The sequence below is a fragment of the Ovis canadensis genome, chromosome 2 (genome assembly GCF_042477335.2).
Source record: "Ovis canadensis isolate MfBH-ARS-UI-01 breed Bighorn chromosome 2, ARS-UI_OviCan_v2, whole genome shotgun sequence".
Lineage (NCBI taxonomy): Eukaryota > Metazoa > Chordata > Mammalia > Artiodactyla > Bovidae > Ovis > Ovis canadensis.
The window spans coordinates 90,324,252-90,394,953 of NC_091246.1; the positions used below are offsets into that span (position 1 = coordinate 90,324,252).

Below are 70,702 nucleotides of genomic sequence, written 5' to 3' on the forward strand. Positions count from 1 at the left end.
TGCCTGCAATGCAAGAGACCCGAGTTTAATCCCTGATTTGGGAAGATACCCTGGAGAAGGAAATGGCTACCCAGTCTAGTATTCTTGCCTGGAGAATTCCATGGACCAAGGGGCCTGTCAGGAGACAGACAGTACATGGGGTTGCAAAGAGTTGGACACAACTGATGGACTTACTTGCAAATAAGGAAACTGAAAACTCAGAGAGGTTACCTAATTTACTAAGTCATGATTAATTATATAAGTGGTATTTTACCACTGTACTGTTCCGTGTCCTTGTTACTTCTCATTAATCTTAAGCATCTCCTTTAGCTATACTCTGTACAATGGAATTAAGTAACTTATTTAATTATGTGACACCTGATTGCCCTGATAGACTATAAGGCAGTAATGCCACATCTGGAGTGTCCAGCAAGTTGTTGTTCGGTCACTAAGTCATGTCCAACTCTTTGCGACCCCATGGACTGTTGTAGCCTATCAGGCTCCTTTGTCCACGGGAATTTCCAGGCAACAATACTGGAGTAGGTTGCCATTTCCTTCTCCAAGGGATCTTCCGAAATCAGGGATCAAAGCCATGTCTCCTGCATTGGCAGGAGGATTCTTTATCACTGAGCCTCCAGGGAAGTCCTCCCTCTGTCCCAGAGCCAGTTCTAAGAGTGAGTAGATGTAGGATTTGAAGACTGCGTCTGAAAATGATCATCTTCTCAAAAAAAGATAGTAAGAGTAAGTTTAAATGGAAGCTTTATCCTTCAGGATAGTTTCTAGAAATAATATCTCAGGTGGGAACAGGTCCAGTGAAAGTGACCAAAGGTCCAGTTTAAGTGAAAGTGAAAACTGCTCAGTTGTGTCTTACTGTTTGGGACCCCATGGACTATATATACAGTCCGTGGAATGCTCCAGGCTAGAGTACTGGAGTGGGTAGCCTTTCCCTTCTCCAGGGGATCCTTCCAGCCCAGGGATCAAACCCAGGTCTCCTGCATTGCAGACAGATTCTTTACCAGCTGAGCCACCAGGGAAGCCCAAGAATAATGGAATGGGTAGCCTATCCCTTCTCCAGCAGGTGTTCCCGACCTTGGAATCAAACCAGGATCTCCTACATCCAGAGCTCCTACAGACCAGGAGCTCTACAGATTGTGTAGAGCTCAACACAACACCATCTAAAAGACAAGACTGGAAGTAAGCAAGTGTAAGGGGAACTGCATCCTCTTCAATTGTACTGTTGTAATGATTGTAATGTCTTTGGAATGGTGAATGGCACTTTTGTGATAGAGAAGAATGGGAATTGGGAAGTAAGAACTTGCTGAGTATTTCTCTAAGACAGGAGGCACATTGTCAGAGGAGAGGGCTGGATCCAGGGCTTGAGACAGTGGGCACGGGGGCAGGACTGCCTGGGTGATGTCCCAGCGTCAGTCTGCATTGGTTCTATGACCTTCAGCACCTCAGCTTTCTCCCCAGTTACATGGAAGTGATAATCCTGTCTATTCCACTGGCTTGTCGTGATGATTGGATGGCCTCACGTATTTCTAACAATGCCTGGACAAATAAGCAGGCATCATTTAGCCGTTCCCGTGTGGGCAAAATTCACACATCCAGCTATGGGCACTGGATAGAATTTCCCTGAGATGACCTCTTCCCTTCCTTTAATTCTCAGTTCACATCTGATCTCATCTCTTATGCGAACCTGGCGCCCTGTCCAAACGACTAACATCTAGTAGTTTCCAGATAACAGCTGACCTCTCACACATGAATGAAGTGGCTGTCCAGGCTGTACCCCAGTCTCTTTTCAGTGTGAGTTAATAGGACTATATCCTCAGAATCTGATAGCCTCCATAGGGAGTGAAAACCAGAGACAAATAAATAGATGCTTAGATTTAGCAAAGCTGACAACTAGCCTTTTAGGTGAACACTCTGCCTTGGAGCCTGCTGCCCTGCTCTGGCTCTGTCTGCAGCTAAACAGTCTCACTTGGTGTCGGGGGATGTTCAGCTTTAAGGGATCCAATTTGTTATTCCTTTTTTTCTGTGCCGTTTCTCAAGGATTCTCTATCCCTTATTAGTTCCTGGAAAACAGGAGCGAGCAGAGCTGCATGCAGTTCTCACGACTGAGATCATGAGAGCAGGCACCTGCTTGGATCCCTTCAGTGACTCCCTTCAGTGACCTTAATTAAGTGTAATCTATTCAGTTATGCCCCTCTTACTCAAGATATTGAATGCTTTCTGGCCCTTTGAAGATTGTTATTTGCTTGGCTTTGTTTTTGCTCAATTTTTTTTACTGCCTAAAGCTGCCTTGTATGAAGATATATAAACATGCATTTCTGCAAATAAGGCACCCTTGTTTCACTCGAGCCTGGGTTCCCTGCATCCCTCTTCTCGTTGAGTCCAGTCCCCAGGTCCAGGTCTACAAAGACCATGACAACATGGGGTGGTCTAAAATCTGTCACACTGTAGAGCTCTTCATCCCTGATTTGTAGTTAAGTGACATTTTGTCATTTGCACGGAGAAGACTATATCACTTTTCCCCCCAAAATCAGTGTTTACTTTCCATTTGCCTTTGTGCATTCAGTTCAGTCACTCAGTTGTGTCCGACTCTTTGTGACCCCATAAACTGCAGCACACCAGGCCTCCCTGTCCATCACCAATTCCCAGAGTCCACCCAAACCCAAGTCCGTCGAGTCGATGATGCCATCCAACCATCTTATCCTCTGTCGTCCCCTTCTCCTCCTGCCCTCAATCTTACCCAGCATCAGGATCTTTTCCAGTGAGTCAGTTCTTCACATCAGGTGGCCAAAGTATTGGAGTTTCAGCTTCAACATCAATGCTTCCAATGAACACCAAGGACTGATCTCCTTTAGGATGGACTGGTTGGATGTCTTGTAGTCCAAGGGACTCTCAAGAGTCTTCTCCAACACCACAGTTCAAAAGCATCAATTCTTCGGTGCTCAGCTTTCTTTATAGTCCAACTCTCACATCCATACATGACCACTGGAATAAACCATAGCCTTGACTAGATGGACCTTTCTTGGCAAAGTAATGTCTCTGCTTTTGAATATGCGGTCTAGGTTGGTCATACCTTTCCTTCCAAGGAGTAAACGTCTTTTAATTTCATGGCTGCAGTCACCATCTGCAGTGATTTTGCAGCCCAGAAAAATAAAGTCTGATACTCTTCCACTGTTTCCCCATCTGTCTGTCATGAAGTGATGGGACCGGATGCCATGATCTTAGTTTTCTGAATGTTGAGCTTTAAGCCAACTTTTTCACTCCCCTCTTTCACTCTCATCAAGAGGCTTTTTAGTACCTCTTCACTTTCCGCCATAAGGGTGGTGTCATCTGCATATCTGAGGTTATTGATATTTCTCCTGGTCATCTTTATTCCAGCTTGTGTTTCTTCCAGTCCAGCATTTCTCATGGTGTACTCTGCATATAAGTTAAATAACCAGGATGACAATATACAGCCTTGACGTACTCCTTTTCCTATTTGGAACCAGTCTGTTGTTCCACGTCCAGTTCTAACTGTTGCTTCCTGACCTGTATACAGGTTTTTCAAGAGGCAGATCAGGTGCCCATCTCTTTCAGAATTTACCGCAGTTTATTGTGATCCACACAGTCACCACTTGGCTTTGGCATAGTCAAGAAAGCAGAAATAGGTGTCTTTCTGGAACTCTCTTGCTTTTTCCATGATCCATCAGATGTTGGCAATTTGATCACAACTTAATTTTACTTTCCAGCAATGTTCAATGAAGGAGGAAAGATCTGATATCTTGAAAAATCACTGAGGAAATATATTACCTCTTCTTTTTACTTACATTTTCTCTTCCCTTTTTTGGTCAACAAACCTCAAAGTGGAAATAGAAAAGATTGCAGGATCCTTAGGATCCTTTTACAAATTGAAACTACAAATGCCAAGCAAGAGTTAACAATATAAAAATTATATAAATGTAGCACATGAAAAAATGGCTGCTTAACCATTGGAAAGATCCTCTGGAGAATGAAATGACAATCCACTCCAGTACTGTTGCTGGGAGAGGCCTGTGGACAGAGGAGCCTGGCAGACTGCAGTCCATGGGATCCCAAGGAGTCGGACACGACTTAGTGACTGAAAGACAGCAACAACCATTGCATGGACACAGCTAGGACAAGGGTACTGGCTAAGACAAAGAGGTGCCCAAAAAGCAGCAAGACATTCTAACCACTTGAACACCTGGACAGGAGTGGTGGCTACACTTTAGTCTTCTTGAGGGTAACATTGGAGGTTTAATCATCTTGATATAGCCAGAGTTCAGCAGAATGATTGGCACAGAGTAAGTGCTCAGAAATTTTCTCAATTGAAGAGGGCAAATGAAACCAAATTTGACAAATTATTAATTTCTGCAGCAGAGCCAAATGCGAGATCCATGCATATAAAGCTCAGGTATCTTTCACGCCTAGTTAGCTCTTCCAAGAGGGTATCTAGAGGCAGGAGAAAGAAGACCTTTTAAAAGAAGCCTAGCAAAGCTTCCTTCAAAGTTGCTCTTATCAGGAAGTAAGATCCAGATTAGTTCAGTTCAGTTACTCAGTCGTGTCTGACTCTTTGCGACCCCATGAATCGCAGCACACCAGGCCTCCCTGTCCATGACCAACTCCCGGAGTTCGCCCAAACTCATGTGCATCGAGTTGGTGACGCCATCCAGCCATCTCATCCTCTGTCATCCCCTTCTCCTCCTGCCCCCAATCCCTCCCAGCATCGGGGTCTTTTCCAGTGAGTCAACTCTTCGCAAGAGGTGGCCAAAGTATTGGAGTTTCAGCCTCAGCATCAGTCCTCCAATGAACAGCCAAGATTGGTCTCCTTTAGGATGGAGTGGTTGGATCTCCTTGCAGTCCAAGGGACTCTCAAGAGTCTTCTCCAGCACCACAGTTCAAAAGCATCAATTCTTTGACACTCAGCTTTCTTCACAGTCCAACTCTCACATCCATACATGACCAGGGGAAAAACCATAGCCTTGACTAGACGGACCTTTGTTGGCAAAGCAATATCTCTGCTTTTGAATATGTTATCTAGGTTGGTCATAACTTTCCTTCCAAGGAGTAAGTGTCTTTTAATTTCATGGCTGGGATCACCATCTGCAGTGATTTTGCAGCCCCCCCAAATAAAGTCTGACACTGCTTCCACTGTTTCCCCATCTATTTCCCATGAAGTGATGGGACCGGATGCCATGATCTTAGTTTTCTGAATGTTGAGCCTTAAGCCAACTTTTTCACTCTCCTCTTTCACTTTCATCAAGAGGCTCTTTAGTTCTTCATTTTCTGCCATGAGGGTGGTGTCATCTGCATATCTGAGGTTATTGATATTTCTCCTGGCAATCTTGATTCCAGCTTGTGCTTCTTCCAGCCCAGTGTTTCTCATGATGTACTCTGCATAGAAGTTAAATAAGCAGGGTGACAATATATAGCCTAGATGTACTCCTTTTCCTATTTGGAAACAGTCTGTTGTTCCATGTCCAGTTCTAACTGTTGCTTCCTGACCTGCATACAGATTTCTCAGGAGGCAGATCAGGTGGTCTGGTCTTCCCATCTCTTTCAGATTTTCCAGTTTATTGTGATCCACACAGTCAAAGGCTTTGGCATAGTCAATAAAGCAGAAATAGATGTTTTTCTGGAACTCTCTTGCTTTTAATCATAATGAATTAGTTTATTAATCTGATTTTGAATTCTGTCACACTGGAATGTGTATAGATTTGGGAAACTTCTGGCTGTAATTGAATCACATTTCTACTGCTTCATAGCACCTATGGTCTGTTGTTCTTGCACATAGTAGGTACTCAGTAAATGTGGGTATCAAAGGACTTGCTAAAGAGAACCAGTTTTGTTTAATGGCTTGGGAGGATTGTTCAGAAGATAGAAATACTTCCTGTAAAGTGTTTAGCACAGTCCCAGGTGCAGCGGGAACGTTTAATGTTACCTTTTCCTATTTCTTTTACTGTTTTTTGAATTCTCTTATTGACTGAACGAGTGTGTGCATGTCTGCTCAGTTGCTCAGTAGTGTCCTACTCTTTGCAACCCCATGGATTGTAGTTTTCCAGGCTCCTCTGTCTATGGAATTGTCCAGGCAAGAATACTGAAATGGGTTGCCATTTCCTCCTCCAGGGGATTTTCCCGACCCAGGGATGGAACTGGCATCTCCTGTATCTCCTGTATTGTCAGGCTAGTTCTTTACTAATGAGTCACCTGGGAAGCCCTTTAATGAGTGAGGCCAATCTATTTTCAATTCATGTTTCCTAAAGCTGCCAATTTGGGCTTCCCAGATGGCGCTAGTGTCAAGGACTAGCTAGACTGGCAGGCTATAGTCCATGGGATCACAAAAGTGTCAGACACAGCTGAAGAAACTTAGCATGCACACACTCAAGGCTATGAATTTGCAACTTTGCTTCTGCAAGTTTGAAGAATAGTGATTGAATTTCCATTACTTACTAAATTTCTCATTTCATTTTTTAATTCTGACTTGACCATAATTTATCAGGACGATTTAAAATCTCTAAATGATTGCTTTTGTGCTAAGTTGCTTCCAGTGTGTCTGACTCTTTGCGACCTGATGGACCGCCAGGCTTCTTTGTCCAAGGGATTCTCCAGGGAAGAATACAGGAGTGGGTTGCTGTGCCCTCCTCCAGGGGATCTTCCCGACCTAGGGATGGAATCCAGGTCTTTTATGTCTATCTGCATTGGTAGGCAGGTTCTTTGCCACTGCTACTGCTGCTGCTAAGTCGCTTCAGTCGTGTCTGACTCTTTACCACTATGCTACCTTTTTTAATATTAATTGCAGGCATTCTGATGTGAGCATGCAACTTATAATATGTTTGCTCTGGAGGAATTATAGATATTTTCTGGGTAGTCTAATATATGATAACTTTCATGGGTGATTTATAAATATTTGATAGAAGTTATATTTTCTAGTCTAGGTGATAGTGGCCCTGTATATAAACCTCTGGTTTTAGTCTTTTACATCATATTTCAGGCCTTCTTTCCTCTATTATTTTTCTGTATTTTTTACCAGCATACAGCACTGGACTAAATGTCAGTGCTACCATGTTTCTGTTTGCGTTACTACATATGCTGCATTTTCCCACTAAACCTCCTATAATATTTGAAATTTAGTTCCATGCTCTTAAAATTTAATTATAGATCCAATTGCATTTCCATGTATATTGACCTTTTTTCTCAAATGTAACATGTTTTTATTGAATTGTCCTGGATGTTAATGACATTAATATTGATATTAATTCTTTATCAAGATCTCATTGACGTTATCATTGCCACCTCTAATTACATCCTTCATTATATTTTCTTGCTCTGTATTTGCCCATCTTTTTTGTTGTTGTAGTTTTAGTATTAATAAGTATTTAGTATTATTTGAATTTCAGCTTTTCTTCCTCTTCAAGGTAATAGTGGGGTTTATGTTTAAAGCAATCAACAGATGTTTTCATTCATAAGTAGCTTGTATTTATTATCTTGAGTGCTGTATATTTGGGTCTTAAGTGCATTGATATCTGCTTTACTGTTAATATTACTTTTACGTTTTCTTAAAGCTACTGAATTAATTTGTTTTATTATGTATCTGGTTTTGCTGGGTCTCTGTTGCTGTGCGGGCTTTCTCTAGTTGTGGTGCTTGGGCTTCTCATTGCAGCAGCTTCTCTAGTTGAGGAGCAGGGGCTCCAGGTGCACAGGCTTCAGTAGTTGCGGCTCATGGGCTGAGTAGGTGCGACTCCCAGACTCTAGAGCACAGGCTCAGTACTTGTGGCTTATGCGCTCTGTGGCTCTGAGGCATGTGAGATCCTCTTGGACCAGGGATCAAACCAGTGTCCCTTGCATTACAAGGCAGATTCTTAAGCACTGGACCACCAGGGAAGCCCTTTTACATATTTTTTTTTGACACTTGTCATACTCCTTTCAATTCTCCATTGCCATTGATTTAAACCCAGTATACTTTTGAAAGCAATTTAGAGTTTCTCTTGTGTTTTGAATGAAAAATTGCAAAATTAAAACTGCAAAAATTAACCTATTGGGGGAGTTCCCTGGTGGTCCAAAATCACTGCAGATGGTGACTGCAGCCATGAAATTAAAAGATGCTTACTCCTTGGAAGGAAAGTTATGACCAACCTAGATACCATATTCAAAAGCAGAGACATTACTTTGTCAAGAAAGCTCCGTCTAGTCAAGGCTATGGTTTTTCCCCTGGTCATGTATGGATGAGACAGTTGGACAGTGAAGAAAGCTGAGTGCTGAAGAATTGATGCTTTTGAACTGTGGTGTTAGAGAAGACTCTTGAGAGTCCCATGCCCTCAAGGAGATCCAACCAGTCCATCCTAAAGGAGATCAGTCCTGCGTGTTCATTGGAAGGACTGATGTTGAAGCTGAAACTCCAATACTTTGTCTACCTGATGCGAAGAGTTGGCTCATTGGAAAAGACTCTGATGCTGGGAGGGATTGGGGGCAGGAGGAGAAGGGGATGACAGAGGATGAGATGGCTGGATGGCATCACTGACTTGATGGACAGGAGTTTGAGTGAACTCTGGGAGTTGGTGATGGACAGGGAGGCCTAGCGTGCTGCGATTCATGGAGTCACAAAGAGTCAGACACAACTGAGTGACTGAACTGAACTGAACTGGTGGTCCAGTGGTCAGGACTTCCACTGCTGTGGGCCTGGGTTCAGTCCCTAGTCATGAAGCTAAAATCCCGCAACCTGCATGGCACACCCAAAAATAAATAAATACATTTTAAAAAGTAATTTAAACCAATTTTACTGTTCCCTTCTAGTTCTTATTGGGGCTCTTGCTTTTAGCCAATAGGGTAAGTGTTCATAGGAGACATGATGGGAATGGGTATGCACATGAATTTATGTTCAAGTATAAGCAGACAAGAGGCTCTAAAAGACTAGTGAAAATAAATTGACGGTTTATTTAAGAAAATAAAAACATGGTGATTTTGAATGTGCTTACCATGATGGTCGCAGAAGGCAATGGCACCCCATTCCAGTACTCTTGCGTGGAAAATCTCATGGACGGAGGTGCCTGGAAGGCTGCAGTCCATGGTGTCGCTGAGGGTGGGACACGACTGAATGACTTCACTTTCAGTTTTCACTTTCATGCTTTGGAGAAGGAAATGGCAACCCACTCCAGTGTTCTTGCCTGGAGAATCCCAGGGTCAGGGGAGCCTGGTGGGCTGCCGTCTATGGGGTCGCACAGAGTTGGACATGACTGAAGCGACTTAGCAGTAGTAAGTCATGATGGTAAGTTGAATGCAGCAGGCAAAATTAATGCCATGTATTTCAAATGTGATGGCTGGAAAATATTTTGGAGTCCTGTGGTCAGTAAGGCCGTAATCAACTTAAACAATTCTCATTGTAAGATGGAGCATATGAAGATATAGCAGTGAGTCTGGTATTCTTATCTAGCTTGTAAACTTACTCTAAAGACAGTTCTCATCCTGAGAATCAAAATCTTTTTGAATGATGATGATACTGTTGGCTATCATTAATGATTACAGCTTCTGACCTGTTTTTTAGGACATACTGAATCTGCATCCAGCCACAAATATAGTTAAGGAAACAACTAGAAGATCTACCAGAGTGTCACATAAACTACTCTTTTTTGATGGCTACCCTGTGAGCTTTAACCAAGAAAGCAGGTGAATCAAGTTAGGTCTGAGGGAGAGCATAAGGGCAGGGCACCATGCTCTCCATCTGTTCCTGGAAGCCTTTCATGGCCTCTCTTTAGGGATCCACTATCCAGCATTGGACTGGAGCAAGCTAAAGCAGTGAGAGGAAGATTTAGGCAAAGGTCTTCCCTGTGCTCCAGGCCCTCAGCTTTGGAGTCTTACTTGACTAGTGAGTAATGCATTCCTGAACAAAAAATATGAAATTGGAGTTTTACTGCCACCTATGGGATGTAGTCAAATACTGGCTTAGAGCCTGGCTATATTGGTCTCTCGAACTTCAGCTGGGAAGAAGGCAGGAAATTAGAACGAAAGAACATTTTGATGTCCTACTAATTTAAAAGCAAAAAAAAAAAAAAAAGTAGAAATAAAGCAAAAACAATTCTTCTTCATAGTAGAGATCCTAGTGATGTGACCAGTATGCTTTTGGATGCACATATTCATCTTACTCCAAAGTAGGTTTACACATATAACGGGCATAATTGTATAAATTAAACCAAAAAAGAGACACATATTTAATTAACAATTTATTTGTAAATGTTATCCCTGAGCTGACTTACATTGTGTCTAGCACCATGTAAAGATAAGCTGTAATAACTGACTCTTGGGATGAAGGCATTGGGTTTTTGTTTTTTGCTTTCTCAAAGAATCCTTGAATTCTGCAATGCAAATTTACTCCCCCACCTCTATGATCAATTACCTGCAAGTTCTGCACATTAATAATTTCTTTCTTTTTAAATATACAATTTTTTAATTTTTAAATTAATATTTTGGCTACTCTGGGTCATAATGCTGTGCTTGGACTTTATCTAGTTACAGCAAGGGGTACTATTCTTTGTTGTGGTAAGGAAGTTTCTCACTGTGGTGGCTTCTCTTGTGACTCACAGGCTGTAGAGCACGGGCTCAGTAGTTATGGTGTTAGGACCAAACTGAAGCCAGGACAGGCTCTAAGGGGCAGGCTAGGCCTGATGTTTAGTCTCTAGGAAAGCTGAGGCACGGGGAACTCCCACAGGCAGTGTAGCTCGACCAATCAGAAAAAATCCCCATAGCCCCCCGCCCACATAAGCTCTTAGCCTACAGTTTACAAGTAATTAATAACAGGCCAGAAGCATTCTGCCAGGGCCTTGCTGAGAAGTCGAATGAATAGTAAGGAAGAGCTGTAGGGTAATCAGCATGGCTACGAGCCAGCAGAGACTGATTTGTAAGGACCCCACCTAAGAGCTGGACATGACCGAGTGACTAAGCACACGCACACACATGCTCTCAACCCAGAAGCAGGTGTGTTTCAACTTTAACCTATGCCCTCGGGAACCACAGGGCCAACAATGTTGTAAACACCTGTGCATTCTTCTCTCATTCTCACATGCCTTGCCTGGTTTTAATTTGTGGAATCAGATCTGTAGTCAGAATTTCTTGGGTAAAATGTACACCAGCAAGAAAATTAGCTCTTTCTTCTAAAAACAGCGTTAGTGCACATAGTTTAAAAATGAACAGGGTTCTTCTTCAGCAAGCTTGAATCTTCTTCCCACCAGCCACAAAATTAGACTCCCGTTCCTAGTCTCTTTACAGTGAGGAATGGTCATGAGAATGAATTCTGGCCAGTTGAACATGGTTGGAAGTCATGTTTTCCTTGCACAGGTCTGGCCCTTGAAAACACAGCCATGTACTCCATCAGGCGTTTTCCCTTTACCAAGAAGAGGAATAAACCCAACACCACAGAGACATTTAAAATCACATATTGTTGATAGCAAAGGCGTTGTAGGGAAGTGTCCCTGATTCACTGTTTGGGAGAGAACCATCTGGTCAGGAATGCTTACACTGAGGTGTTAACATGGATGGAAGATAAACCTCTATTGTGCTCAAAATGCAGTTATTTTCATGTTTTTCTGTTTGAGCAGCTAATATTAATTGCCTTAACAGACCAAAGTCTGTAACAAAATAATGAAGAAAGTTTGCCATGAAAAGTTACATCTCAGCTTCTAGTAAGAAATGGAATATTTCCTGCCATATTAGTAAACAAGGATGTTACAGTCATCAGCGATTGCAGCCCTTCCCAGGAGCCTGTGAGCCCTGAGGGAACTCCGGAAGGAGAACACATGCCATCTAGCAGCCCTCTTACTGTAGCCACTCCCTACAGTGAGCCCTGAGGAAAAGAAGATCAGGATGTGTCAACACAAGAAACTGGCCCCAGACAGCCAAGGTGCAGAGCAAAGGAATGATTCCGGTCAGCCCAGACTCTTGCATCTTCCATACATAGAAAACTGCTAAATTCCTTTACTGGGCATATCTAATTTTAGTTCAGGATAATCTTTTGATGTTCAGACTACCTGCCCTTTGTTGCAAAACTTCTAGGTAACCTGGGTTTTCCCCATTCCTCCTCGGGGCAGTCCTCTCAGGATGACTTAAGATGTTGTCTCCCAGGCTTGAAGTCCTAAAATTTCCCATTGAATAAAACATAACTCTCAATTTTTAGGACATGAATAATTTTAAAGTCGACACAAGGGACAGCATATACCTTCCAAAAAAACAAAAAAGATAAATGATTTATTATAACGAGGTTATTTAAAGAAGCATAAGTTAAAAAAAATAGCGTAAGTCATTTACATTTCTGAAACTTTCTTTTTTTGGAAACCCTATGTATTTTAAATATAAAGCCTTGAATTTCAGATTTTTGTAGCTGATACAGAAAATACAATCTAGATTGCTTGCTTGGATTTGACAAACAATAGTATTAACATAATTGATTAGAGAGTTATGAGAATCATTTTATTATTTTCTGAATTTTCTGTGAAATTTATTCAATGGGGAAAGCACACTTCACTCATCCTTTGGACAATCTCCAAGGCAAGGCAGCTATAGTCCTCCCCTTCTAAATAGCTGCTGACTCCTTGGAGGCACTTTTGGGACAACTTTCCCAAGCAAGGACAAGCTAGAAGATTGTCTATTTTCATCTTCTGCTCTGGCTCCAGACTGGCTAGAGAGTAATTTAACAAGCAGGTCTTACTCCAAACTATACTGTAGTTTTCTGAGTGGAACAGGTTTAAGATCTGGAACAGATTGAGAATCCAGTGGTAGACACAGGTGGCTTGCCTAGTTGTAGTGAAAAAAAAGAAAATGAAAGCCGGTCCTGTCATGCTTGCGTGATTGATCTGATATCTCAAAACGGAGGATTTCCTGCTTTTCACAGCTTTGAGCCCAGGAGAGGCTGAAGCAAGGTATCACTAGCACCATTAGCAAATAGATTTTGCCATTCCGCTCAGTGATTCAGCGGACCACGGAGAAATGGCACGCGCTGCTGCGGTTCAAGTGAGCCCAAAGCTCCTTTGGCTGCGCCCCAGCGGCCGGGAGGGCGCACCCGAATTCGCCGTAACGCACCGACAGCGCCGCCCACCCAGGGGGACCCGCCTCCAGGTTCAGCGCCGCGAACTCTAGCGCGGGATCCACCGGGAGAACCCGGGAGTCCCCGTCGGCAGGAGCCTCGGCCCCGGGGGAGGCGCCGCCGGGGCTCAGGCAGCGCGTGGGGCCGCCGGAGCCGAGGAAATTTCCTTTTCGGGTTCGACTGCCCACGGCAGCTTTGCCGCGGCTTCGCTCAGAGCCTTTGATTTCTGCACCTGCTCCTGCGTTCACCCTCCCCTTCCTGGGAAGAGATTTTAGCCAGAGCGGTTTACACCGTGCCTGTTGATGCTGCGACTGATGGCTTGAAATCAGAGCATGTCGTGGTATGTTTTCAGACTCAAGGTTGTTTCTGGGGAAAAAGACTAATCCAGGGAAAGGGGACAGGCATCTAAAATCTGGACAGGTATCTACGAAGTAATGGGATCCCCCAGTCCTGCGAGTGGAATGACATAGGGACACGGCTGATGCGCGACTCAAACTTACTGGAGCCTGAGGCAGAGGTAAGCTTTGTTTCTATAGGCTTCCTTTTATGATTTTTAATGGTTTATTTTTCCTACAGCTTTAAATTGGTGGAGAAATATTGAAACTATTATTTAAAATATTAATATTAATAAGCATATATTATAAACTGTTATTAACATTAAAATGCACAGCAACATTTAAAATATTGAAACTATTATTTAAAATACTATTAATGATTAACATTGAAATTTTAAATATTGAAGCTATTATTTATTAATAGCTGCATAATTATTATACACTGTCAATTATTCATATTCAAATTCACAGCACCTTTAAAAATTTACGTTTTATTTATACCCAAACCAGAATTCATTATACTTTTTTCTTCATTCTAATAAAAGGAAACTAATCAGTTTTCAAAATATGCTTCTTTAATTATCTTGTCATTATTAAGAATCGCTATTTTGACATTTTTTGTGGTTTTAAAGAATTTTTAATTAACTTCAGCTCACTGGAATTTCTTTTGCAGCATCCCACTGTGACTGGTATTTGCTATAAATTTTCAAGGTCACTTCTGGTTTTGCTTAAGATTGTACTAAATCGAATTTGTGAGTCACTTGGGAAGATACAAACACAAAACTGATTTTATATTACACATTACTGATAATGCATCTTGCTTGTCTGTGTGTGTGTGTCTGTGTGTGTGCGTGTGTTAGTCGCCCAGTCATGTCCCACTCTTTGCAAGACCATGGATTGTAGCTCGCCAGGCTCCTCAGCTCATGGAATTCTCCAGGCAAGAATACTGGAATGGATGCTATTCCCTTCTTTAGAGGATATTCCCAACCCAGGGATTGAACCTTATTGTCTCCTTATTGCAGCGGGATTCTTTACCACCTGACCACCAAAGAAGCCCCACATCTTGCCTGAAACTGCTTAAAATGAATTTCTGCAGAACCTAAATCATCAAAATACATAAGAGCCAAGTCAGTGGCTGCTTTTTGCATATCAGATGTATTTACATGAAAATAAATTTCCTTTGTTAAATACTCAAAACGTGAATGCACTTAGTTTGGATTTTTATATTCCTATCTAAATGTCAAAGTTGAAATCAGGACGTCTATAATCTAACTTTAAAAATATGCTTATAGCCCATAATAATTGCTACTTTCATCCAGTTATTCCTGCATTTCCAATTTCTAATTCCTGTTTTCCCATTTATGTTCAAGTTCAGAAAGTGCGTTCATATCTATCCCAAGCATTTACATTTATTAACACACTTTCAGGGCTTCCCAGGTGGCTCGGTAGTAAAGAATCCACCTGACAGTATAGGAGCCCTAAGAAACAGGGGTTCAGTGCCTGGATTAGGAAGATTCCCTGGAGGAGGAAATGGTAACACACTCCAGGATTCTGGGTGGGATAATCCCATGGACAGAGGAGCCTGGTGGGTAAATCCATGCGGTCGCAAAGAGTTCAAGCAAGAGTTGAACACCACTAAGCCTGCGGGCAACATACTTTCAAACTTACTGTGTTTCATTTGTTGGAAGCAACATGGTGGGCCTCCTATGAGTAAGCTGTTTTGTTTTTGTTTTGTTTATTTATTTATTTGGCTGTGGTGGGTCTTAGTTACTGCTTGCAAGGTTTTCCATCATCCTTACAGTGTGATCTTTAGTTTTGCCTGTGGGACCTAGTTCCCTGAGAGGGATGAAACTGGGCCCCCTGCGCTGGGAGCCCGGAGTCTAAGCTACTGGACCACCAGCGAATTCCCCGAACAAGCTGTTTTATTTCAAGAAGGGTTTATGGAGGGTTTTAGTAGAGCTTTATAAACTTTTACCATTTGGTTTAAATAGCATCCTGCCAAATTAAACTGTATGAAAGTGTATAATCTCTTTGTGCCAAAATCCTTTAGATTTTAGCACAACATACATTGTCACTTGATACTATATCTTTTACTGTTTGGCAGACATCTTTGTGTGTGAAGTGCCATGATTGCACATGACCTTGATATGCATCAGATGTCTATTTATGTTTTTAGTATGGATTTTAGAATAGGAAAACTGAAAAATACATTTATCCTCTGTACAGTACTACAAAAGCTTATCATATGTCAAGTCACAAAAGCCATTTCCCTCTCCAAGACATACAGTAAAGAATTTCAAATCAGCACTTATACCCGTGGCATTTGTTTATTGTACACCCACTTGGCCAACAGCCATTCAGGCATCTACAATTACATACTTCTCACGTATGACTGAGAGATTTCACTTTCACTTTTCACTTTCGTGCATTGGAGAAGGAAATGGCAACCCACTCCAGTGTTCTTGCCTGGAAAATCCCAGGGACAGAGGAGCCGGGTGGGCTGCTGTCTCTGGGATCACACAGAGTCGGACACGACTGAAGCAACTTAGCAGCAGCAGCAGCAGCAGCAAGTACCACAGCAAAGGTATCCCTCTTTTTTTCCCTGAAAATTACCTGTAAAAGTTACTGTAAGTATCTTCTGATGTGAGAACCCAGTTTTCCATTACTTATTTTTGGATTTTTTAATATAATTGAAATTTTTAAAAAAGACATTATTTTTATGTATCATTCTCTATGAGACTGAAAGTTTCAACATAGAAGGTACTGAATTAGATTTATTTATCAGTGTTTCTTAAGGCAATTCCACCATCTGCCACTTTGATACTCAATTAATACATGTGACGTGAACTGAATGAATGAATGAGTAGATAAGTGTTACCATCAATTACTCACTTTTGTTTAGAATACTGAAGATTGAATTTAGGTGTTAAGAATAAACAGACTCAGTGTCTGGATTTCTACACAGAGACCACTGCACAAATATGTTTCCAGTGAGGCAGTGGAGATCTTCACTTGTGGAGATTTCTTTCATCAAAACACAGGATTTTCTACCTAAATGCTCATTGCTGGATTAGTTCATTTTGTGTTTATTCAATCATTCAGTAAAAATATGTTTGGAAATGCCATCCACTAAAAGAGAGCAGAATAAATTTGATCTCACACACACAAAGAGAAAACTAAAAGAGTTTGATAAGAATTTAATAAATAAAAAATTATATTTAATGAAATGGAAAGCTGAACATATTTCCTAAATCTTAATACAACGTGAAGGCAAATATCCTTATATGAAAATATAAATATGACAAGTATAAATAAATAATAAATAAATCAGGGAAATAATCACTTAAGGACTGATGACCCTAGAGCTAAGTTTTTAACATCCTTGCTTAATACTACAAAATATATGCTTAAGTAATTCAGTAAATTTTGTGACTAAAGCAGAAATCAGAAACTTCTGAAATGACCACAGGTGAGTGTGCAAGGCTGATGTGACATCTTAGTGAGTGAGAGTCATTTCAAGGTGAGTTCAGATCTCCACCCATCTTTCTTAACCTTTCTTGCAAGCTGGTTGACGACGAGAGGGCTTTCATCATCTCCACTCTGAGGATTTCCCAGGCGCAGTCGCTGTATCCCTTCTCTTGCAGGTAGACATGGATGCCCTGGAAGTACCTCTTCACAGCCAGGGTGGGGCCCATCCTTCCCAGGGCAGAGTCTTCCTCGCCCATCACCTGCCCCAGGCAGGCCTCCAGGTCGTCCAGCTGCTGATGGAGTCCAGTGCGGAGCTGCTCCAGGAGGGCAGTGTCCCAGGCAGCAGAGGAGCGCTCTGTGTGGAAGAGGTTGAAGCTCTGCTGGAGCATCTCATGGAGCACAGAGATGGCCTGGGCCTCCTGGAGCTGGCCGCCCTCCACCATCTCCTGGGGGAAAAGCGAAGTCTTTTCTGTCCTGCAGACAGAAGCGAGAGGAGATTCTCCTCATTTGGCCCAGGAGTCTGAGGTTCTTCCTGCCAACCAGCATGTGGTTCTGGGACAGGTCACAGCCCAGGGATCCTCCTGGGCCGTAGCTGACCAGCACCAGGGCCATGAGTAGAGAGAGCACGAAGGCCATGGGGAAGAGGCGGCTGCTGCTGGGCTGACTGAGACCGCCTCTGGTGGAACTTTGAGGTAGGTTCTCTGATGCCAGACTTTCTAAGTGAGGCCATTAAATAGGGAACATGGTAATTTTCATTTTCTAGTCATTTCTCTACACTTTTACTTCCTTTTTTGATTTTCATTTATGTATTTACAATATGATCAAAGAAAATGACATCAATCTAAACTATTAATATTGTGTATTTCCCAATAACTTCCTATGTGCCCATCCAAATGGATATTTATCAATCAAATGAGAAAGGTCTTTTTCTTAACTCAGGAGTGATGTATGTGGGTAATTACACACATTATTGCTTTTTGTCTCTCATGCATAAATGTTGCTCCCTTCTTGTCCATAAACACATCTGCAGCCCTGATCTTAGGCTCCACTTTACCCTCTTACTTTACATAGGAAACCAGGCTCCCTCAGCTCTGTATTTCTGTATTTATAAAGTATTTACCAGTTCCCTCTGGTAATTAAGCTCTTTGAAATAAATGATGTTAGTCTTTAGTGTTTGATTTAGAGAAGATTCTGAATATTATGAGTCCATGAGCTCCCCCCATGTTTCTCTTCCTTCTAGAACACGTTCCTGCAGGTCCATGAGGTTGTGCTTCAGGGAACCATGGAGTCAGGACTATTGCAGACATGACGCTTTCTTTCCACCATTTTCATACTGGAGACCTGTTGTCCTCCACTGGCTGGGCCAATACCCCCACCAGAATCCTGGTTCTTGTCAGGGAACATGGGTGAGGAGACTAATTCCAGGAAGATTGTGTTTCCCCAGCAGCACCTCACTCTCAGGGAGAGATCACATGGCGCCACCCCCTGTCCTCTGGGTGACAGAGTCCCCTTGCTCACCTGCTGGACTCCCTCCCTGCAGACAGGCTCACCACAGCCTGAGGATGCGAAAAATCTCCTTTCTGTGGAGGGCTTGTTTACTTGTTGGGAAAATGGATGGTCTTCCTAAACCCCCACCTTCTCCTCTGGAATGTTTGTGTGAAGGACCTGTGTCCCCAGTGGTGACCCCTCTTCTCCTGGCCCATATCCCCAAGTGTCCTAAGTGTCAGTATTGCCCACATGCTGAGAGTAGGGTGCATTTGTGCAGGTAGACAGAGGAATTATCCAACTGCCATTATGTTACCTTTAGTAGAGAGATAATTTTCATTTTACCAAGTGTAGATTTTATCATTCAGCTCTCCTTATTTTATGAACACGTGTGATGTTCAGAGTTTCTGAGTTGGAGGAATGAGATTCAGTGGTGTTGCTGTCTCTCATCAGAAGTTTATGTCACAGAACCCAGTGAGCTTCAGTTGCTCCTTCAGTCAGTTGATTCCACTGGGCTCCTTTGTTCCTCTGTCTCTGTCTTCCTCTGAGAATGCAGGGCAGTGAGACTCACGCTACTCAGTCGCGGGAAATAGCCTTCTTTCTTTGCTTGTGGGTGATTCTTCAGTTGAAGTTGTTTTAATTTATATTGACATACTGGACAAGATTAGTCTCACTGCTCCTACTCTAGTCCTAATTCATGATGAGGTGAGATCAATAAAAGGAAGTAAAGAAAGCCAGAGGGGCTGTACTCTATCATTTTCAAGGCTTTAGATTTTTTTTTGTTTTTCTTTGCAACTTTCCTAGAAAGTAAAATTCGAGATGAGAAAACAAATGTAGACCAAAAAAAAAAGAAAACAAATGTCAATCTGAATGTCATGAATATGAAAAAAGGGAAGTGGCTTTCCCCTGACACAATGACGTATTCTGAGTTAGCAAACTTCAGTGCAGCAGAAGTTTGGCTGGGACAGAGCTGGGTCTGCCAGAAACTCAATGAAGGAAATGTTCTGGGTCCGTTGACTGCCTTTTGCTTTGCAAGATCAGTTACCTCATTTTTCTTTCATTTAATCCATGTAAGATCAGTTTCAGGAGAGAAGGAAGAAGTCACACCCATCAGCTCATAAGAAACTGATAAGCAGAACCTCAGCTGGTATAACACTAACCCTCTCTGGCAGAATCGTGGGGACCAGCCTTGCTGAGCATCTGTCCTGGTGATAAATCCACTCAACAATGAGAAGATGCTTTGTGAAAGCTAGAATTAAATAAAAGGGAATCAGATAATTATAAAGATCCTTGTGTTAATTTGGGTAATAGTAATCATAATATTAACAAGTAATAACTGAATTTTGTTTGCTACTAATGGACTTGCCATTTTAAGCTCTTTAAAATATTAACTCAGATCTCTCATTAACCCTATTTGGATCACGCCATTTATACAACTGGAGAGAAATATCAATCTGGAGCATTGAACTATTCCCAATGTACCAAATACAAAGGTACACCTAAGGAGCTTTACAATGATTTGTCTGAACAAGCCCATTAAAAGAGTGAAGGGTTCACATGAACATGATACTGGGAAACCAACAAAATAAGCTGAAGGAGGAGAATGAGATGACAAAAGCCCTTAATCCCCTGCAAATGCTAAATGGCTTTGTGGGGCAATAAGGGAGGTGGTCTTTGGTCTAGAGAAATCTCTTTAAGGTCTAATCAAAACAAACAAAATTGCTCTTGAGTAGTTAGAGGGGTATAGATTTTTCTGTTAATTGAAAAAAATAAATAAATGAGGGGACTTTGCTACAGGTGAGGATAATCAAAACAAACAAAATTGCTCTTGAGTAGTTAGAGGGGTATAGGTTTTTCTGTTAATTGAAAAAAATAAATAAATGAGGGGACTTTGCTACAGGTGAGGATCTGGCCCTTTCACACTGTGACCTGGATTCAGTCCCTGGTATGAAAAAGGACGTCCCACAAGCCATGAGGCAGTAAATCTAAGATTTTATGAGTGATTTCTGTAATGAGATATAGTAAAATAACTCTATTAACCCTATAAGAGCTGACCCCTGGGATCTTTGTATTTTAAATTCTTGACTTTTCTGTGAGTTTAAGAACAAAGGAAGAGCATCAATTTCCAGCCACATGAACCCTGACTTTTCTCCTTTAAGATGACAGCTAAACTGTCACTTGGCATCTTCTTCTATACCCATTGTGTTCCCTGGCCTCCAGCAGGCTCTGATAGAAGTTCAGGGTGGAGATCAGGAAAGAGGCACTCTGTGCTCTGGGAAACTAACGCAACAGACCAGCAGAGAGTTAGATAATTTTCCTGAGAAAAAGTTATGAACCGTTTTTGCAACTTCTCATAGGTAGAAGAGCACTACAATCATTCATGGAGATGCCTGTTCCTGCTGACTCTCAGCCACCTTCTACCAAGTGATGGCATGCAACCCCTTTACCACACTCACATTTATATACTGACCCCTCTAAAACCTTGAAGCAGCTCCTCAGAGCTGCGTAGACTCTGTCCTCTTGGCTAGAATCCTCAGTAAGTCCACCCAAAAAACTGAACTCCCGGCAGTCATGTTGCCAGTATTCTTTCAGTTGACAAGAATCCTGTGTGGTGTTCCCTCCCTTTTAAGGTTGAGGTCATAGGACTCAATTTTAAGTCCTTTTCTCATTTTATACTCTTTTCCCATTTGATCAGTTTTTCTGTTTCATGCTTTATATTTAATGAAATTGCTTGTAAATTGCCATCTCCAATATCCAATGGACATTTGCACTGATATGTTTACTTATTACCTATAGTGGTTAACTTTTTATATCCTCCACAGCTTGGTCCATATTCTACTGGCAGTATTCCAATTTTCTCCCTTTTATTGTAGAACTCAACCTAACTGATATTCATTTCTGCTACTAATTAGTACTATTTTTAAAATAGTTAACATTTTAATATGAATTAACTGATTACTGATTTGATATAATTTCCTTTTAAAAAATCAAAGTTATAAAAATGATTGAATTAGTTGTTTATATCTAGGTCTTGAGAGCAACACGCAACCTGGCTAAAGGAAGTGTATTTTTCATTCTAATCTGCATATAAAAAAAAATGGGTCAAGGACTTGTAAAATAAATTCTTTAATCAAGTTGTGCAATTCAGCTTGGTGTTTCTTTTTTAAAGAAAAAAGCAAAGGATGCGTTTTAATAGTAAAAACTTAATGAACGAGAAAAATTATAAGCTGACTAAATATAAAATATGTACTTTCCCTTAAGCATACATACATAATATTATATGAACAAAATAATTTAAGTAAATATAAATAGATAAATAAATATTAAAGTAGATAAATGTCCATGTAGATAAATAAGTAGATAGATCAGCTTGAGTATCTGTGAGGGAGTAGTTCCTGTAGAGTAGAACATGTTATCCTTTAATCTTCCTGAAAACCTTTGACAAACTGAATCAATTCAGGCCATGATGACAGCAGAAATGAGAGTCTTCCACGTGGCAGCGCAGGAGGAAGTGTGGTCTGTTGGTCCATGAGAATCATTTTCATGTTGAACCAGGTGTGTGTCAGTCCTTGCTCCTGAATCTCTCCTGCAAGTTTGTTGAGGAAGAGAAGGCTCTCATGACTTCTGCTCTGACAACCTCCCAGGCACAAGGGCTGTGTCCCTTCTCTTGCAGATAGAGAGTGACTCTGTGGAAGTATTTCCTCACAGCCAGGCTGGAGTCCTCCTTGAGCAGGGGAGCCCCTCGCAGCCCCTCCTCCTGCCTGAGACAGGCTTGCAGGTCAGTGAGCTGCTGATCCAGTGTGGTGCGGAGCTTGTCCAGGAGGCTCTGGTCCCACGCAGCGGCCGAGCCCTCTGTGCTGAAGAGCTGGAAGGTGTGCTGGGTCACCTCGTGGAGCACAGAGATGGCTTGAGCCTTCTGCAACTGGCTGCCACCCAGCGCCTCCTGGGGGAATGCGAAGTCATTTCTGTCCTGCAGGCAGGAGGAAGGGGAGACCCTCCTCAGTTGCCGCAGGAGCGTCAGGACCCTCCTGTTGGCCAGGCTGTGGGTGTGAGGCAGGTGGCAGCCCCGAGAGCAGGTGGCGTTGCAGCTGAGCAGCAGCAGGGCCAGGAGTAAGGACCAGGCTGCGGCCATCGGGGCCTTGCAGATGCTTCTGGCCTGGGGCGGTGGGTGACTCTGAACCTGCTTTCTAGGTTCTCTGAAGCCCTTCCTTCAAGCCTGTGTGTTAAATAGGAGCCCATGGTTTCCATTTTCTGAAAGTTCCCTCTTACTTTCTACTTTTGTTTTTGCTTTTCAATTTGCACTCTCCAAATGGGTTAGGACAGTGTTTCGCAAACATTCTTTTCATTATTGCCTTTCCTTCCTGACAAAATCTTCTGAGATTTTTTTTTCCTAATCACCCCACCATGAAATTTTGACAACACAGTTATGCTGTGGATCCATCTTTGTACTCCATGCATATCTTTATACTCCATGCATATCTTTATACATGGAAAAACAAAGTACAAAACTCCTTGTTGTATTCACCCTAGGGTTAACAATGCCATAAAATGAACGGTGTACATTAAATGTAAAAGCTGTTGAATTTTATTTAACTTTATGAATGAGTTTGCAGAATGACTTTTAATGGAGAATATGTATTTATATAAATAGTAATGTACCAAATTACATATTCATATGAAATTCATATAAAAATATATAATAATACCACAGTATAGATAGACTTAAAAATCTTTCAACACTCAAAATCATTGAAAATCTTAGGTTATTTTCTTCATATTTATTTTGAAGTACTTTTAACTTTGTTTCCTTTCAGAAATCAATTTTTAATTCCCTGTCTGCTGAATATTCATCTCAATTTTATAACATTTCTTTCTGTTTAGCTGTTGACATACTTATGGATGTTCTTAAAAACTTTGATAGGAATAAATAATAAAATACCATGATACCAATCCAATGGAGGAGAGTGAAGAGGAACTAAAGAGCCTGTTGATGAGGGTGAAAGAGGAGACTGAAAAAGCTGGCATAACACTCAACATCAAAACACCTAAACTTCTGACATCTATGCCAAATAGATGGGGAAAGAGTGGAAACCGTGACAAATTTTCTTTTCTTGGTCTCCAAAATCACTGTGGACATTGACTGCAGCTACAAAATTACAAGATACTTGCTCCTTGGAAGAAAAGCTATGACAGAACTAGACAGCATGTGAAAAAGAGCAAACATCACTTTGACAACAAACGTCTGTATAGTCAAAGCTATGGTATTTCCAATAGTCTTGTATGGATGTGAGAGGTGGATAAAGAAGGCTGAGTGCAGTAGAATCAATGCTTTCAAATTATGGTGCTGGAGAAGACTCTTGAGAGTCCCTTGGATAGCAAGGAGATCAAACCAGTCAAGAAATCAACCCTGAAAATCATTGGAAGGATTGATAATGAAGCTGAAGCTCCAATAAGTGAGTAAACATTAGTTGCTCAGTCGTGTCTGATCTTTGTGACCCCATGGACCGTAGCCAGCCAGTTGCTCTTCTGTCCATGGAATTCTCTAGGCAAGAATACTGGAGTAGGTTGCCATTCCCTTTTCCGGTGATCTTCCTGACCCGGGGATCAAACCCGAGTCTCCCCCACTTGCAGGTACATTCTTTACCATCTGAGCTACCAGGGAAGCCCTGTACTTTGGCTATCTGTTGTACAGAGCCAGCTCATTGGAAAAGACCCTGATGCTGGGAAAGATTGAGGGCAGGAGGAGAAGAGGGCGATAGAGGAGGAAATGGTTGGATGGCATTACCAACTCAGTGGTTATGGATTTAAGCAAACTCTAGGAGATAGTGAAGGATAGGGAATCCTGGCGTGCTGCTGTCCATGGCGTTGCAAAGTCAGACAGGATTGAGCACTGTATTTAGCAACTCAAAAATAGCAATAAAATATCCTTCCCTTGAGCCCTGGACAGTGCGCTTCTCCAGAGTGCTGTAGGAGGGCCAAAGAGCTCTTTTTCTCGGGTTCCTTTTGAATGCCCACTTTGGAGAGTTTGCAGTTCTGGGCTTTGCAGACCATCAGGGCACAGCATCCTCAGTGAGTCTTTTGATCCTGATTTACTATTGCGGGGAGAAACTTTTTGTTTTCACCGTGCTGAGAGCTGAAGAGAGAGCCCTGTAGCCCTGCCACCGACAGTGTTCTCTGGTTGGAAGCTCAGAACCTTGCATTTTCCAAGCCTTCCCTAGAGCTTTGTGGTTTATTTTCCAGGAAGGATTCCATTTACTGAAGGGCTTCAGGTGAGGAGTCAGCGAGTTGGGGTCGATTTTACAGATTGGGGTCCCTTCTGGCGCCATCCAGCCACAGCTCAGAGACAGGGAACCTGGTGGTGGTGATGGGACCCCTGGAAGGTGTCCAGGATGTCCTGGGGGTGAGTCAGAGCATGGCCACTACCAGCGCCAAGGACCAGGGAGCTGTTACTTCCTGCCTTCAGAATATTTATCCCTGTACAGATTAAACTAAAAAAAAATATTTCCTGGCGTATTATGGATAATAAGAAAAAAAAAGTTAAAACATGAAACCAACAGATTTCTTCTTGAACAAGTTAGCAGGAAAACTCAGGAATTAAGGAGAAATATTTTAATTCTCAAGGTACTGAAATTTACTGACTTTCACCAAAACATGAAGTTAAGCAAATTGGTTAATTTCACTGCCCCCTCTCTGACTGGTTACTGATTAAAGGAATGGTTCATGCAAATATTTGGATCCAGGCATGGATAGGGAACAATTGGTTAAACAGTTAAATGATTTTTTAAATATCCAAGTGTTTTTCAAAATATATTAAAATAAAAATTATTTTAGGTATATTTTTCCCATTATCCCCTGGGAAGAACTAGAAGGCAGAGCATTCGTTCCTGTTGCCTAATTTCTCTTGCTGTTTCCTTTCTTTCATCAGTGCTCTTAATGTCCTTTAGATGTCCTTCCGATGGGCCATCATTCTTCTCTCTCTGATTCAGACTCTATGGTTTTTACTTGTGAGTGCAGATTATCAGTTTTCTTTCTGAAGAAGGGGATTGAGAATAATTACACATGACAGTTTCTTCTCTGTCATGTATGCTTTGAACATGAAGTATTTACACACAACCTCAACTAGAGGACTGCAGGAGCTCAATGTGCCATGCCCTGCGTCTTGGTTCAGGCTGCTCTAACAAGGTCCCAGCGTCTGGTGGCTCATCAGTGGCAGAACTTAATGGGTCACAGTCCTGGGGGCTGCAAGTGTGAGATCAGGGTGCCAGCAGGGTGGAGGTCTGTTGAGAACCCTCTTCTGGGTTGCAGATTGTCAACATCTCTCTATGTCCTCACATGGTGGAGAGCAGAGAGGAAGCAAAGTGTCCTGTGAGCCTCATGAAGACAGTAATCCTGTGCATGAGGAATCCCCCCTCATAACCTCCTCTAACCCTGATGATTTCTCTAATATCCCACCTCCTGATATGATCGCATGGTGGGGGTAGATTTCAATATATGAATTTTGGGAACACACACACATTCAACCTGTAACATGGTAACAAGAAGATACCGAGACATTGTGTTTATTGCAGATTCATTAGAATATATTTCATTCTTGATATTTATTTGAGGATAACACATTCCTTGATGCTGTCATCCCTCATTATGGCTCATTCATCCTGAATTGATTACTAAATAAATGTACAGTGCTACTGTGAACATGATTACCAAGAACTTGCCAAATTGCACAGACTTTCAGTCTTTATAAAAAATGATGTTGACACCAACTACAAATTCCTTAGCCCTTCAAAGGGACACTTAATCCTTCCAACATAGTTGAGCCTGAGTTGTAAATATTCTCATTTCCAGGAGCCACCTGCTAAGACTTGATTTGAATAAAACAACCTAATAAGAAAATGGCAAAAAAAAAAAAAGGCAAGTCCAGGTTTCAAAATCTATTATATCAAATTCGAAACTCCACCTCCCCATCCATACCATAAACACCTGTGCAAACTGTCTGTATTGAACCATCGCTTATTTTCCTATTTCACTAACACACATTGTGCCTTTGTTTTCCTTACCTTGCTGTTACAGTACTCTATATTTTCATTAGTTTATCGTCTACCTCCAGATTTCTAGATGAATTGAGCAATTTACAAAGTATCGTGATTATTTTTTGTAATAAGCAAAATGAAATTATCAACTGGTAATTCTGAGAGTCTAAATGTGACTGACAAAATTAATATTTCTAATAATTATAAAATAATCATATTTAACCATCCAAGATGATTCATATAGATTGCTCAATTAACCATCACCATAAATTTGAGATGCATGATAGATAAGACCCTTGAGAATTATAGCTATTGCAAGAGATTGGATTACAAACATTTCAATGAGTCTGTAGGAAACAGGCTTCCCTGGTGGGAAAGAATCTTTCAGTGGATTAAAGAATCCACGTGTCCATGCGGGAGAGGAGTGTTAGATCCCTGGGTTGGGAAGGTCCTCTGGAGGAGGAAATGGCAAGGCACTCCAGTATTGTCTGGGAAATCCCATACAGAGAAGCCTGGCAGGCTACAGTCCACTGGGTCACAAAGAGTCAAATAAGACTTAGCAACTAAACATTGAGAACTGTAGAAAACATTAAGCTGACAGGGCTCTTGTGGATTTAGGTTAAAAATACTTAATGCTACCAAATACATGAATATGGGAAATGACTGGAAGAATAGAAGACAACATTTACTAAGGGGTGAAACGTTAGGGATGGAGCAGAGCATCCCGGTTGCCATCAGCAAGGAGACCAGAGTTTCAGAAATTCAGCACTTCATCTAGGTCTCAGTGAAACAGCTCAGGTCCTGCACTAAGCTAAGTCCTCCAAGCGCCCTTCGCTGCGCCCCAGCGGCCGGGATGTGCACCTGAACTCTCAGTAATGGACCGGACTCGCCTCTAGGTCCGGCGCCACGAACTCCCGCGCAGGATCCAGGGGAGACCCGAGGAGTCCCCGTCAAGAGCCTTGACCCCGGCGAGGCGCCGCCATAGCCCGGGGAGTCCGTGGGGCCGCGGGAGCAGTGAGGAAGCTTCCTTTTCGGTCCCACTGCCCAGGGGAGCTTTAATGCTACTTTTCTCAGATTCTTAGATTTCTACACCTGCCCCCATGTCCACCCTCCCCTTCCTAGGAGGAGATTTTGGCCAGGGCGGTTTACACCGCCGTTTATGCTGCGGTTGATGGCTGGAAATCAGAGCATGTTGTGAAGTATTTTCAAATTCAGGATTGTTTCTGTGGAGAAAGACTAATTCTTTCAGGGTTTCAGGGAAAGGGAAAGGCACCTGAAGTCTGCACAGGAATCTAGGAGATATTCAGACCCTCCAGTGGGAAGACTTGGGGGACAAGACTGAGACCGAAAAGTATTTCATTTAATATTAATATAAATGGTTAATTTCTCTTGCAATGTTAATTGGTTAAAAAATATTCAAAATTTATAGTGAAAGTCATTCAGTCATTCTTTGTGACCCCATGGATTATACAGTCCATGGAATTCTCCAGGCCGGAATACTAGAGTGGGTAGGCATTCCCTTCTCCAAGAGATCTTGGGATCGAACCCAGGTCTCCCACATTGCAGGCAGCTTCTTTACCAGATGAGCCATTAGGGAAGCCCAAGAACACTGGAGTGGGTACCTAGTTCTTCTCCAAGGGAATGTTCCTGACCCAGTCATCAAACCGGGGACCCCTGCATTGCAGGCGGATTCTTATAAGTAATTATGAATAACTTAAACTTTATAAGTCTTAAATATCAAGTTAAAATATTTTCTCTATTGATGCTTTTGAACTGTAGTGTTGGAACAGACTCTTGAGAGTCCCTTGGACTACAGGGAGATCCAACCAGTCCATCCTAAAGATCAGTCCTGGGTGTTCATTGAAGGGACTGATGTTGAAGCTGGAACTCCAATATTTTGGCTACCTGATGGGAAAAGCTGACTCATTTGAAAAGACCCTGATCCTGGGAAAGATTGAGGGCAGGAGGAGAAGGGGACAACAGAGGATGAGATGGTTGGATGGCATCACTGACTCAATGGGCGTTAGTTTGGGTGGACTCTGGGAGTTGGTGATGGACAGGGAGGCCTGGCATTCTGCAGTTCATGGGGTCGCAAAGAGTTGGACACGACTGAGCGACTGAACTGAACTGAACTGATGACCCAGTAACTATTGTAAATAATTAATTTCAGTTTACAAAATCCCTTTTTCTCTCATTTCTTTCAACCAAGGGTCTTCCCTTGTGGATCAGATAGTAAAGAATCTGCCTGAAATGCAGATTCCAGATTCCATCCTTGGTTGGGAAGATCCCCTGGAAATGGCAACAGACTCCAGTAGTCTTGCCAGGAGAATCCCATGGACAGAGGAGCTTGGTGGGCTATAATTGATGGGGTCACGAAAGAGTTCAAATTTACCTAGCAATTAAACATAAATTGGTAAAAAATTCAAGAAGTTCACCTTGATGATATTTAATAAATAAAACAAATTACAAATGTAATGAAATAAAAATGTGACTGTATTTGTTAAATTTTAATACAATGTAAACAAAAATATTTTATATGGAAAAATAAATATGAAGAGATAAAAGAATAAATATAGCAAAATAAATAAGCAAACAAACAATAAAATCAGGGCAGTCTTCACTTCAGGACTGATGCACCTGCAGCCAAAAAAGTTTATATGTATTCATTTACTACCGACAAAGTATTGGCTGAAGTAATTCAATAAATTTTGTGACTAAAGCTGAAATCAGAGTCTTCTGAAATGGCCGCAGATGAGTGTCCAGAGATGATGTGGCATCTTAGTCAGTGAGAGTCACGTCAAGGTGAGTTCAGGCCTCCATCCATCATTCTTAACCTTTCTTACAAGCTGGCTGATGAAGACAAGGATCTCAGGATTTCCAGTCTGATGATTTCCCAGGCGCAGTCGCTATATCCCTTCTCTTTCAGGTAGACAGGGATGCCCTGGAAGTACCTCTTCACGGCCAGGGTGGGGCCCGTCCTTCCCAGGGCAGAGTCTTCCTCGCCCATCACCTGCCCCAGGCAGGCCTCCAGGTCGTCCAGCTGCTGATGGAGTCCAGTGCGGAGCTTCTCCAGGAGGGTGGTGTCCCAGGCAGCAGACGAGCACTCTGTGTGGAAGAGGTTGAAGCTCTGCTGGAGCATCTCATGGAGCACAGAGATGGCCTGGGCCTCCTGGAGCTGGCCGCCCTCAACCATCTCTTGGGGGAAAGCAAAGTCTTTTCTGTCGTGCAGACAGAAGCGAGGGGAGATTCTCCTCAGTTGGCCCAGGAGCCTGAGGTTCTTCCTGCCAACCAGCACGTGTTTCTGAGACAGGTCACAGCCCAGGGATCCTCCTGGGCCTTAGCTGACCAGCACCAGGGCCATGAGTAGAGAGAGCACGAAGGCCGTGGGGAAGATGCAGCTGCTGCTGGGCTGGCTGAGACGGCGTCTGGTGGAACCTTGAGGTAGGCTCTCTGATGCCATGCTTTCTAAGCGAGGCCATTAAATAGGAAACATGGTAATTTTCATTTTCTAATCATTTCTATACACTTTTACTTCCTTTTTTTGATTTTTATTTGTTTATTCTGAATATGGTTAAAGAAACTGTCATCAGTCTAAACTAGTAAGTTTATCTATTTCCCAGTAACCTCAAATGTACCCACCCAAATGGATATTTATCAATCAAATGAGAAAGGTCTTTGTCAGACATCAGAAATGATGTAGCTTTCTCAGCACAAACATTACCACTCTTTCTCCTTCATGTGTAAATGTAGCTCTTCTCTGTTCCATGAACACATTTTTGGCCCTGATCCTAGGCTCAATTTCTGTTTCTTCCTTTACTTAGGAAGGCAGGCTCTGTATTTATCAGGGATTTACCAGGTCACTCTAGCAAATAAACTGTTTGAAACAAAGGATGGGTTTTCTTTAGTGTCTGATTTAGAGAAGAGGCTGATTATTATGAGTCCATGAGCTCCCTCATGTTTCTCTTCCTTCTAGAACACGTCCCTGCAGGTCTATGTGGTTGTGCTTCAGGGAACCACGAAGTCAGGACTATTACAGACATCACGCTTGCTTTCCACCGTTTTCATACTGAAGACCTATTGTCCTTTGCTGGCCCGGCCAATACCCCTACGAAGAATTCTGGTTCTTCTCAGATAATATGGGTGGGGAGACTCTAATTCCAGGATAATTGTATTTCCCCAGCAGCACCTCACTCACACAGGAGAGCTCACATGGCGCCACCCCCTGTCCTCTGGGTGTCAGAGTCCCCTTGCTCACCTGCTGGACTCCCTCCCTTAGGGCAGGCTCACCACATCCTGAGGACTCAAAAATCTCCTTTCTGTGGAGGGCTTGTTTACTTGTTAGGAAAATAAATCGTCTTCGTGAACCATCAACTTTCACCTGCAGTGTTTGTGTGAAGGACCCTAGTTGTCAGTGGTGACCTCTTCTTCTCTGACCCGTTTCCCCAGGTATCCAAAGATTCAGCAAAGCTCAGTCCTTGAGAGCAAAAGTGTATTTGTGCAAGTTGGTGGAGGGATTTCCAACTGCAATTATTTTGCTTTTAGTAGATGAATAATATCTCCCCGGTTAAGTATAGTTTTTATTATTCAACTCTTTTACTTAAACTGTTTGACACTTGTTCTGCTCAAACTTTCTGAGCTGGAGGATGGAGATTCAGTATTGCTGTTGTCTCTTATTGGAAGGTTATGTCACAGAATCTAGTGAGTTACAGCTGTTCATATAGGCAGTTGATTCCACCAGGCATCTCTGTTCCTCTGAGAATGCAGGGCAGTGAGACCCGGCCTACTTGATCAGGAGAAATAGTCCTCTTTCCTTGACTGTAATTTTTCCTGTAAACTTTTTATATTCACTTTGCGACTTATTTTGGGTAGGCTCTGGGAGTTGGTGATGGACAGGGAGGCCTGGCATGCTGCAGTTCATGGAGTTGCAAAGAGTCGGACACGACTGAGCGACTGAACTGAACTGAACTGACTGACTTATTGGACAAGATTTGTCTCATTGCTCCTGTTGCGGTTGTAATTGATGATGATGTGAGAACAACAAAGGGAAGTAAAGAAGCCACAGGGGCTGCATCTCTATCCCTTTCAAGACGTTAGTTCTTTTGTTTCTCTTTGCAACTTTTCTAGAAAGTAAAATTGCACATTTTTCTGTGTGGGCAATAGAAAACAAGGGTAAGTCTCAATGTCATGAATATGAAAGAAGGGAAGTGGTTTTCCCCTGACCCAGTGACGTGTTCTGAGTTAGCAAACTTCAGTGCAGCACAGCTGGGGACAAGTCTGAGGCAGAGGGAAACGATGAGGCCAATATGAACAACAGAAAGGCTGGGACAGGGCTGCTGCTTACAGAAGCTCAAAGAAGGACAAGCCCTTGATCTGTTGACTGCCGCCAGCTTTGTAAGACCAGCCACCTAATTTTTCTTTTCTTGAATCAGCATGTGGTCAGCATAAGGGGAGAAGGAAGAAGTCACACTCACCAGCTCACAAGAGACAGGCAATCAGAGCCCCAGTTGCTCGAACACTAATGCTCTCTGGCAGGGTTGACGAGACCAGCCTTGCTGAGCATCTGTGTAGGTGATAAATCCAGTTGGGCAAAGACAATATGCTTTGAAGTAACTAGAATGAAAGGGAATTAAATGATTCCAAAAGAGCCTGATCTTAGTCTAGCTAATAGTAACTATGACATTAAAAATAATAACTGAATTTTATTGATTACTGACCCTCATGATCTCCCTAATATTCCAGCTCTCGGTACTATCACATTGATGGGTTGGGTTTCTGTGGGTTTTTAAGAATTTTTAAAATATTTATTTTATGTGTTTATTTGGCTGTGGCATGTCTTAGTCGATGTATGCTGGTTCTTGGATCTTGGTTGCTTCATGCAGGATCTTTACTTAAGCCATGGGAAGTCCTGCTTGCCAATCAGAATCTAGTTTCCTGGCGAGAGATCCAGCTCAGGCTCCCTGCTTTGGGAGCATGGAGTCCTGGCCCCTGGACCATCAGGGAAGTCAAGGGGGAGGGTTTCAATACATGAATTTGGGGAACGCACACACATTCAGTCTGTAACACGGTAGCAAGGAGAGACCAAGGTATTGTGTTAATGGCAAGGATTCATTAGGATATATTTCATTCTTGATATTAGTGAGGAGTAAGAACACATTCTCTGATGCTGCCCTCACTTTTTATGGCACCTCCATCCTGAACTGATTGCTAATTAAATGTTACAAGACTACCGTGGACATGATTACCAAGGACCTGCCAGAAAAATTTCACAGACTATCAGTGTTTATCAAAAACGACAGTGAGAACAACTACAAACTCGTTAGCCTTTGTGAGGGACTCACGCAATACTTCCAGCATAGTTGAAACTGAGTTAACAGTTTTGTTTCGAAGAGCCTCCTGCCAAGAATTTATTTGAATAAAATAAAATCCAGTTTTCAAAACCTAACATGTCAGATTCCAAACTGCTTATCTAGACTCTGACGCCTGCGCCCCCTGCGTGCACTGAGCGCTCACTTAATTTCCTAGTTTATTTCTAACACAAGATGTACCCTTGTTGTTTCATACCTCGATGTGACAAACCTCTTATTTCCATTAGTTCTCATCTACCTCCAAATTCTAGATAAGCTGAGCAATTTACAACTATCTGATTATTTTGTATAATAAGCAAAATGAAATTATCAACTGGTAGTTATTACTGAAAGTCTAAATGTGATCGACAAAATAATAATTCTAATAATTATAAAATAATCATATTTAACTGTCCAAGATGATTCATATAGATTGTGCAATGAATCCTCACCATAAATTGGAGATACATGATGGACAAGATCCTTATGAGTTTTGACTCCAGCAGGAGATTGGATTAGAAACATTTCAGTGAATCCTCTGTAGAAAACACCAAGCTGATGGCTCTTGTGACTGTAAGTAAAAAAAATACTTAATGCTTTTGAGAGGGTAACAGGCAGGAAGACCAGGGGTCTCCAAACAGAGGAAACAGGCTCCAAGTGTCAGACATTTTTTCTCGCTCTCTTAAGCGGCAGGAGGAAACAAACTAGTGTTATGTTTGTTCCCCTTCTCTATACAAATTTAAATAGAGGTTTCTCTTAAAATTCTGTGCTGCCATAATGACACCTGGTTCCACCTGAACTTAACTTTTCCCAAACCTTGAGCTAACCAATGCATTTTTCTTCTGGAAATGTTTGTCTTAAGCTGTTAATATACTGTGTATTTGCCCTAGACTCTGTGTTCAAGTCAGTTCCACCTAAAGGCTCAGAACCGACTTGACAAACCAGTCTGTTATACATTGTTCTCCTAATCTGTGTTAATGAAACTGTATATTTGTTTGGAAATCTGCCTTTCTTCAAGATTCATGTCAATTATGTTATGGCCGGGGATGACTCACCTGGTGCCAATGTTATCTAAATGCATGTTGTGGGTGAGGGGCCCGGTGCCCTTCTCTGAGTTTTGAGACATTTCCTTTCTCTAATTAGCAGAATGCATTGGAGAAGGAAATGGCAACCCACTCCTGTGTTTTTGCCTGGAGAATCCCAGAGACGGGGGAGCCTGGTGGGCTGCCATCTGTGGGGTCACACAGAGTCGGACATGACTGAAGCAACTTAGCAGCAGCAGCAGCAGCAGCAGCAGTAGCTATGTGACATCTGGCTAAAGCCTAGCACGGGGCACTCTTACTGCCCCCTTCTGATGTCTATGTCAGAAGCTTTCTCTATCTCTTTTATACTTTATAAAACTTTATTACACAAAAGTTCTGAGCCATCCAGGCTCGTTACTGGCCCTGGATTGAATTCTCCAGAGGCCAAGAATCCTGGTGTCTTTCGTGGTTCAGCAACGAACTTTTGCTTCCAAATTATATGAATTTGGCAAATGACAGAATAGAAGACGACCTATGCTAACAGGTGAAATGTGAGGGATGGAGCAGAGCCTCCCCATTGCCATCAGCAGGGAGACCAGGAGTGCAGAAATTCAGCACTTCACCTGGGCTTCTCTGAAGCAGTTCAGGTCCTGCTCTAAACTCCAGAGCCCTCCAAACTCCTTTTGCTGCGCCCCAGCGGCCGGGAGGGAGCGCCCGATCTCTCAGTAACTGACAGACCCGCACCGCCCACCCAGTGGGACCCGCCGGAAGGGCTGCCCCCTGGGGCATCAGATCCACGGGGGGAACTCGCGGGTGGCCGTGGGCAGGATCCGCGACCGGAGCGAGGCGCCGCCGGGGCCCAGGGAGAGCTTGGGGCCGCGGGAACAGAGAGGAAACTTCCTTTTCGGGCCCCACTGCCCAGGCGAGCTTTGCGCCGAGTCGCTCAGAGCCTTTGATTTCTGCACCTCCAAATTCTAGATAAGCTACCATTGCGTCCATCCTCCCCTTCCTGGGAGAAGATTTTAGCCAGAGCGTTTCACACCGGTGCCCTTGAATGCCGCGATTGACGGCTGGAAATCACAGCATGCTGTGGTATGTTTTCAGATTCAGGGTTGTTTTGGAGTGAGTGGAAGTCGTTCAGTCGTGTCTGACTCTTTGCGACCCCGTGGACTATACAGTCCATGAAATTCTCCAGGCCAGAATACTGAAGTGGGTAGCCTTTCCCTTCTCCAGGAGATCTTCCCAACTCAGGGATTGAACCAGGGTCTCCCTCATTGCGGGCAGATCTTGACCAGCTGAGCCACAAGGGAAGCCCTTTGTTTATGGGGCAAAGGAGTAATTCAGGGAAAGGGGAAAGGTATCTACAATCTGGATGGAAATCTACTAGATATTGGGACCCTCCAGTGGGAAGACTTGGGGACAAAACAGACTTCAAAAGAAGCTCCTAGGTAAAGGGTAAATTATTTCGTTTAACATTAATATAAATGGTTAATTTCTCCTGTCATGTTCATTGGTTGGAAAATGTTTTCAGATGTATAAGTCTTCAACTCACATCAAATTCAAATATTTTCCTTGTGCCACCCCAGTACTTTAAGTTCCTGGCTTTAATGGAAGCAAAATCATCAGTAATGTTTTCAGTATTACTTCTTTGTATATCTCTTCATCTGAGCGAAAGCCATATTTGACAGACTTATGACCCAGTAACTACTTTGAATAACTCATCTCAATTTACAAAATCCTTTTTTCCTCTCATTTCTTTTAACCAAAGTTCATCTATTAAGCATTTTTTTTAGTCAGTTTTTCATTGGAGAGTTTCATGAACTTTTTCAAAATGTCTTCTCATATGGATAAGTTGTTTAAAAAATTACAATTAAAATAATTTTGATTTCAGCATAATGTGTGCTCAGTAGACACCAACTGTGAAATAGGCAGTTGGGTATATGATTCCAGCATGCATCTTTGGAAGACATCATCATCAAGATAGATTTTTAAAGGCCTGAAAACTAGAGCAAGTCATGACCTAGTTCATCAGTTTGAACAGAAGACAGTTCTGGGCTTTGAACACAGGAAAACCTCAAACTTCTTGGCCACCAACGAAATTCAGACTGGGTACCAGCCAGATGGCAGGAGTGCAGTGTGAGTGTGCAGCCTGGGATCTGGTTGAGGACCTTGCAATCTGTGTGTCTTCTAGCTGGAGATCACAGAGTTTGAATGAAAATGAATCATGAGCTCCTTTACCTGGGTAAAGAGACAGTGCAAGAGCAGTGGGTGCATTCTCTATGGATCAGAAATTCACAGAGGCGGCCTGCACTTCCAGTGGATATGATGGTGAAAGGCTGCTGTCTTTTCTAGTGCAGTGGTCTTAAAACTAACGTCTCAGCTCCACAGCTTTTCTCCTCAACACTACTCTGTGATGCTGGGGCTTTAGTTCCTTCCAGGACATTTCTCCTTGGCCTGCAGATGTTTTTCTTTCCCATGCCAGTTCCAAGGCTGGACTAGTAGGCTGGAAGGAATTTTCTGTTTTCCTGGAGTATGACTGGTAACAACTGCCATCAATTAGGAAAAGGAAAACGAATGGTTGCTGCTAGATGCTATGTGTCACCAGTCAGATGGGCAAAAACTAAAAAGGATGATAAGACCCTGTTTTGGTCAATGTGTGAGAACATATAACAGCTTCTATGGTCTTGAATATGGATTAATGTACCCATTGTTATCATGGACAGCTGGCAGTATGCATGTGCAAGGTTTATATATTTTGACAAATAAAATTGACTTCATGGCCCCTTATTCAGAGAAAGACTCTCGCTTCCGTTATAAGACACCTGCATACACTTGTAGCAGTCTCTCCTCTAAAGGCACTGATTTCTGAGAAGGACCGACTCTAGGAGGTGACCCTGCCAGCACTTAGGGACTGAAGTCTTTATGGAAAACGACTAGGATCAAACCCAGGACAGCCCAGGACTGTAGAGCAGAACCTCACACTGCATGGCCCTTGCTCTTTTCTTCCTGCCTGTGCCTTGCTGGTGAAAGATGGAAACCCAACAGAGAGTTGAGAAGGTGATTTTAGAAATGTCTTCAAGAAGTAGTAGAGTAGTACTCACACTAAAGAACAGGAAACATTATTAAGGAGTAATGTGTGTGATTTTCTGCATTCATATGAATGCAGAAGTCTCTATGATTTCCCTATTATTTATTTTCATGATAGATCAATGCATTTTCTACTAATCCTTCTTTCTCAAAGAATTTCTGTGACTTCTTAAGAATACTTCTAGAAGTCTGAAACACAGAAATTGGAATTGTCTTCAGCTTTGAGCACAGGAGAGTTCACACACTGAATATCCTGTGAAACTAGCCCCCAAGTTAAATATTTTTACCAAAGACCTAGCATCTTTCCAGTGTTGCCTTTCAGTCACTGCCTCAGGCCAGCTGTCCTGTCTGCTCCCTGTGGGCAGCTACTTTGGAACTCACTGTCCTGATTATTTGCACCAAGCACACTTTTGTGCTTCTTGTAATACGGACTCATTGATCCAAACAGTAGTCCTATGAAAAACTACTGTTATTTTCCCCATATTTGAGAAGATCAAGATAGAATGCATGCCTGCATGCATGCTAAGTTGGTTCAGTCCTGTCCAACTCCTGTGACCCATGGACTGTGGCCCACCAGGCTCCTCTGTCCATGGGATTTTCAAGAAAGAATACTGGAGGGGGTTGCCATATCCATCTCCTTAGTGTTTGTGATATTTTTCAGGGTCACACTGCTGTTAAATAGCAGAGCTGCATTCAAAGGTTTTGAAACTTCTAGAACTCTCCTTTCACTTGTGCTCTCTTCCAGTGATTTCCACTCAGTGAAACTTTGAAGCCAGAAACCATCACAGAACAGAGCTCCTGTGTTGGAGGCAGTGAAGATACAGTGTAAGGGAGTGGATTGTTCAGTAAAGCAGGACCGAGGAGAAGGTGGGAGGAAGAGTAACAGGTGTCAGGCTCAGCCACTCAGGACCACATGTTCGCAGCTTCCCTGGAGGACAGGAGTCCTCCCCCCACATACTGACACCAACCATTCTCTGTTGATTGGGTATAAACTAGTTATACTTGTGACTTCAGGACTACTCATTTACCACCGTTTCACAGACTCCTTTCTACCTGTTTCTTTTGGGTAGAGGGGGCTGCACTCCACAGCTTGCAGGATCTTAGTTCCCTGACCAGGTATCCATGGCACCTGAGCGTCTCACACTGGAAGCATGGAGTCCATTCCACTGGACTGCCAGGGATCCAGAAATTCTACCTTTTGACAATCATTTCCTGAAAAGTGATACGACTATTCTGTAGTATAAATGGACAAATGCTATTCCACGATAGGTTTATGTAGACCAAATAAGTATTTAGTTCTTCATAATGAAAAAAGTAATTACTTTCATAAGAAATTAATAAATAAAACAAATTAGAAGAATAAGGAAATGAACATATTTTCTAAATTTTATTACAATGCAGAAAAACATTTTTACATGAAAATATAAATATGATGAGATAAAAGAAAATAAATGCATAAATAAATATAAATAACATCAGGGCAGTCGTCCCTTATGGACTGAGCCCCGTGCAGTTGAATACTTTTTATATCTACTTGCTTTTTGCAACTGAGAAATTACTATTGATTGAATTCAGGAAACATTGTGGTTAAAGCAGAAATCAGAGTCTTCTGAAATGACCTCAGGGGAGCGTACAAGGGTGATGTGGCGTCTTAGTCAGTGAGAGTCATGTCAAGGTGAGCTCAGGTCTCCATCCATCATTCTTAACCTTTCTTGCAAGCTGACTGATGAAGACAAGGATCTCATGATTTCCATTCTGACAATTTCCCAGGCGCAGTCGCTGTATCCCTTCTCTTGCAGGTAGACATGGATGCCCTGGAAGTACCTCTTCACGGCCACGGTGGGGCCCGTCCTTCCCAGGCCAGAGTCTTTCTCTCCAGTCACCTGCACCAGACAGGAGTCCAGGTGGTCCAGCTGCTGATGGAGTCCATTGCGGAGCTGCTCCAGGAGGGTGGTGTCCCAGGCAGCAGAGGCGCGCTCTGTGTGGAAGAGGTTGAAGCTCTGCTGGAGCATCTCATGGAGCACAGAGATGGCCTGGGCCTCCTGGAGCTGGCCGCCCTCCACCATCTCCTGGGGGAAAGCGAAGTCTTTTCTGTCCTGCAGACAGAAGCGAGGGGAGAGTTTCCCCATTTGGCCCAGGAGCCTGAGGTTCTTCCTGCCAATGAGAACATGGTTCTGAGACAGGTCACAGCCCAGGGATCCTCCTGGGCCGTAGCTGACCAGCACCAGGGCCATGAGTAGAGAGAGCACGAAGGCCATGGGGAAGATGGGGCTGCTTCCGGGCTGACTGAAGCAGTGTCTGGTGAAACCTTGAGGTAGGTTCTCTGATGCCATGCTTTCTAAGCAAGGCCTTTAAATAGGGAACATGGTAGTTTTCATTTTCTCATTGTTTTAATACACTTTCACTTCCTTTTTTGATTTTCATTTATGTATTCACAATATGACCAAAGAAAATGTCATCAATATAAAGTATTAATTTTACCTATTTCCCAATGACTTCAAATGTACCCATCCGATTGGATATGTGTCAATTAAATGAGAATGTTTTTATTATCCATCGCTTTTATTTACACTGTTCAGCACTTTTCTGCTCAGAGGTTCAGAGCTGGAGGAAGGACATTCAGTGATGGTGTCTCTCACTGGAAGCTTATGTCACAGAATCTAGTGAGTTTCAGTCATTCATTCAGGCAGTTGATTCCACTGGGCATCTCTATTCCTCTGTCTCTTTCTTCCTCTGAGAACGAAGGACGGTGAGAACCAGGCTACTCGTTCTGGGAGAAATAGCCTTCTTTCCTTTACTTGAGTATAATTTTTCACTTAGTCTACATTCTTTTAGTGACTTGCTGGCCAGGCTTTGTCTTGCTGCTCCTGCTCTAGTTCTAATTCACGTTGAGGTTAGAAAGATAAAGCAAAGTGAAGAAAGGCAGAGGGGCTGAGCTCTATCATATTTAAGACATAATTTTTGTTGTTGTTTTTTCCCTTTGCCACTTTCCTAGAAAGTAAAGTTCCACAGTTGTTTTGTGGGCAAAAAGAAACTAATCTAAGTCTGAATGTCTGAATATGAACAAAGGGAAGTGGTTTTCCCTGACACAGTGATGTCTTCTGAGTTAGCAAACTTCAGTGCAGCACAGCTGGGGATGAGGCTGTGGCAGAGGGCAAGCATGAGGCCAGTATGAACAACAGAAAGGCTGGGCCGTGGCTGCTGCGGACAGAAGCTCAACAAAGGTTAAGTCCAAGGTCAAGCGACTGTCCTTTATTTTCTAGATCAGCTACCTCATTTTTCTTTCAATTAATGCACGTAGGATTCATTTCAGGAGAGAAGGAAGAAGTCAAGCCCATCACCTATCAAGAGATGGACAACTAGAATGCCAATTGCTGGAATACTAACCCTCTCTGACAGTGTCTTGGAGACCAGCCTTGCTGAGCATCTGTCTAGGTTATAAATCCACTCAGGCAAGGAGAAGATGCTTTGAAAAAAACTAGAATGAAATAGAATTAAATGATTGCAAACCATCCTGAACTTAATCTGGATACTAGTAATTATGATATTAAAAATTATAGCTGAATTTGATTACCTGCTGCTAATGGACTAGTCACTTTTCAAGCTCTTTAGAATTTTAACTGAATCCTCTCATTAGCTCTTAGGGTCACACTTACTTATACTCCTGGAGAAAAATATAAATCTAGACAAATGAACTATTCCAATCATAGCAAAGATTCAAGAGCAAACCTTGGGGGCTTTGATTTGTCTGAAAGATCCAATTAAAAAAAAAGGAGGGGTGCAAATGAACACGACATTAAGGAACCAATGAAATAAGTGACAGAGGAGAATGAGTTGCCGAAGACCCCTTAATCCATTTCAAATGTCAAAGGGTCATGATCTATTGTTTTGTAGGGCCACAGTGTGTGGTCTGAAGTCCGCAAAATTAAGATCTAATCATAAATGGACAACATCACTATTAAGTAGTTGGAAGGGAGTAGATTGTTCTGCCAGCTAAAAGAGAAGCAGGAGTTTGCTCATTGTCTAGTGGTTAGGATCCAGCACTTTTCACTGCTGTGACCTGATTTCAATCCCTGGTTGGGGAAGTCAGATCACACAAGCCTCGCTGAATGCTAAGCTTTTATGAGTGGTTTCTTCAATGAAATATAGTAAAATAATTTTATTGACCCTATGAGAGGTAAGCGCTACTTTCTATGTATTTAAACCTTTTGACCTTTTTTGTGAGCTTGCTGCTGCTGCTGTTGCTGCTGCTAAGTCGCTTCAGTCATGTCCGACTCTGTGCGACCCCATAGAGGGCAACTCACCAGGCTCCCCCGTCTCTGGGATTCTCCAGGCAAGAACACTGGAGTGGGTTGCCATTTCTTTCTCCAACGCGAACAAACATAAAGCAGGTAACAGTCTCTCGCCACATGAGTTCTGACGTTTCTCCTTCAGGATGAGAATGAAAACATCTTTCAGCATCAGGTTCTGCAGAATGAAGTCTCCACCCACTGCAGTCCCTGCCCTCCAACACGCCCTGATGGGAGTTCAGGGTTGAGATCAGGAACGAGGCACTCTGTGCTCTGGGAAAACTGACACAAGAGGCCTTCTGATAGTTAGATAATTTCCGGAGAAAATTGATGAACCCAATTTTACAGCTTCTCATGGGTAGAAAGCTCTAAAATCTTTCAGAGACACATCTGTTCCTCCTGATTCTCAGCCGCTTTCTCCCGGGATGTGAGTTTATCTGCGCGTCACCCCTCGCCACAGTCGCCTGCATGCTGACCTCCTCTGCGTGCGTGGGGCAGGTCCTCAGAGCTGAGGGGGGCTGCGCTCTGGCCTGCAGTCCTCATCAAGTCCTCCCAATAAAGTGAACTCTCCGGAGTCATGTTTTTGGGTGTGTTTGTTTTTGTTGACAAGGACCCCTTCCAGGAGACCTCCTCAGGTAACCTGCTGTTCTCATTCGAAAGGAAGACACCTGCGTTTCTCACCTCCAGTCCCGCCGGGTCACCCCGGTGTCTCCTGACGGAGTCCAGTGAAGAAGCTCTACTCTATGTCCAACCTCTGGTCAAGATGTGGGTGTCGAGGAGGCCTATGTGAGACCCAGATGGAAGCGCACGTGTGCTTCCCAGACAGAAGCAGTGAACATTTTTCTCCTTGGCAGGGAGAAACTGGCTTGAATTGTGAAGTAAGCCTCAAGGCCTTGTATAGTTATCTTTTTAAAATTTCTAGCTCAACCTATTAAACATCATTAAGTAATACTATAGAATTGAATGAAAGTTTATTTAGAAAATAATTTGTTACTGAAATGGTATTTTTAGCAGTAATATCGGAATGTTTTTTACTTGTTTAGGACCCTAACCCTCAAGAAGGTTTCCAAACCTCTCAATGTACTTTAAACGTTCCCTGAGGGGCTTCCCTGGAGGCTCAGTGGTGAGGAGTCCACCTGCCAACAGGACCCCATGCGGTCCTGGAGGATGCGCGTGCTGCAGGACAGTGAGCCCGGGGGCACAGCTACCGCCCTGTGCTCTAGACCCCGGGCCCTCACCACCGAAGCCAAGTGCACTGGAGCCTGAGCTCCCCAACAAGAGAGGCTCCCACAGTGAGAAGCCTGTGCCCCACAACTAGAGAGGACCCACCTTTGCCACAACTAGAGAGAAGTCCGTGCGGCAGCGTACACACAGCAAAGAGAAAAATGAATAAATGAATAAAATTATTTTAAAAGTCCCTCTGACTGTACATATAGCTACTGAGTGCTGTATGTCCCAAATGGAAAGAAGAGAAAGATGATTGATCCATCAATGTCCTGAAGACTGCCTACATTAAATCCATGAATTTCCCCAAAGATCTTTGTTACTTTGAGAAATTGTTCTCTTCCAATGTGCATGTTACTAACATATGTCCTGCGAGGAAGGCTCTGGCCCACTGTTGCTAAATGTATTAAAAGCCCTGCCTGTGCCCCTTCTATTCAATCTTGTTTGATTGTGTTTGTCTCTCAGAGATGCAAAGACACCAGGATGGAATTTAGGAACTTCCTTGGATTGCATTGTCCCCAGGCACCTCTTGCCCTGCTCTCTGATATCTTGCTGGGTCCTAAGGAAGACACAAGTCTGCAGCTGTGACGGGAGTGGCCGTCGCCCCTTCCAGGACTCTGCAGGCTGCTGTGGTGTGAGCGTCTCCCGTGCTGGGGACACAGCTGGTGGCCAGGCCTTCGTGCTCTGTCTCTGCTCTCAGCATCCGCTTCAGTCTTCTCCGTCTCTGAAAAGGAATGTTGTGGAGAAGCACTTGCCTCAGTGCAGCTCATCTGTGTTGTTCTGTGTCCTGAGGACCCGCTGCTGCTCCAGGGAATACTTTAAACATCTCTGTTCTCCTTCCAAGTTCTCAAGCTGCTGCTGACTTTCAACTCCAAGTTTCGAGTGCTTTGGACTTTTCTCAAATGAGATTCCTGAACCAGGTGAGTTCCTCCTAGTGCAACCAGCACATGGAATAGCCTAGGTGCACGCTCAGAGGAGCCCCTGGTGTCTCCACCATTGTTCACTGTGGGGCGGGGTTCCCTCTATTTACTGTGTTTCTCTGGGAGGCTGGACAGTCTGGACCCGCAGTGCTTGGCAGGCAGAGCAGGTGAAGTCATAGGAGAGTGTCTGACAGAGCTAGAAGTTTCACTCAGGTTCTGCTTTGAGTTGGTGGTTTGCAGTTGTAAGGGGAAACTGACAACCAGAAACTGTAATGGAGAAGGACACAGCTGTATGAGTGGAGAGGACGCCTTCATGCAGAGTGAGTGAGGAGAGCACGCTGGGGATTCTGCACTGGGAGGAAGTGAACGATTGTGACATTTGAGTGTAAGGATAAGATACTCACCTGAGCTCTTGCCAACTGAATACCACATATTCAGCTTCTCTACAATTTTTTCCAGGGAAAAAAATTCCACAACCAACAAGAGGCAGAAAATCCTCCCCAAGAATTCATCAAATCCTGAAGCATGTATTTTTTTTTTTTGATTGTTGTCTTTTAGGTTACTTTTTTTGAAAAAATTCAGAGTTACAAAAAGCACTGGAGTGGTTATGTTCACTTCAATGTCCTCAGAGCAATAAACAACATAGCTAGAGCTAGAGTATTTTTACTTCTAACGTGCAAATCCTAAAGAGGGCTCAAGGAATTGTAAAATGCATTTTTTAATCAAGTTGCCATTCAGGATTGGTGTTTCTGTTTTAACGAAAGAACAAAGTAAGTCTTTTACAGTAAGAATTTAATAAAGGAAGAAAAATTATTAACTGACTACAAAATATACATTTTCCTATAAGTATACATACATAATATTTTATCAACAAAATAATTTAAATATTTATAAATAGTTAAATAAATATTCAGTTCAGTTCAGTCGCTCAGTCATGTCTGACTGTTTGTGACCCCATGAATCGCAGCACGCCAGGCCTCCCTGTCCATCACCAACTCCCAGAGTCACTTAGACTCGTGTCCATCGAGTCAGTGATGGCATCCAGCCATCTCATCCTTGGTTGTCCCCTTCTTCTCCTACCCCCAATTAAAATAAATAAATTATTTATTATTATTATTAATTATTATATAAATAAAATAAATAAAATACTTTATTTATTTTAATATTGGTAGTTAAATACGTAGATAGATCAGCTTTGTCCAGGTAGTTAAATACGTAAATACATCAGCTTCGGCATCAGTGAGGAACCAGCGCCTATAGAGTAGAATATGATGTTGCTTAATATTCCAGAAAACATTTGACACGCTGATTCAATTCAGGGAGCAATGACAGCAGAAATGAGAGTCCTTGACATGGCAGCGCAGGAGGAAGTGTGGTCTGTTGGTCCATGAGAATCATTTCCGTGTTGAACCAGCTGTGTGTAAGTCCTTGCTCCTGAATCTCTCCTGCAAGTTTGTTGAGGAAGAGAAGGCTCTCATGACTTCTGCTCTGACAACCTCCCAGGCACAAGGGCTGTGTCCCTTCTCTTGCAGATAGAGAGTGATTCTGTGGAAGTATTTCCTCACAGCCAGGCTGGAGACCTCCTTGAGCAGGGGAGCCCCTCGCAGCCCCTCCTCCTGCCTGAGACAGGCTTGCAGGTCAGTGAGCTGCTGATCCAGTGCAGCGTGGAGCTTGTCCAGGAGGCTCTGGTCCCACGCGGCGGCCAAGCCCTCTGTGCTGAAGAGCTGGAAGGTGTGCTGGGTCACCTCGTGGAGCACAGAGATGGCTTGAGCCTTCTGCAACTGGCTGCCACCCAGCGCCTCCTGGGGGAATGCGAAGTCATTTCTGTCCTGCAGGCAGGAGGAAGGGGAGACCCTCCTCAGTTGTCGCAGGAGCGTCAGGACCCTCCTGTTGGCCAGGCTGTGGGTGTGAGGCAGGTGGCAACCCCGAGAGCAGATGGCGTTGCAGCTGAGCAGCAGCAGGGCCAGGAGTAAGGACCAGGCTGCGGCCATCGGGACCTTGCAGATGCTTCAGGCCTGGGGCGGTGGGTGGCTGTGTGAACCTGCTCTCTAGCTTCCCTGAAGACCTTCCTTCAGGCCTGGGGCTTAAATAGGAGCCCATGGTTTCCATTTTCTGAAAGTTCCCTCTTACTTTCTACTTTTGGTTTTGCTTTTCTGTTTGCACTCTCCAGTGGGTTAGGGCAGCACTTCTCAATCGTTTCTTTTTTCATGTTGCCCTTCTTTCTTCTGCCCACAGAGCCTTTCTAGATATATTTTCTTAATTGCCCTGCACTGTGAAATTTTGATAACACAGATGTACTGTGTATGTATTTATGTACTCTATGAATATCTTTTCCTGTACATAGAAAAAGTATGTGTAAATCTTACTCTTTGTATTCAGTGTAGTTAAGAATTACATAAAATTTTAAGCGATAATTTAAATGTAAAAGGTACTGAATTTTATTTTTTCTTTATAAACTCAGTTTTCAGAGTGACTTTTAATGTCACGTGTTTACTTATATAAGTAGGTATGTATCCAATTACATATTAAAATAAAATTGAAATAAATACTTTTAATATACCAAGATATAGACATACTTAAAAGTCATTCAAAGCTGCTCGAATCATTAAATGACTTTAAAATAGTTCTTTAATATTTCCTTTAATTATTTATCATTGAATTTTCTTCATGTCAGAAAATAATTTTTAGTTTTACTGCCTGATAGATATTCATCTGGATATTATCAACATTTTTTCTCTTTAAGACTTTGACATGTTGAACCACCTTTGTAGAATTATGTAAGAAAATATAATTTTTTTTGTATTTTATTTACAAATAAGTTTTCCATTTTTATTTAATTTCTGGAGCCCAAATCACACTGAGGTTCAAACATAAGCAACATGCATGAGACAGACAATGGTTTCTCAGAAGTACAGAAAGGGCAGCTCTCACAATATGACTTTGAGATCAAGAAAATGATGGAAAGTCCTCCAGTGAACCATCTAGTCACCTTAGGATGCACCACTGATCTTGTATGCAATTTGTTTATATTCAATAAACTCAGTCTCAGTGCTCAATGTATGATACACAAGGCCAAAGACAGAAATAAATACTAAGGGGTTGGATTTTGTTGTATCAGGTTGAGCTTTGATGTGTAATAACTAATCATTGTAATGACAAGATTTGTTCATATTCCAGAAAACTAATGTCTGCACGCATGGAAGTAGCATTATCCCCAGTAAGAAACCATGATTTAGGAATCACCATCCATATGAATCTTTCTCTCTGTTCCTTTGCATTAAATTTCAGATTTCCCAAATGACTTTCAAGTTCCAATCCAAGTCTATTGTTTTCAAATAAAAGGAAACAATCTTTGTAATTAATTCAGAATGGGATAAATATTTATTATTTCATGGGGAGATTTAGCTTTTGGCTCTGCTCCTGAATTCATTTTATAGTGGATTTTATGTTGTCTTGTCCCCTTATGTTCCAAACTTCAAATAAGAGACATGTGACCGTGTTTGGCAAATCAGCTCTGTAGTGACTGAACTCTGTCTTCTTCTCTGTGGTATCCTCTGTACCAGGCCCAGTGTAATTGCTCAACAAGTTGATTTTTGTTGTTTACTTATTTATTCACTTCTGGGTGCCCTGGGTCCTCACCGCTTGCCCGGACTTCCGTCAGTCGTGGCAGGTGGGGGCCGCTCTTCCTCGCAGAGCCTGGTTTCCTTGCTGTGCGGGCCTCCTCAGGCTCCAGCGTGCAGGCTTCAGGATCTGCAGCACGTGGGCTCTGGAGCAGAGTCTCAGCAACAGGGGAGCACTGTCTTAGTTGTTCCGTGGCAGGTGGACACTTCCTGGACCAGGGATCGAATCTATCTCTCCTGAGGAAGATTCTTCCTCACTGCACCATCAGGGAAGTCCTCAACAAGTAATTGTAGCTAAAGCAGTTTCTCAGATTTCCTCCTACTACTGGAAGGCATTTACAAATGACCAAGCTATTTTGCTTCATCGGGGCCTATTTCCTGGAATGATAATAGACATTTCAATAGATAATGAAATACCAATAGTCTGGTATTTCCACTCTGTTCCTGCTGGTACCTGTGGTACTGAGTTTGTTGCTAAAACCACTAGGAGTCCCCTTCCTTGAAGGTAAATGGGGTCTGGGGCTTCACGTAGCAAGTGCAACACACTTTTCAGCCTGTGCCCAGCACTGTATTAAACTCAGGAGGATGCCTCACCCCTAATTGTCCTCAACTAGGTCATGATTCCAGAAAACATCTACTTCTACTGCATCGACAGGGCTAAAGCCTTTGACCTTGTGAATCACAACAAACTGGAAAACGCTTCAAGAGATGGGAATACCAGACCATCTTACCTGTCTCCTGAGAAACCTGTATGCAGGTCAAGAAGCAACAGTTAGAACCGGACATGGAACAATGGACTGGTTCCAAACTGGGAAAAGAGTACATCAAGACTGTATACTGTCAGCCTGCTTATTTAACTTATATCCAGAGTACATCATGTGAGAGGCTGGGTTGGATAAAGCAGAAGCTGGAATCAAGATTGCTGGAGAAATAGCAATAACCTCACACATGCAGATGACATCACCCTTAAGGCAGAAAGGGAAGCGGAACTAAAGAGCCTCTTGATGAAAGGGAAAGAGGAGAGTGAAAAAGCTGGCTGAAAACTTAAAACATTCACAACATCAAGAACGTGGCTTCCAGTACCGTAGCTTCATGGCAAACAGATGGGGAAACAAAGGAAAGAGTGACAGACTCTATTTCCTTGGGCTCCAACATCACCGCAGATGGCGACTGCAGACAGGAGATTGAAAGACACTTGCTCTTTGGAGGAAAAGCTATGACCAATCTAGACAGGATATTAACAAGCAGAGACGTTACTTCAGCCTAAAGGTCTGTATGGTCAACGCTATGGTTTTTCTAGTGGTCATGTATGGATGTGAGAGCTGGACCAGAAAGCTGAGTGCCAGAGAATTGATGCATTTGAACTGTGGTGTTGGAGATGACTCTTGAGAGTCCCTTGGACTGCAAGGAGAACAAGCCAGTCCATCCTGAAGGAAATTAGTCCTGAATATGCACTGGAAGGACTGATGCTGAAATGCCAGTTTTTTGGCCACCTGACGCGAAGACCTGACTCATTGGAAAAGACCCTGATGCTGGGAATGATTGAAGGCAGGAGGAGAAGGGGACGACAGAGGATAAGATGGTTGGAAGGCATCACTGACTCGATGGACATGAGTTTAAGTAAGCTCTGGGAGTTGGTGATGGACAGGGAAGCCTGGCATGCTGCAGTTCAGGGGATCATAAAGAGTCACCAATGACTGAACGACTGACCTGAACTGAGGTCATGACAGAAAAGAACATGCCGGGTGTCGTACACAGAGCCATGTATCTGAACTCAAACCCTCCCTGATGCTCGTAGCTCACAGCAATGAGCAGGCGGTTTACCACAGTACTCTTTGGTGGGTCTTTACCGACCTGGCAATTACTGCTACATTGACCTGAGATACTTCAGAGACTCCTCACAAGGAATGATGAATGATCATTTCCACGCTCTGTTTTATTCCATTGCATGGCTGGTGAGCTTCATTTTAGTTTGGCTTCCAGGTTTTGACATGTAATAATTAAAGCCTTACAACAGGTTGAAAATCTAGAGTTTGGATCTGAATCCCTCGTCTCTTTATTTTGTCTACTAACCTGCTCATTCTTTTTATGCTCAGTGTGACTATTTTCTTACTTCTACATGCCAAGCATGCAGACTTTAAAGACCTTTATGTTCTGAATGGTTAGGACCCCAGCAAAGTCATATCATGAGGTTGTAAACCCCAAAATAATGATATCAGGTGGCAGACCTTTTGGGACGTGATTAGGGTGTGGCAATGGAGGCCTCACATAAGGAAATAATGCCCTTATAAAAGAGGTGGATATAAACTAGTCCCTCTCCTGCCCTGTGATGATACGAGAGAACTCTGCAGTGTGAGACCTGAAGCAGGCTCTCACCACAACTGGACCAAGCTAACACACAGTTCTCGGATATCCAGACTCGAGAACTAACTTTGAGCAATACATTTCTGGTCTTTGCAAACTACCCAGTCAATGCTATTTTGTTGAAGAAGCTTGTATAGTAAGATATTACATGCGCTGTTTTATCCTCAGAATACCTCCGGAGTCTGTAAAATTTCTGAAGGGAGAGAAATTATCTTACTGAACACCGTTTCCTAGACATCTAGTCTGGGCCCTAACATTTCTTGAGCTCAATCAATATTTGAGTAACATCATTTCACAAGGATGGTAATGATAGGAGAAACAATAAACCCAGTATCTATTAGATATATAGGATGTGAGAACACAATAATTTAGAGATTTTTCATGTTTCTACAAGGGAAGATACGATGAAATCTTGTGTGAGGTACTTTTTAAAGATCATCTGCAGAAATATTTTATTCAAGTTTGCATTTTCAGAATTTGGGCGGTATGGAGAGTGGAACACTCAGTGTCCACTTTTCGTTCAGTGATTCTCAAGTACTTGCAAGGAGCTGCCTGATCACTCTTTCCTTGCCTCCCTCAGGTAGTAAGGAAACACATTGGCTACAGCTGTACATGTTTTCCTCACTGGCCTATGCCTTTGGGAGTCAACCTGAATGCTTCTCACAAATAGTCTATGATCCTGTGAACTCTGAGTGACAGCTCTATCATCTTCCCCAAGCTGAAACTATGAAATAAGAGTTTAAATCAGAGTGTGTGCAAGCAAAAACATTGGTTTTCCCCTTGCACACCCACCCAGAGCTCCATTAGGACAAACACAGCAAAAATGAAAAAAATGGTCTTGTGCACTGAACTTGTCTCCTTCTGTCTTAATCATCCATTGTTTCCTGACTTCCTTGCAATGAGACTCCCATGAGGGTAAGTCCGGGCTGGGTAATATGAGCAGAAGTGCTCTTACCACCGTGTAGCCCTGGCCCTTGGAAACATCCCATGTGATCCACTAATCTTTTCCCTTTGCCTTCAAGGAGAGTAGACTCAAGTACTACAGACAAAATTGAAGTCATGTGTTAATGACGGAAAAATTACAAAACAAGGGGACCCATTTCCCTGACTCACTTTTTGGAGAAGAGCAAACTAGAAGAGTCACTTGATCAAGAAGGCCTGCATTGTGCTCTTCAAAGAAGGAAAGGAAAGTGTCTATTAGAATCAAATTCCTGACACTTTTCTGGTCACCTGTTACAGAGGCTGAACAATAGGTTAACTGACAAATGCCTTAAACAACATACTCTCCTAAAAACTTCCATAAAAAGTATACTTCAGATGTTGAAAATAGAAATACCCCCAAATACATAAAGATCTTTTACATTATGTTATAAAATCATTTATTTAAGAAAAGAGACTTTGTTTTTCTGTCTAAATGTTTTTGTAAAACTAGGATTTTTATTTCAGATATTTTTCAGCTTGTAAGCAAACAGAAGTCCAGATCACCTTGGAGAGTTAAGGAAACAACAATCTGATTGAGTAAAGAGTTGTCGCAAGTATAATTTTCATTGTATCTGTTGACGTTTCTTGAGGATTCTTACATGAAGGAAAGGTACTTTTCAATTTCTACTCTGACAACCTCCCAGGCACAGGGGCTGTATTCCTTTCCCTTCAGGTAGAGATGGATTCTTTGGAAATACTTCCAGACATCAGTTCCCAAATTGGGACAATCCAGAGTCACTTCTTCCAGCTGTTCCAGGCTCTGACCCAGGCTGGAGAGTAGTTTGTCGAGGAGGGTGCTGTTCCAAGCAGCATAGCTGCTCTCCATGGTGAAGAGGTTGAAGATCTGCTGGAGCATCAGTTGGTGATAACAGGTGCCTTGAGTCATCTGGATTGGGGTGATATTCTCTCTTCTCCAAGGAAACTTGAAGTCGTGTCTGTGCTCTAGGCATGACTGGGAGGGGATCGTTTTCATCTGTCTCAAACGTGTGAAGATTTCTTTGTTGTCAAGAGGACAAGCAGGGAGGGAGCAGAGCATCATTCCTGCCACTAGCAAATAGATCTTGGCCATAGAGAGTTTCCGTGATTCACTGGAGGGCCAACAGGGGGCGCGCGGACACCACCAATCAGTGAGCGAAAGGTTTCTTCGCCGGGTCCTGGGAGAGCGCTTCTCTAGGAAGCCGCAAGGCGGAGGAGGTCTTACCGGTTTTCTTAGAGTGTTTGCGAGTCCTGAGACTTCGTTTCAGCGGGTTTGGCAGCCAGAGAGGAAAAGCGTCGCTGCTCAGAGACCAAGCTGGTGCGGCTTTAATAGTGCACTAAGAAGCTTTCGCTTCCGAGCCCTCGCCAGAGACATTTTTGTGTGGTGGCAAGCCCGGAACCTTGCGTCTTCTGCTTTCCCCTGAGTTTGTTTTTTTTGTGTGTGTGTGCTTTCTTTTCGGCCAGAAATTTGAGCGAGGCCATTTTTACAAAGTTCTTTTATGGTGACTCAGACCGTAAAGAATTGGCGGCAATGTGGGAGACCTGGGTTCGATCCCTGGGTTGGGAAGGTCCCCTGGAGCAAGAAACAGCTCCCACTCCAGCATTCTTGCCTGGAGAATCCCCATGGACAGAGAAGTCTGGTGGGCTACAGTCCATGGAGGTTTCAAAGAGTCGGACAGAACTGAGCGACACTGCATGTCGTTACAAAGAAAATACGTTTACGAAGGGGTTTGAGGCAGAGAATTAGAGCGAGTTAGGGCCGATTTCACAGATCCCGGCTCGTTTCTGGCGCGATGAAGGGGCAGTTCAGGGAATGGGGAACTTGGCCGCGACGACCGGACGACCGGACGAAAGGACGGTGTTGGGGACGCCCTGGAGGTGAGTCGGAGCGCGGTCCCCACCCGGGCCGAGGACGTGGGAGCTGTGCGCCCCTGGAGATGCTTTGGGACTTTCAGGGTGTCTTTTAAGGTATCGGCCTTGAAGTGGGGGAGTAAGTATTAATTAACTGAAAAGTAAGAATATTAAAACACTCATAGCACTGTATTTTTATATGTATGAATTTATTAATAGTTAAATACAATTAATACTAATCGTATTTAACTTGTTTAAAATGTTTATATTTTGAAATATTTTAATGACTGTATTTAAATATTTGCTCTATGGTATTAAGCAGTACATGAACCGTGAACTTCTAGATGTTCAAGCTGGTTTTAGAAAAGGCAGAGGAACCAGAGATGACATTGCCAACATCCACTGGATCATGGGAAAAGCAAGAGAGTTCCAGAAAAACATCTATTTCTGCTTTGTTGACTATGCCAAAGCCTCTGACTGTGTGGGTCAAAATAAACTGTGGAAAATTCTGAAAGAGATGGGAATACCAGACCACCTGACCTGCCTCTTGAGAAACCTATATGCAGGTCAGGAAGCAACAGTTCGAACTGGACATGGAACAACAGACTGGTTCCAAATAGGAAAAGGAGTCTGTCAAGGCTGTATATTGTCACCCTGCTTATTTAACTCCTATGCAGAATATATCATGAGAAATGCTGGGCTGGAAGAAGCACAAGCTGAAATCAAGACTGCTGGGAGAAATATCAATAACCTCAGATATGCAGATGACAACCACCCTTATGGCAGAAAGGGAAGAGGAACTAAAGAGCCTCTTGATGAAAGTGAAAGAGGAGAGTGGAAAAAGTTGGCTTAAAGCTCAACATTCAGAAAACAAAGATTATGGCATCTTGTCCCATCACTTCATGAGAAATAGATGGGGAAACAGTGGAAACAGTGGCTGACTTTAGTTTTTGAGGCTCCCGAATCACTGCAGATGGTGATTGCAGCCATGAAATTAAAAGACGCTTACGCCTTGGAAGGAAAGTTATGACTAACCTAGATAGCATATTGAAAAGCAGAGACATTACTTTGCCAACAAAGGTCCGTCTAGTCAAGGCTATGGTTTTTCCAGTAGTCATGTATGGATGTGAGAGCTGGACTGTGAAGAAAGCTGAGTGCCAAAGAATTGATGCTTTTGAACTGTGGTGCTGGAGAAGACCCTGCAAGGAGATCCAACCAGTCCATCCTAAAGGAGATCAGCCCTGGGTGTTCTTTGGAAGGACTGATGCTGAGACTGAAACTCCAATACTTTGGCCACCTGATGTGAAGAGCTGACTCATTGGAAAGGACCTTGATGCTGGGAGGGATTAGAGGCAGGAAGAGAAGGGGATGACAGAGAATGAGATGGTTGGATGGCATCACTGTCTCGATGGACATGTGTTTGGGTGAACTCTGGGAGTTGGTGATGGACAGGGAGGCCTGGCGTGCTGCGATCATGGGATCACAAAGAGTCAGACATGATTGAGCGACTGAACTGAACTGCTATGGTATTAAATGTATATGAGTATTAAACAGCATTTTATTGAATTCTGTTTAAACTACAGTTCTTTATATTACACTGAGAATTTAATTTTGCTTTCTTTGCTTTATTGGAAGCAAACTCATTAATTATTTCTGTCCTTGCTTGACAAATTTTTGTAACTCTGTGACAGTCTTAATTTTTATTTAACCTGGGTTTCTGAAACACTGCTGCCAGGACCCTACCTAGAGTGTCATGTGGGAAGAAGAGTTAGTGGAAATGTCCCTGGTGGTCCAAGGATTAAGACTGAGCTTTCAATGCAGAAGGTGCCAGTTTGATCCCTGGTTAGGGGGCTAATCCCAAATACAGTGCTGTACAGCCAAAAAGAAAGGAAGGAAGAATGGAAAGGAGAGAGAGAGGGAGGAAGCAGAGAAGGAAGAAGAGGCAATGTCTTGTACAAAGCATTGAGGAAGTTTACCAGGTCTGATATTTTCATTTTCTCTGGGAAGAATTTTATAGACCAAACACAAATTTCCAGAGTTCATTGACGTGAAACCTTCCTTTGCAAGACATGGCCCTGCAAATACAGGGTCATTTCTTGTCTTTATTTAAAATTTTGATGTTTCATTCAGTGTGTGTTTTGGCATTTTCATCTTTTAACATTGAATTACAATATTATCTATCTTGACATCTTAGATTTGGTGCCTTTTAAATTTCATACTTATGTTTCACCCTTATGGCAGAAAGTGAAGAGGAACTAAAGAGCCTCTTGATGAAAATGAAAGAGGAGAGTGAAAAAGTTGGCTTAAAGCTCAACATTCAGAAAACAAAGATCATGACATCTGGTCCCATCACTTCATGAGAAATAGATGGGGAAACAGTAGAAACAGTGTCAGACTTTATTTTTGGGGGTTCCAAAATCACTGCAGATGGTGATTGCAGCCATGAAATTAAAAGACGCCTACGCCTTGGAAGGAAAGTTATGACCAACCTAGACGGCATATTGAAAAGCAGAGACATTACTTTGCCAACAAAGGTCCGTCTAGTCAAAGCTATGGTTTTTCCAGTAGTCATGTATGGATGTGAGAGTTGGACTGTGAAGAAAGCTGAGTGCCGAAGAATTGATGCTTTTGAACTGTGGTGCTGGAGAAGACCCTGCAAGGAGATCCAACCAGTCCATCCTAAAGGAGATCAGCCCTGGGTGTTCATTGGAAGGACTGATGCTGAGACTGAAACTCCGATACTTTGGCCACCTGATGTGAAGAGCTGACTTATTGGAAAGGACCTTGATGCTGGGAGGGATTGAGGGCAGGAGGAAAAGGGGACGACAGAGGATGAGATGGCTGGATGGCATCACCGTCTTGATGGATGTGTGTTTGGGTGAACTCTGGGAGTTGGTGATGGACAGGGAGGCCTGGCGTGCTGCAGTTCATGGGGTCACAAAAAGTTGGACACGACTGAACTGAATTGAACTGACTGACATTTCATACTTAAGAAAAGTCCTTTCTTAGTTTACCCCAATACTAACCCAAGAAATAGCTTAAGAAGTACTGTTGCCATCTTCCCTGGATAAAAGTATAGAAATGTCCTGTTTCTTGTCATCCTCTCCCCTGTCTTGTTGTATAACTATTTCCTGGTCTCTTTAACCCTTAAAAAAAATCTTCGTCTGAAAATAATATTACCAGAGGTGGTCTGAGACCAACTTAGGATGAGGTAAGGGACAGTTTATCTCATTTGTATTCTTCACAGAGCAGCCATGTTTTTTTTGTTGTTGTTTGTTTTGTTTTTTTTTGTGAGGTTTTTTTTATTTTGACAATTTTCTGAGGTGCTGGTTCTCTGCAAAAGGATTCAAGTGCTGTAAGATTATTTTCCAGAATGTTCCAGGCACTTCTCTAAGACTGGACTCTTGGGCTCTGTTTCTTCACAGTCCTATGGGCAGCCCCCTCTCCTAGAGTTTGCACTGGGGGCCTCAACATGCAGACCCCTGACAGTGTTAAAGGCCTTACAGAGCTTCTCCTGGTTGAACTGAGAATGGACTAAAGACATTACTATTGGTTATATTGATATGAAAGGCTACTATCATTCATTATGTTCAGATTCTCAGCCTGTAATTTGCAAACTTTATATTTGATGAACATGATATCCTCTGTGACCACTACTGAAGTTGTCTTGATTTTTTAGAAGAGGAAATGAAAGTCTGATCTCAGTTACGCTCAGGAGCCCCAGATTGTCTGAAAGTAGAGCTTCCTGCTGCTCGCAGTCCCTCCTCTTCATCAGCGCTGAGTACTGGCCCTCAGATGCTCTGACCTCCTGCTGCCTCATTCCTCTCATCCTGCCTCCGATGTCCTCGCCCCTGCTCCCAGGAGGGCAGCCATCATCCCTGCCTGACTGTCCTGGAATCCACATCGTCAGATATTTATGCAGTCAGCATATTTGGGTGACAGAATGAAGAAAACTGTATGAATTAACCCATGTTCAATATTATACTACTATTATCTGTAGACCATCAGAAAATGAGAGCTATGGTCCTGTTAATAATTGTGGAAGAATTCAAACCTTATGTATTAGATCTTAAAAAGAAATACAGAGAGTTGTGGCTAGATATATTTTGGTGCAGTTTAAAAACTGTCAAAGTAGAGTACGGGGTCACAGCTCTTAAGTTTTCTTATTAGACTTAAAGAAGAGAGTTAGATTGAGCTTTGAACTTTATTTCAACCTGAGTTGACTCATTTAGATGAATACATCCTGTTGGACTGAGACTTTTCCATGAGTGTATTTCATTTCCAGTGTAATAACACAAAAGAAGCATCGAAGCTGTGACATTCTCTGATGCCAGAAATATACAGGGAAAGTTTTTGCGTGGAAACAAAAATGAGGAAAGTGCCGAAAATGACAATTCTGGCCTAATTAAGCATCTCTTTGCAGGAAGGTCCTCAGAGCAGCTGGATAAATATGCAGCATAGGTGGCTGCCAACCCCTTCACTGATGACAACAAGAATGATGTTCTCCAGGCCTGGAGAATGGTGATCATCACCATTGCCATCCTCTGAGAAACCAGGAATCCCCAAACTCAGCGGTTTAGTGAAATTGAGTCGCAGGCATCCAACTCAACCCACAAAGCTCTCAAAGCTGCCCTCGCTACGCCGCAGCGGCCGGGAGGGGGCGCCCGAACTCGCCATGACGCACTGAAGACAACGCCCACCCAGCGAGACCCGCCTCCAGCGCCGCGAACTCGAGCGCCTGATCCACCCGGAGATCCGGCGAGGCGCCGCCAGGGCTCAGGGAGCGCTTGGGGCCGTGGGAGCCGTGAGTAAACTTCCTTTTCCCACCCGACTGCCCAGGGGAACTTTGCCGCGGCTTCGCTCAGAGCCTTGCATTTCCTGCATTTTCTGCCTCTGCGTCCACCCTCCCCTTCCTGGGAGGAGATTTTGGCCAGAGCGGTTTACACCGGTGCCCGTTCGTGCTATGATTGACGGCTGGAAATCAGAGCATGTTGTGATGTGTTTTCAGATTAAGGGTTATTTCTGGGGGAAAGGGGAAAGACATCTCCAATCTGGAGATGAATATTATTACAATGATTTTATTAAATTTTAATGATTAATTTGGCCTCCCTGGTGGCTCAGCGGTAAAGAATCTGCCTGCAATACAGGAGACCCGGGTTCTATCTCTGGGTTGGGAAGTTCCCCTGGAGAAGGGAATGGCAACCGCCTCCATTATTCTTGACTGGACAGCCCCATGGATAGAGGAGCCTGGTGGGCTGCAGTCCATGGGGTCGCAAACAGCTGGACAGGACTGAGAGACTTTCACTTTCACTTTTGGGCTTCCCAGGTAACTCGTAAAGAATCCTACAGCGTTACAGTAGTTAAAAAGTATGAGACATGTGTGTTAAAATTCAGATTATTTTAACTTTAAACATTTTATTCATATACAAACCAGAATTTGTTATAATTTACTGACCTTTTGAAGATAAATTGAACAATAATTTTGTCAGAATTCAGTTCAGTTCAGTCGCTCAGTCATCTCCGACTCTTTGCAACCCCGTGAATCGTAGCTCGCCAGGCCTCCTTGTCCATCACCAACTCCCAGAGTTTACTCAAACTTATGTCCATCGAGTTGGTGATGCCATCCAGCCATCTCATCCTCTGTATCCCCTTCTCCTCCTGCCCTCAATCCCTCCCAGCATCAGAGTCTTTTCCAATAAGTCAACTCTTCGCATGAGGTGGCCAAAGTACTGGAGTTTCAGTTTTAGCATCAGTCCTTCCAATGAACACCCAGGACTGATCTCCTTTAGGATGGACTGGTTGGATCTCCTTGCAGTCCAAGGGACTCTCAAGGGTCGTCTCCAACACCACAGTTCAAAAGCATCAATTCTTCCGCGCTCAGCTTTCTTCACAGTCCAACTCTCACATCCATACATGACTACTGGAAAAACCATAGCTTTGACTAGATGGACCTTTGATGGCAAAGTAACATCTCTGCTCTTCAACATGCTATCTAGGTTGGTCATAACTTTTCTTCCAAGGAGTAAGTGTCTTTTAATTTCATGGCTGCAATCACCATCTGCAGTGATTTTGGAGCCCCCCAAAATAAAGTCTGACACTGTTTCCACTGTTTCCCTATCTATTTCTCATGAAGTGATGAGACCAGATGCCATGATCTTCATTTTCTGAATGTTGAGCTTTAAGCCAACTTTTTCACTCTCCTCTTTCACTTTCAAGAGGCTTTTTAGTTCTTCTTCACTTTTGAATTACTTCTTTGCTTATCTCACTTTCAGTCAAGAGAATTGTTGTAATTTAATTTTAGCTTGCTGAAAGTTTTGGAGAGACAGCATATGAATTTCTGATTCGTATTAATTCTTTTCTCCATCTCATCCATAATGCATTTCCAAATTATAGGACATATTTTTCCTGTCCCCTAGTTGAAATTACAATTCTATGGCAGTCCAATGTTTTGCCATCTTTCTTTGACAACAGTGATAGCCATCTTGTTGGCACATTTTTATGGGGCTGTCTCTCTCTGTTGACAGGATCAAAATTTTCATCAAATTCTTCTGTGTGTATTGAGACTGAAAAGTGACCAAAATTTTTCATTATAAAAGCTTCAGTATCTCAGGTAAACACATCACACCACTTTTTACCAATGTTATGTGAGAAGTGTCCAGATATTTAACAGGGACATTTAGATTTCTTTGGTGAGTAATTTATAGAATGCATGAAATTTGTCACAATTTAACTTTGTGCCACAAGCCCCTCCCAGCACCCCCCCCCCGCCCTTGTACACCTCTTAGACTTTTTAAGTTGTGGGGCCAGATCTTGTCTTTATTTATAATTTTTATATATTGTTATCAAGACTTTTATTATTAATTTTAATTTTTTAAAATGTTGCACTAATGTATATTTTTTCCACATTACTAAGTCATTTGTCACCCCCTCTCTATTTGAGGCAACTTTCTAACTTGCCTGAACCTAATCCCAACACTGGGAGGAATTTTTGATGTGAAGTGTTTTGAAAATTATGTCTGAAAATCTGGAAACATCCCCTTCTCCCATCCCTTACTGTATTTTTTCCTTACAAGTTCTCTTTGTCTTTATAATATTATTTTACCTATACTGTCACCAGAGTAGTCTGAAGTTAAGTAAAATGAACATTGGAATTATTTGTATTATTTACTTATACATTTCACAGAGTAGTTTTGATCTGCCAAACAACTTGCTAAGATTTAGGGGCTCCAGAAAGAGCTTCTAGCATGCTGTGCGTTTTCTCCTCTGTGCTAGACACAGCCTTAGCATCGGAGCCTGGGCACTGCTCCTTCATATGCCTGCAGACATCCCTTTGTCCAGGAGGCCCCATTTGGGAGATGCTAACTTCTCTGATCCTTAAGTTTAAAAACATCTGAAAAAAGCATCAAGTAGTCAGTACAAACTATATCACACCCCAAATACAAAATTAGGACAATCTATGTGAACTTCCTTGAAAAGATTTCCATGATAAATATATAGAAGGTACAGTGATACCTTTGGTATAATTATATAAAAGCATATCCAAAAAGAATATTGATCCTACAGAGACAGTTTGAGATGCCAGCCCCTCAACTTTAGTGGATAGGGGCCTTGTTGAGGTCTCCCTGGGCCAGTCTTGATATTTCCTGGCACTGGGACTGAGGGGCATGGGGTGGATGGGCGGGGGCGGCTCTGGATAGTGTTATTTGCCAAGTCTATGTGGCAACTCTAACAGGCCAGGCCTTAAATTTGTGTAAAGTGCTTGCCTATTTATTCTGTTCTTCACGACTACATTATTGGGATATATGAATATTCTCCAGTTAGTAGATGAGATTTGGGGATTATATGCATTTTTCTGTGTTAAATATCATTACCATGGTTATCTCCATGGACCTGCAGCAGAGAAAGGAGGTGCCTGCTCCAGCAGGCCCAGACTACAAGCAGCCCTTTGAAGAACGCTGCTTCTGTTCTGAGGCTGAGGCTGAGCACAGGTGTGCTGAGGTTCCAAGGCTTCCCCTGGGTTGAGTGGCTTCAGAGGCCACGGAGCTGAGCCCTGGCTGCAGAGCCGTGATAGAGGGACTGAGAGCAGCACCCCCCTGACAGGGTGCACCGCAGGTTTCCCCACGTGTCCAGAGAGCTGTGCCCAAACCTAATCTATAAGGCCGAGTCTCCAGCACTTGTCTTCCAGAAGCCACAGAGGCAGAACACGGTTCCTGAGGAGGAAGCTGTGGTGGCCTCTGGTAGACAGCCTGAGGGAGCATGCCTCAGAGTCTGGTCCTTTCTGGGGGCTCTGTCCCAGGACATGCTGTGGGGGGCCCCTCTCCAGCCAGCCGCCTCATTCCTCATTAGTTTCCCAAATGGCTCTTGAGTACCAAGTAAAGCCTAAGCACCTGAGACTGGAAATAGAACAGTGATGCATGTTCTGGAAGAAAATAGCTAATTCAGCTAGAAGGCACAAAATAGACCGAAATATACATGCCTGGGGCAATAAAAGCACCTTTCCCAGCTGGGAAACTCAAAGACTACCGTCTGGGAAACTTTTATCACTCTAACAGGAAGGAGGAAGGAGAAGAAAGGTGGTAATTGTTTTTGACTTTGGGGACAAAAATGTTCTCTTCTGGTAGCTTTTACTGCCTTTATGAAGTGGCATCCAGCACATCTGAGATTGAGGGAATGGAAGTTTGTCAAGGAGAATGTTTGAAATCGTTTATGAAGAATAAGAGAGTTGATGGTGGAACCAAAGATATAAGCTCCAAAAAACCAGGGAGCCTTATCACTGTGTTCACTTATGTATCCTAGGTGTACCTGTGTGTGCTAGCTACATCATGCCTCACTCTCTGTGACCCCATAGACTGTAGCCCATCAGGCTCCTCTGTCCATGGGATTTTGCAGGCAAGAATACTGGAGTGGGGTGCTTCTCCAGGGGGTCTTCCTGACCCAGGGATGGCACCCGCATCTTCTGCATTGGCAGGTGGATTCTTCACCACTACACCATCTGGGAAGCCTTCAGTGCATGCAGAAGGAACTTACCAAAGATATAGGGTGAATGAAATTATGAATTCCATGCAGTACTGGAGAGGCCCATTAGTCGTAGACCATAGAACTATGGTAGCACGATATACTCGTTGGCATGATTTTATCTAATAGGTCTCCAGCGCGTACCTGAGGTCAGGTGTGGAGGCAGAGGGTTTGACTTCTGCCAGACAGGAGTGAAGACACAAGGGTGACATGAGGGCCTGAAAAATGTTGCTAAACTGATGGACCAGGAAGTCCGCTCTGTTAGTTTCCAGGAGCTGCCATAACAAAATGCCGCAGACTGGGTGGCTTAGACAACAGGGAATTATTTTCTCACTGTTCTGGAGGCTAGAAATCTGAGATTGAGGCATAGGCAGATTTGGTTTCTCCGGAGCCTCTCTTCCTGGCTCGCAGACGGCTGTCTTCTTGCTGTGTCCTCACATGGCCTTTTCTCTGTTTGTGCCCATCCTGGTCTCTCTTCCTTTTGTGAGGACACCAGGCAGACACCAGGTGGTCCAGTGGGTTAGGACTCTGCACTTCTACTTCGAGGGGCATGGGTTCAGTCCCTGGTAGGGGAACTAAGATCCAGCAGGGGTGGGAGGGAGGTGGGGAGACACTAGTCATATTGGGTTAGGACCCCACCCTAAGGGTCTCATTTTAACTTAATCACCTCTTTAAAGGCCTTACCTCCAAATCCCAATGCATTCGTAGGTACTGGATGTTGAGATTTTAATAAACAAATGTGTATGGAATACACATTTCAGCGCATAACATCTACATGGAGAGAGAGAACAGATCAGAGGCTGGTGATGGAGAATAAGAAACTAAAGACCCATAGACTGTAATTCCTTGACTAATTGGCCACTGGAGGGCAATTTAGACAATTTGGAGAAACTGAAGATGGAGGTGAGAGGGTGGGATGCTAGGCTGTATTAGTGTATGACTTCAGATTGCAGACCAGCTCCTAAGGAAAAGCAAAGATCTGTGAGTCAGGTGTAACTTGTCATGTGACCCATGGCCAGTCACGGGCACTCTAAGCCACCGCCTCTCTTGGTAAGTAGTCTTCGTCAGTGGGAGCAAAATGAAGGTCACTGTCCTGAGACACTCCTCCTCCAATTCCCCTAGTCCTGGGTCTTCTGCGTGCATGGTTACTCATCCTGTCTGAACTTCAAGTTAGAAGAATCAGGTTGTCTTTGAATGAGTGACAGGTGTTATTAATTGTATAATAAAAAAGCGGGTAGTAATTCTCCCCGGGCTTTACTTGCCCTGTGTGAACTTATCTGTAGGTGATAAAGGCTGATTCTCACGGCCTGGATATGGGAGCCAAGGCAGCTGAAGACTCGTGTGGCCACACTGACCCCGACCCCCTCTCTCTTGCAGGTGGAAATGGCACCACAGGGAGCTCAGTGGCTCTGTTTTCTGTTTCATGGAGATGCCTTTTAGGTGACTCCACTTCTTTGTGGCTCTTCTTTTTCAGCCATCACGCCACTCTGCCCTTCAGTGGTGCTAACCCAGGTCATGTGGATGGAGAGGGATGTGGAAAGTCTTTGGACTCTCTGGTCACCTTGGTTTCAGTGAGTGAGTAGTGGTCCAAGGTAAGGCCAGAAAAATCGCACTCTTGTCATGAATTGCAGAACCACCTGTGGTGCATGTGCTTTCTGTGTCCTGAAGAAGATATCCCATGACTGTATCAAGCATATTACTAACGATCCCAGCTGGTGCGTGCCAAGTCCCTTCAGTCATGTCTGACTCTGCAACCCTATGGACTGTAGCCTGTCAGGCTCCTCTGTCCATGGGATTCTCAAGGCAAGAATAGTGGAGCGAACCCAGGTCTCTTATGTCTCCTGCACTGGCAGGCGGGTTCTTTACCGCTAATGCCACCTGGGAAGCCCACAGAGGACACCTCAACCCTGATGGGCCAGGTGTTGGTGTTGAGTACAAGATCCTGCATGATATCAGAAAGAATGGCTGTAAGGAAGGCCAAAAAGGAGTTTGGGAGGCCTCAGAACAGCCCTGATTGTGTTCAAAGGCTGGCTTTCCCTCTTCCACTATCAGTCCCCAGGCTACACCCAAACACTTGTCAGGATGGCACAAGTCCATTGCACTGTGTCAGTGTTCTAGTCAGTCACCAGCAGGTGGCGCCAGCATCAGATAGTTGGGAAGGGAGTCAGGGAGTGGGACAGGCTTGATTCAATTCATTGCTCAGTGGTGTCCAACTCTTTGCGACCCCATGGACTGCAGGACGCCAGTCTTGATTAGTGATAAGGACTGTGGAGAAAGCTGAGCGCCAAAGAATTGATGCTTTTGCACTATGGTGTTGGAGAAGACTCTCGAGGGTCCCTTGGACTGCAAGGAGATCCAACCAGTCCATTCTAAAGGAGATCAGTCCTGGGTGTTCTTTAGAAGGACTGATGCTAAAGCTGAAACTCCGATACTTTGGCCACCTCATGCAAAGAGTTGACTTACTGGAAAAGACTCTGAGGGATTGGGGGCAAGAGGAGAAGGGGACGACAGAGGATGAGATGGTTGGATGGCATCACTGACTCGATGGACATGAGTTTGAGTGAACTCCGGGAGTTGGTGATGGACAGGGAGGCCTGGCGTGCTGTGATTCATGGGGTTGCAAAGAGTCAGACACGACTGAGCGACTGAACTGATAGGGATACCCCTGTTCCTTCCCACCCAGGGGGGCTTCTTTCCCTGCTTTGTTAGTGTCCCTTCTTTCCACCCACCCAATCCCTAACCCTTTCCTCATTGTCTCTTCATTTTCTGGCAGGCCCTGTGTGGCTTCACTGTGAACATTTCCATCATTGATGGCTGTTTGACCCTATGCCTTGCATTGATGTTGTCAAGTCAGGCCACGTGCAGTCTCAGTGAGGTGTTAAATCCTTGTGCAAGGTCACCAGCCAGTGGGAGAGTTTATCTGAGTTCAAAGTTTGTGTCAATACAGATGAATATCACAGCTATAGTAGATCCTTAAGTAGCACGTACCATTTTATTCGGCCTTAGCACATCCATCTCAGTCTCCAAGCATGGCAACATTTGCATCCTCCACCCAGTTTTCACTCAGTTCTGCATCAACTACACAGTGGATACTTTTCTAACATTCTGACATCTTCAGTTCAGTTCAGTTCAGTTCAGTCACTCAGTCGTGTCCAACTCTCTGCGACCCCATGCAGCATGCCAGGCCTCCCTGTCCATCACCAACTCCTGGAGTTCACTCAAACTCATGTCCATCGAGTGGGTGATGCCATCCAGCCATCTCATCCTCTGTCATCCCCTTCTCCTCCTGCCCCCAATCCCTCCCAGCATCAGGGTCTTTTCCAATGAGTTGACTCTTTGCATGAGGTGGCCAAAGTATTGGAGTTTCAGCTTCAGCATCAGTCCTTCCAATGAACACCCAGGACTGATCTCCTTCAGAATGGACTGGTTGGATCTCCTTGCAGTCCAAGGGACTCTCAAGAGTCTTCTCCAACACCACAGTTCCAAAGCATCAATTCTTTGGCACTCAGCTTTCTTCACAGTCCAACTCTCATATCCATACATGACCACTGGAAAAACCATAGCCTTGACCAGACAGACCTTTTTTGGCAAAGTAATATCTCTGCTTTTCAATATGCTATCTAGGTTGGTTATAACTTTCCTTCCAAGGAGTAAGTGTCTTTTAATTTCATGGCTGCAATCACCATCTGCAGTGATTTTGGAGCCCCCCAAAATAAAGTCTGACACTGTTTCCCCATCTATTTCCCATGAAGTGATGGGACTGGATGCCATGATCTTCGTTTTCTGAATATTGAGCTTTAAGCCAACTTTTTCACTCTCCTCTTTCACTTTCATCAAGAGGCTTTTTAGTTCCTCTTCACTTTCTGCCATAAGGGTGGTGTCATCCGCATGTCTGAGGTTATTGATATTTCTCCTGGCAATCTTATTCCAGCTTGGGCTTCTTCCAGCCCAGCGTTTCTTGTGATGTCCTCAGCATAGACGTTAAATAAGCAGGGTGATGATATACAGCCTTGACAGACTCCTTTTCCTATTTGGAACCAGTCTGTTGTTCCATGTCCAGTTCTAACTGTTGCTTCCTGACCTGCATATAGGTTTCTCAAGAGGCAGGTCAGGTGGTCTGGTATTCCCATCTCTTTCAGAATTTCCCAGTTTATTGTGACCCACACAGTCAGAGGCTTTGGCATAGTCAATAAAGCAGAAATAGATGTTTTTCTGGAACTCTCTTGCTTTTCCCATGATCCAGTGGATGTTGGCAATTTGATCTCTGGTTCCTTTGCCTTTTCTAAAACCAGCTTGAACATCTGGAAGTTCACGGTTCACGTATTGCTGAAGCCTGGCTTGAAGAATTTTGAGCATTAGTTTACTAGCGTGTGAGATGAGTGCAATTGTGCAGTAGTTTGAGCATTCTTTGGCGTTGCCTTTCTTTGGGATTGGAATGAAAACTGACCTTTTCCAGCCACTTTTAAGAGAGAAATTCTCCTGCTTCTGAACCCCTTCAGAGCTTGGCTGCCTGGAGGTCAGGATGGGGGATGACCCAACTCATGGGTCCATCTTCAGGTCCCTAGCTTTGAATCCAGTCCCCTTCTCATGGCTGGAGAGTGACGTGAGTGTTAATGTGAAGATACGTGGAGATTTCTTCCCTGAGTGTGTACATGCTATATTCCCCTTCCCCTCCAGTTTTGCTGAGGTCTTTTAGGGCTCTCTTTTCCCTTTATTTCTTTTTTTTTTTTAACTGCTTGCTTTTTAAAGTGTTTATTATCTTTGCTCTTCATTGCTGTGTGCAGTCTTTCATCTCGTTGCGGTGCATGGGTTTCTCATTGCGGTGGCTTCTCGTTGCAGAACACAGGCTCTAGGGCACATGGGCTTCAGTAGTTATGGTGCACGGCCTTAGTTGCCCCAAGGCAGGTGGGATCCTAGTTTCTGGATCAGGGATTGAACCGAAGGGCCCTGAATTGGCAGGTGGAGTCTTAACCGCTGGGCCACCTCATAAGTCCCTCTCCCTTCCCTTTAGGTACCTCTTGTCTGCAGGAGAAAGAGCAGAGGACCCCTGTTTCCGCAGCCCCACTAGACCCTGGGTCTGCCCAGCAGTCAGAGAGAGGTGTCTACGCACATTCGTGCCCTTGTACCACCCACTCAGGGCTTTCTACGACCCCTCTGGGGTAGAGGTAGGAAAGAAAAGTAGCTATGGTAAAGCTAAAGCTGGGAAAGCGGTAGGCTGTGAACGCTTTCCGCATGGAGCAAGGAGTGAACTGTTACCCACAGCAGCCTTGCTGAGGGCTCCAGTCCCTGCCTTCACTGTCACCACCGCTTACTAAACCACAGAGCAGGGTTCTGTGTTTTCTACTGGCTCAGAGCAGGTCACATGGAGAGAGGAGACGATGTGGTGTGATCAGCTGTGTGTTTTAAGTTGCCAGTCGTGTCCGACTCTTTTCAACCCTACAGACCATAGCCTGCCAGGCTTCACTGTCCATGAGATTTTCCAGGCAATACCAGAGTGGGTTGCCCTTTCCTTCTTCAGGGGATCTTCCTGACCGAGGGATCGAACCCATACCTCTTACGTCTCCTGCACTGGCAGGTGGGTTCTTTAGCGTCACTTGATCAGCTGTATGTTTTCCTCAAGGCTGGGAGTAGAGTAGAAAGAATGTCCGGCCCTGCAGTTTTCATCAGGGAGGGTGTGTTGTCTTTGGTGCAGATGGAAGCTCCTCCCCACCCTGGTCACAGGGTTGTTTGCTTTTTTTTCCCCCTCACACTTCTGAACTCACGGCCTTACTACTCCCAAATCTTGAGTTCCTCTTTGGGGATGTGTAAAGTTCATTTTCTCTAACTATTTCCTAGATGCTCAGTGGGGAATCTTTGCCCCATGAGGCAGGTATAACCTGATCCACTCCATGCCGCGACGCCATACTGTGCAGGGTGCTGAGAGGGCAGAGGAAAGGGCTGGCTGGTCCGTCGAATTTGCTGTGGTCTTTGTTGCAGTCTCTCACTTTTGCAGCATTGAATGATTGTTTAGTGGTTACTTGTTTTTCTAACAGCAGTATAATGGAAAAATTAATGAATTTTTAAAGTGGGCTATCTTCACAAATACAGATGAAGGAAACCAGGATGGTGGTGTATCAGCAACACCACTGTGAATGTCCCTGCCTAACAGTTGTCTCATTTTATAAGCCAAAGCCAGCTCTCCAATAAAGGCTGGAGGGATCCCTTCCTTTCCCTAAATCTGAGCTCATAGGATATGCTGTTTCCCCCTGAACATAGCAGAGATGGGTGACACCATTCTCCTTTAGGAAAAAACAAGTATATACGGGGAACAATAAATATTCTTTCCAGAGGAAAGGTCTCAAGAGAGACCACCCTTTTCCAAAGAATGTCATATAAGAGCTAACTGATATTCTGTTAATGTAATAAAAACAGGGAAGATTTCCTCTCAGGAGGTTATTGAAGAGCACTTTCTGCCTGATTAGAAGTGTCACTCCCTCCCTCCATATGCAAAGCCTAGGGCAGAGTTAAGGACCTCCAGGGACTGGCCCAGGCGGGTGGGAACTGGCCTGGACATAAAGTCCATGGGGAGCGTTCAAATGCAGATCAGTTAGAAGGGGTGAAGCATGGCACTTTGCAGATGGTTTCACAGTATTGTTTTTTCTCTTTCTTGTAGCTTAGAAAGGTGTGGAGAGGCATGAAGCTCAAGAAGGGAGGGGATGGAGAAGGAAATGACAACCCACTACTGTATCCTTGCCTGGGAAATCTCAGGGACAAGGGAGCCTGGTGGGCTACAGACTAGGGTCACAAAAGAGTCAGACACGAATTAGCGATTAAACAAGAACAACAACAACATAGCCATTTCTAGTATTTTTTGAATGTAGAACTACATATTGAGAGGTTGGAGAGGGGGTATTCTTATCATCAGCAAAATCCCCATTGACTTTCAGTTCAGTTCAGTTGCTCAGTCATGTCCGACTCTTTGCGACCTCATGAATTGCAGCATGCCAGGCCTCCAACTGTCCATCACCAACTCCTGGAGTTCACCCAGACTCATGTCCATCGAGTCAGTGATGCCAACCAGCCATCTCATCCTCTGTCGTCCTCTTCTCCTCCTGCCCCCAATCCCTCCCAGCATCAGACTTTTTTCCAGTGAGTCAACTCTTTGCATGAGGTGGACAGAGTATTGAAGTTTCAGCTTTAGCATCATTCCTTCCAATGAACACCCAGGGGTGATCTCCTTTAGAATGGACTGGTTGGATCTCTTTGCAGTCCAAGGGACTTTCAAGAGTCTTCTCCAACACCACAGTTCAAAAGCATCAATTCTTTGGTGCTCAGCTCTTTCAACAGTCCAACTCTCATTTCCATACATGACCACTGGAAAAACAATAGCCTTGACTAGACAGACCTTTGCTGGCGAAGTAATGTCTCTGCTTTTGAATATGCTATCTAGGTTGGTCATAACTTTCCTTCCAAGGAGTAAGTGTCTTTTAATTTCATGGCTGCAGTCACCATCTGCAGTGATTTTGGAGCCCCCAAAAATAAAGTCTGACACTGTTTCCACTGTTTCCCCATCTACTTCGCATGAAGTGATGGGACTGGATGCCATGATATTAGTTTTCTGAATGTTGAGCTTTAAGCCAACTTTTTCACTCTCCTCTTTCACTTTCATCAAGAGGCTTTTTAGTTCCTCTTCACTTTGCTTGCCTGAAATTAGATCTTCTCTCTTCCACTTGAAGAGTCACCTGTACTTCAGTTCTGGTGTTGTATACATGAACTTGGCCTCAGGGCAGACATATGTGTGCTGGAATGCTCCATATCCACACACACCACACATGCCATTGCAAACGGAAAGAAGTGGAGAAAATACACAGTGGGCCGCACTGTTCACACTTGATTAATTGAAGGTCCGTTCAAAAATGTGCCCTTCTTCAGCAGCTAAAGCATCTTTTGGGGAGAGATTATTGTATATTTTATTTATATAACAGTGGTTTTCAAATAAATGTCAAGCTATACAATTTAAAAAAAGAAGAGAGAGGATTGCTCTGGGGCCACAGCTCGCAAGAGGCAGAGTCAGCTTTGAGCAGTCAGCTTGGGGACAATTATTTTCTTCTCTATTTCACAGATGACAAGCGGTAACTGAGGCCAGGTGGTTTGTAAGACTCTTTTCCAGTGGATACTGCCCTTTTGCAAGTGGTTGGTGCTAAACCTGTATGAAGTCCTACTGAAAGTGTCCACCTTAGATTATAACTTGAACCAACATGGCTGGGACTCAAACCCAGCCAAAACCCAGTTTGGGACTCTAACCCACATGAACAGGACTCTAACCCAGCCAAAACGCATGGTACCTGGTTTAAGGACCTAATGAAGCTCAGGTTCTTGATGTCTCATCACAGAAAGAATCCAGTGAGAGCTGAAGTGACAGATAAGAAGTGGATTTATTTAGAGAGGAAACACACCCCACAGACAGGGTGTGGGCATCACAGAGGGAGAGTCTAGAGGCCTCAAAATGTGATGTGGTTAGCTTTTATGGGTTGGGTAATTTCATAGGCTAATGAGTGGGAGGATTATTCCAACTATTTGGGGAAAAGGGTGGAGATTCCCAGGAGCTGGGCCACCGCCCAGCTTTGGTCTTTTGATGGTGCCTTGGAGCTGTCATTCAGACTTAAATTGAAGAAAGTGGGGAAAACCATTAGACCATTCAGGTATGACCTAAATCAAATCCCTTATGACTATACAGTGGAAGTGAGAAATAGATTTAAGGGACTAGATCTGATAGACAGAGTGCCTGATGAACTATGGACAGAGGTTCGTGACATTGTACAGGAGACAGGAATCAAGACTATCCCCTAGAAAAGAAATGCAAAAAAGCAAAATGGCTGTCTGAGGAGGCCTTATAAATAGCTGTGAAAAGAAGGGAAGTGAAAAGGAAAGGAGAAAAGGAAAGATATACCCATTTGAATGCACAGTTCCAAAGAATAACAAGGAGCGATAAGACAGCCTTCCTCAGTGATCAATGCAAAGAAATACAGGAAAAGAACAGAATGGGAAAGACTAGAGATCTCTTCAAGAAAATTAGAGACACCAAGGGAACATTTCATGCAAAGATGGGCTCAATAAAGGACAGAAACAGTATCGACCTAACAGAAGCAGAAGATATTAAGAAGAGGTGGCAAGAATAACACAAGAAGTGTACAAAAAAGATCTTCACAACCCAGATAATCATGATGGTGTGACACTCACCTAGAGCCAGACATCCTGGAATGTGAAGTCAAGTGGGCCTTAGGAAGCATCACTACAAACAAAGCTAATGGAGATGATAGAATTCCAGTTGAGCTATTTCAAATCCTGAAAGATGATGCTGTGAAAGTGCTGCACTCAATATGCCAGCAAATTTGGAAAACTCAGCAGTGGCCACAGGACTGGAAAAGGTCAGTTTTCATCCCAAGCCCAAAGAAAGGCAATGCCAAGGAATGCTCAAACTACCACACAATTGCACTCGAGGGCGATGGCACTCCACTCCAGTACTCTTGCCTGGAAAATCCCATGGATGGAGGAGCCTGGTAGGCTGCAGTCCATGGGGTCGTGAAGAGTCAGACAGGACTGAGTGGCTTTACTTTCACTTTTCACTTTCATGCATTGGAGAAGGAAATGGCAACCC

The 70,702-nt window shown here is 43.5% G+C and overlaps 4 protein-coding genes and 2 pseudogenes across 4 annotated transcripts; all 6 read right to left on the bottom strand.

The window, feature by feature from the left end:
- Positions 1 to 16,904: 16,904 nt before the first annotated feature.
- LOC138434596 (interferon omega-1-like) lies at positions 16,905 to 17,493 on the bottom strand (annotated as a pseudogene).
- A 4,411-nt stretch (positions 17,494 to 21,904) lies between these two features.
- LOC138434597 (interferon alpha-H-like) lies at positions 21,905 to 22,474 on the bottom strand. The gene has a single exon (XM_069579409.1). It carries the CDS (start codon positions 22,472 to 22,474, stop codon positions 21,905 to 21,907), a length of 570 nt encoding a protein of 189 aa, XP_069435510.1.
- A 6,737-nt stretch (positions 22,475 to 29,211) lies between these two features.
- Positions 29,212 to 29,832, bottom strand: LOC138432383 (interferon omega-1-like; annotated as a pseudogene).
- Positions 29,833 to 38,495: 8,663 nt separating this feature from the next.
- On the bottom strand, positions 38,496 to 39,083 carry LOC138433645 (interferon omega-1-like). Its single transcript, XM_069576670.1, has one exon. The coding sequence runs from the start codon at positions 39,081 to 39,083 to the stop codon at positions 38,496 to 38,498; it is 588 nt and encodes a 195-aa protein (XP_069432771.1).
- A 5,569-nt stretch (positions 39,084 to 44,652) lies between these two features.
- On the bottom strand, positions 44,653 to 45,249 carry LOC138432384 (interferon alpha-B). The gene has a single exon (XM_069573729.1). The coding sequence runs from the start codon at positions 45,247 to 45,249 to the stop codon at positions 44,653 to 44,655; it is 597 nt and encodes a 198-aa protein (XP_069429830.1).
- Positions 45,250 to 50,818: 5,569 nt separating this feature from the next.
- On the bottom strand, positions 50,819 to 51,292 carry LOC138434598 (interferon omega-1-like). The gene has a single exon (XM_069579410.1). It carries the CDS (start codon positions 51,290 to 51,292, stop codon positions 50,819 to 50,821), a length of 474 nt encoding a protein of 157 aa, XP_069435511.1.
- Positions 51,293 to 70,702: the final 19,410 nt, after the last annotated feature.

Bases quoted from the DNA above. Each gene is read 5' to 3' on its own strand.
- LOC138434597 (XM_069579409.1), bottom strand. From the start codon at position 22,474: ATGGCCGCAGCCTGGTCCTTACTCCTGGCCCTGCTGCTGCTCAGCTGC.
- LOC138433645 (XM_069576670.1), bottom strand. From the start codon at position 39,083: ATGGCCTTCGTGCTCTCTCTACTCATGGCCCTGGTGCTGGTCAGCTAC.
- LOC138432384 (XM_069573729.1), bottom strand. From the start codon at position 45,249: ATGGCCGCAGCCTGGTCCTTACTCCTGGCCCTGCTGCTGCTCAGCTGC.
- LOC138434598 (XM_069579410.1), bottom strand. From the start codon at position 51,292: ATGGCCAAGATCTATTTGCTAGTGGCAGGAATGATGCTCTGCTCCCTC.